At 48.7% G+C, this 60,948-nt stretch overlaps 2 protein-coding genes across 2 annotated transcripts; both read right to left on the bottom strand.

Annotated features, from left to right (window-relative positions):
• Positions 1–320: 320 nt before the first annotated feature.
• Positions 321–5,111, bottom strand: LOC142541290 (uncharacterized). The gene is made up of 6 exons (XM_075647849.1): positions 4,673–5,111; positions 3,828–4,450; positions 3,492–3,728; positions 3,327–3,381; positions 1,410–3,280; positions 321–851 (listed from the first exon to the last, which is right to left on the bottom strand). The coding sequence occupies exons 1-6, from the start codon at positions 5,109–5,111 to the stop codon at positions 321–323; spliced, it is 3,756 nt and encodes a 1,251-aa protein (XP_075503964.1).
• A 44,581-nt stretch (positions 5,112–49,692) lies between these two features.
• LOC142541289 (uncharacterized) lies at positions 49,693–55,098 on the bottom strand. The gene is made up of 4 exons (XM_075647847.1): positions 52,084–55,098; positions 51,625–51,894; positions 50,715–50,855; positions 49,693–50,301 (listed from the first exon to the last, which is right to left on the bottom strand). The coding sequence occupies exons 1-4, from the start codon at positions 55,096–55,098 to the stop codon at positions 49,693–49,695; spliced, it is 4,035 nt and encodes a 1,344-aa protein (XP_075503962.1).
• Between the last annotated feature and the right edge of the window lie 5,850 nt (positions 55,099–60,948).

The raw sequence follows: 60,948 nt of genomic DNA, 5'->3' as shown, positions 1-60,948 counted from the left end.
GAGAGCATTTTTCCGGTTTTGGGGTTTGGGGTTTAGGGTTTAGGGTTTAGGGTTTTTTTTTTTTTTTTTTTTTTCCGGAAAACACCGCCGGATGCGGGGGGGTTAGGCAGACCCCTATCTGTATATATCCACAAAATAAACAGTAACAAAATACAGAATACAGAAAAAAAAAAAAAAAAAAAAACCTAAAAGAGGAGGTGGATAAAACCATAACCTCCTCAAAAAGGCTAAAGCAGTAGAAACATAAATACAAAGCAACCTAGGGAAGGAATTACAAAAGCAAAACGAACCCTAGAAGACTACCAAATAAGCGGCAACAACTAATCAAAAAGGAGAAGCGCTATGAACCACATGCTGAGGAAGACAAAATGATAATGGCGAGATGATCGCAGAGTCCATGCAAAAGCTCTCATCCCGGAGCTATCATCATGGAGAGTCCAATCTGTCAATATAAATATAATCTGGTAGCTGTCAACTGTACCAAACCCACTAGTCAAAAGAAAATCTGGCCAGGAAGCCACTATACAATGGCGATCACAGAGTAATATATAGATCGCAATCCCGCCAGAACAAAAGATATCTAGCATCTGAATCAAAAGAGCAGAGATCTCGATCCCATGAAGTAGGAGTCTGACGAACATGTCATAAGAAGCAGAGGATCCTTTAGAAAGCACCCCATGAATCCACCATGACATCCAGCAAACACCTCTACAATAACTGATACGGCGGCCAAGGAGAACCAGCAGTAAACGCCCTCCAGGAACCATGAATGTGCCAAAGGAAAGCACCAACAGAAATAGGGCAGAGACCCACTCAGAACAAACAAGAATACACACATCATGTGCAAGTGTCTGGACCCACTTGCACAGACCATACGGAAGTGAAAAACAACCTCCAAGTACACTAACCTGCAATAAAATATATATATATATATATGTATATAGATATAAATAGATATAGAGCCAGAGACCATAAAGAAAGAGATCCAAAAAAGAAGAAGGGGCTGCAAATGGCTAAGAGGATCTATTTCTGAGGTATGGAAGCCCAGAATGATCAGATCTAGCAAGGGTGGAGATGTCTGGAGGTAGGGAAGGACCTAACTCTAAGGTGTACTGCCTAAAAGTATGAGCCCTCGCCGCCAAGGCATCCGCCACAGAATTCCCTTCCCGGTAAATATGCGATAAATGAACAGATCGCCCCCTCATCAACAAAAGAATCCGTGTAACAAAATGTTCAAGATCCCAGCAGCACCGACGAGAACGAAGTAAAAGAATGGAAATCCAAGAGTCAGTCTCAATCCAAAGAGGGAAGAGATGAAGATCAGAAGAAATGAGAAAACCCCTCCAAATAGCCCATAATTCTGCCCGGACATTGGTCCCAACTCCAATGAACTCACTGAAAGAAACCACCACATGCCCAGAAGAGTCACGAACAACCCCACCAACAGTAGAGTCCCCAGGACTACCTCTCGAACTCCCATCTACATTCAATTTAAAACACCCGAACGGCGGCCGCAACCAACGAACAATCGTCAGTTTACGAGCCCTACGCAACTGAACAAAAATCCCCATAGCCCTCGCAGCCTGCAAAACACCCCGCCAGTGCATGGGCTTAACAGTAGACGCAGCGTGAGCGAGGCGCAAATAAGACAAAATCTGAGACTTAACAGTCTCCGCGGAAATGTGCAAATGACGGTGTTTCGCATCGTTACGAGCCGTCCAGAGAAACCATAAAACAATGAAAGGCAAAAACTCCTTCACGTGGCCCCTAGGAGTCCACCCCGGATGCCTCTTCCAAGCACTGAGGAAGAGTCTGAAATCACTGGTAAGGGGAATACAGACATGAAAAACAGCCCCAAAGTAATGCCATACAGACCTGGCAAGAGGGCTATCAATGAAAATGTGCGTGAATGTCTCAGGCATCTCACAACACTGACATTTAGACGCCAGCTCGAAACCACGACGCTGGAGCACATCGTCAACTGGAAGCCATTGATGCCAAAACCTCCAGAGGAAGAAAGACATAGTAGGCCTCAGCCAACTGCCCCAGCAAGGAGTGAAGATATCAGAAACTTGGTCTCTCAAGCGGACAAGCTCCCATGCGGATTTCAGCGAAAAAACACCGTCAGAACTATGCACCCAAATAGCCGAATCGGGCTCCCCCGATGCAATAGGGATCAGAGTAATAGTCTCAGCAATAGAGGGTGGGACAACTGAGCAGAGGAGGTCAAAATCCCAAGCCCCATCTGAAAGAAAGTGAGAAACACGGACACCCCGATCCCCCCTAAGCAGGACCTGACTAGACAAGGGAACATCCCCACACCAGATGTCATCCCAAAAAGAAACATCTCCCACCCCAATTCTCCATCGAATGCCAGATTCAGCACGAGCCCTAATCTTAAGCAAACGACGCCAAGTGGGAGAAATGAACCCAGCAGATGAAACATAAGCTGGATGCACCAACTGGCAGTATTTTCTCATCATGAATTTGGCCCATAGGGATGAACCTTGACGAAAACGAAACCATAATTTAATGGAGAAGCTATCCACAATATCTTTGAGCCTGCGAAATCCAAGACCCCCTTCAGAGACAGGAAGACATGCACGAGACCACCTCGCCCAATGCCATTTCTTATCCAAGGATCTGGATCCCCACAGGAAACCATTGAAAACATTCTCAAGCCTCTCCATAACTGCCAGAGGTGGCTGGACTACCTGGAACATGTAAATGGGAACCGAAAGGAGGACACTCCTAAGGAGAGTCATACGGCTCCCCGGGGAAAGAGTTTTAAGCTCCCAACCCTCCAACTTCTTACTCACCATCTGCACAAGGGGATCAAAAAGAGAGCAAACTCTATTCCCACGAAACAAAGGAACTCCGAGGTATTTGATAGGAAAACAACCCTCCCCAAACCCAGTGATACGAAGGAGACGGGAACGAGTACGACCAGAACACCTCGGAGGCAAAATAATGACACTCTTAACTGCATTCACCAACTGCCCCGAGAAGTTTTCATAGTGATGCAAAAAATCCATGAGACTGTTCATCTCACGAGTCCCACCATTGGCAAAAATAATGATATCATCAGCATAGGCCAGGTGGGAAAGAAGGAGATCACAACCAGATCGGTACCTAATCGCAGGATACTGACGATAAAGACGATCAAGACCACGCGAAAGGTACTCTGCCCCCAAAATGAAAAGAAGTGGGGACAAAGGGTCGCCCTGCCGGAGACCCCTAGTGGATCCAAAGAATCCAGTGAGTGAACCATTGATATTAACTGAAAATTGGCAATGAGAAATGTAGGCAGATATCATCGACACTACCTGCTCTGAAAAGCCATAATGCCTCAAGACATCCAACAGAAAAGACCATTGGACCCTATCATAAGCTTTAGCCATATCCAGTTTCAAAATAACATTGCCACCACGGGTGGGGAGAGAAAGACTATGAGTGAGCTCTTGAGCAAGGAGGATATTATCCGAAATCACCCGCCCTGGAACAAAGCCACTCTGATTCCACGAAACCAGCCTCTCCGCCACCTCCTTCAGCCGAGAATATAAAAGTTTGGAAATTATCTTATTAGTCACATTACACAAGCTGATAGGACGAAAGTCCGACCAAGCCTGAGCACCCATGACTTTGGGAATCAATGTGATCGTGGTGGCAGTAAACCCCTGTGGCAAGGGACTACCCCGAAAGAAATCCAGGACCGCATCAAAAACATCCTGATGGACAATCTCCCAGCAATGCTGAAAGAAGGCCGAAGAGAATCCATCAGGCCCCGCCACACTATCACGATGAATGGAGAAAACAGTCGCCCGCACCTCCTCCAAAGAAGGAGGGGCAGCAATATTTGCGTTCTCCAAATCCGAGATCACCAAGGGGAAATCAGAAAAATCCGGGCAAGAAAGCACAAAAGGATCCCCAGTAAGCAGGTTTTGAAAAAAGGCGGCCCCAGACTGCTGAATAAGCTCAGGGGAAGTAATGCAAGAGCCATTATCCCAAATACGAAAGATTTTATTAGCCACCCTTTTTTTCTTGACCATATTGTGGAAGAGTTTGGTGTTCCTCTCACCATCCTCTAACCACCTACAAGCGGCTTTTTGCCGCCAAAAATCCGCCTCCATGGCGGTAACCCTAGCAAGATCTGCATTGCAATTGGACAAACTAGTCCAATGCAAATCCGAAGGAGCAGCCTCGCAATCTGCCTCAGCAATCCGGACAGCCTGCTCCGCCTCAGCAAGTTTGGCAAAAAGATCACCAAAAACACTTTTATTCCACCACTTCAGATGGCTTTTGAGGCGCTTCAATTTCACAAAAAGACGGGGCATACCGTTCAAATGACACGGTAAATTCCAATTAAGCCTCACCGTCTGCAAAAAACCATGGTGCCTGAGCCACATGCTCTGAAAGCGAAAAGAACTCGGCCCACTAGCAAAGACCGGGACTGACACAAAAAGAGGACAATGGTCAGAGACCGTACGAATGAGGTGCTCCACACGAATAGAATGAAAATGGTCACCCCAATCAACAGACACAAAAACCCGATCAAGACGCTTCCAAATGGTCTTGTTCGTCCACGTGAACGAAGACCCCTCAAAACCAGCATCTACTAACCCAGAATCCAAAATAAAGTGATTAAATTCTTCCATGGGAAGCAACCGCCCACCAGAAGAACCCAAACACTCCGACGAATTCCTGACTACATTAAAGTCGCCACCAACAAGCCAAGGACCCTGAGCAGGCTTAACCTGAAGCAAAGAATTCCAAAGCTGTCTGCGCTCAATGTAGTCACACTTAGCATAAACAAAGGAACAAAAGACAGTGGTCGGCAAAAAAGTAGCAGAAACCCGGAAGTGAAGGAATTGAATGTGATCAAAAAGACACTCAACCATGACATCCTCAGCAAAGAAAACCCAGATATGACCCGAGGAGTTCGATATAACTCGAGAAAAACCAAAACGACGAGTCATAAAACGAACATCCAGATCAATCATGGGTTCCAAAATAGCCAAGATCTTGACTCTCTTATCTTTAACGTGGGCATGTAGCCTTTGTTGAGACTCCGAGCTCCGGAGCCCCCTGACATTCCATATGAGAAAATTCATGGAGAATGGGCACCAGAACCGCCCTGTCGCTTTTTACGCGACCTATGAAAAGCATTCTCCTTCCTTTTCTTAATATCCCCCATATCAGCATCCAGAATACGACCTTCAGACCTACAGCCATCACCCGACTCAGAATGCCGATCGAATTCCTGATCAGTATCTCCAGCAGATTCCAGCCGGAAGACCAGCTCACTGACAGAAGGACCCTGCCTAGCAACCAATTCCTCTACCGTAGAGGAAGCATCATCAGGAGACAAAGGAACAGAGGGGATGGAATGACTACTGTGATTCAAAGTACAAGGCCCCAGAGAGCCAAACACAGGCAACTCACTAGTAGACGGGACCCCAATACCATCCACACAATCATCCAACTGTAACCCTCCATCAATAACCTCATCACTGAGGATCACACCCTCAACAAGAACAGACTCCAAAGGATCCTTTCCAGAAGACCCAACACCGGCATCCTCCAGATGACCACATGGAGGGTCCATATCAACACAATCTAATCCAACAGGATCAGGCTCCGCGTCCTGCCCATGCGAGAGCACCTCAAAAGGATTCAACTCAAGAGGATTCTTTCTTGGAAGAACCTGCCGAACTGGCCTCTTTCTCCCTCTACGTCTGGGACCCGTGCCAGTTTTCTGAAGCTGAGGCTGGGTCCCCAAATTAAAACCAGAATTAACACCCCCTGGAGGGGCAGACTCTGTAGATGGGGGAGACTGGCCAGAAGCACGGTCAGCAGGCTTAGGACGAACAGGTTTGGGATTTTTTCCATGGGAATAACAAACACTGGTCGAATGACCCAGCATTTTGCAATCCATGCAGTACCCGGGGATTCGCTCATAAATGACTTCAATTTCTTGAGCATGATCACCCCAACCCACCCAAATCTCTTTGACTGGCGGTTCGAGCACATTAATTTCAACACAGACGCGAGCAAAAGCGCCTCGAGAAGAATCTGCAGTATGATCATCCATCTTCACCGGTTTCCCCACAATTTTGGCCAAAGCAAAGAGACTTTGCTTAGAAAACAAATGAAGGGGAAGACCCGGGAAGCGGATCCAAACTGGGGCAATGGGTGACTCCTCCTGAAGATTAAACTCTGGCATCCACTTAGAGAAGCGGACCAACAGAGGTCCAACCTGCATAACCCCCTTGGTCCAAAAGAACGCATAGTCTTCTTCACAAGCAAGAGTGAGAACAAGAAAACCCCGAGGCATGAACTTTAAGTCAAAAGATCTAACTAGTCCCAATTTAGCAAAAGCCGCAGAAATACCAGAATTTGGAACTAGAGATCGATTCCCTGAAATTTTTCCAACCAAAGCAAATTTGAAAGGTTCTGCGAGGGTAGAAATAACCTCATCCGGGAAGAGAATACCCGGTTTTCCATTTCGAAGAGTCGGCACAGGCATGTCATTCATAGAGTTGTGCAACTCATCAAAGCTTTTTTTGGCCGTCCGAGGGGATGGTGGAGTCAGGATATCACGAAATGACACAGTAAGCGGAATAGGAACACGCGTACCTGGTTTGACCGTTTCAGCACAAGGGTTGACTGCCGAGTCAACTCGTCCTTCACGGTGATTCGACTCGACCGAGTTGACTCGTGAGTCACCTACCGGAGCACCACCATGGACCGGCGACGGTGAGGGGAGTCCAGAACCGGGACCAATTCGTGCAGACTCGGGCATTGGAGGGTCCGATTTAACCAAAGTATGTGAAGAAACTCGATTTTGCCCTAGAAATTGGGCGTTTCCGACCGGTGGCCGGAAACCAGAAATTGAAGATGGCAAAATGCGACCCATACCTGAACGATCAACCCCTAAAGAGGAATTGAAGAAAGAAGCCGGAATAGTGCCTGAAATCGGCGGGGAGAAAGACGGCAGTGAGGCGTCCAACGGCGAGTTCTTAGATCTGAAATTCAACGGCGAGTTCTTAGATCGGGGTCGGGATGGAACATTGGATGTCGGAGTTGGCCGGAATCGACGAAACAAGCGACGGCTGCGCAGTGAACAGTGACTGCGGAGCTTTGAACGGAGATGACGCCGGAACGGGGTAACTGGACGGTCGCGCAGGTGCCGAAAATGAAAGGGGAGGGTGAGGCGAAGAGAATGATGTATGGCCAGTACCAGGAGGAGCGACGGTTGCCGGCGCCGACGAAGGAGAAGAAACCGCCGCGATTTTGACCGGAGAAATGAGTGGGTAATCGGACTCCATTTGAGCTGAAATTTTGTAGGGAGGGTCGTCGTGAGGTGGCGGTTCAGATGGGGTGGTTGGCCGGCCGGGATCCGGCGGCGGTGGCATGGCGGTGGGTAGGGCGTGAATAGTGACGGGTTTAGTGTGTTTTTTCTCACCTTTTACTGTGTGTTTTTTCAGAGAAAATTTTTTTGGGGGCAAATGGGTTCGGTTTAGGGTTTAGGGTTTAGGGTTTTTTTTTTTTAAGATAAAACACCGCTGGAAGCGGGGGGGTTAGGCAGACCCCTACCTGTATATATCAACAAAACAAAAATACATCATAAAACCTAACGAGAGGGGGACTATACCAAGACCTCTCGAAAAGCTACCACACAACACACAGAAAACAAAATCTAGGGTGGCAAATATGTGAGCCAAAAACTAATCCCTAGGTAAGGAGCATAATAGAAATGAACGTCCAGAAGCGACGCTAAATACATGAAAATAAATCGAAACCTATCTAAACAGTAGAAATCCGGCTCAGAAGTAGGTGCAAAAGGCCACCGATGGTACCCATCTCTGAGCCATCTGCCAGTGTGATGCCAAACTGAAAAATACATCCTAATCCGAGATCGGTCCGCTGTACACGATCTGGCAATCAAAATATTATGCAGCTGGAAAGTCATTGTGCTAAAACGGTCGAAACACAAAAGAAGGACCGTAATCCAGCGAAAGTCAGAAAAGCTCCAAGACCCAAGGAGAGGGGGAAAACTGACGGAGCTCATAAAATCAGAAATCCAAGCATGACTGTAACTCTGAAAGAAGATGCAACCAATAGAGAACAACCAGAGCCACCAAATCACGGAACGAAAGTAGAAACCATATAAATCCCGACATGAATGAGACTCCGGGCCAGAGAGACCATAGAAAAAGATCATCCAGAGCCACCATAACAATCGGCCAGAGAGCATAAAAGTAATAAAGCGGCGGGCAAGGAGAAGCCTGCAGTGAGCGCCGGCCGGATAACAAGAATGATCCAAAGAAAAGCACCAACGGGGAGAGTGCTGGGACCCACCCAAATCCAAAAGAACAAAACAAGGAGAGTGCAAGTGTCTGGGCCAACTTGCACATCTCAAATGAGATATAAAAAACAACCTCCAAGGACAAAAGACCTGCAAGAAAAATAAATACATATATATAGAAAAAGAAAGAGAGCCAAAAGGAAGAGTGGGCTGCAAATGGCTAAGAATATCTGGATCTGAGGTATGGAAGCCCTGAACGATCAGAACGGGCAAGGATGGAGATGTGGCTGGGTAAGGAAGGACCTATCTCTAAGGAAAACTGCCTAAGGTCATGGGCCCTAACCGCCAAAGCATCCGCCACCGAGTTACCCTCCCGGTATATATGCGAGATATGAACCATCCGCCCCCTCAAGAGAACCAAAATCCTAGACACAATGTGATCCAATCCCCAATGACACTGACGAGAGCGGAGGATCTGAATAGAAATCTGGGAATCAACCTCAATCCAAAGAGGGAAAAGAGAAAGATCAGAACAAATAAGGAGACCCCTCCAGACTGCCCAAAGTTCTGCTCGGCTAGTGGATCCAGCTCCAATGAACTCACTGAACGATAACAAGACCCGCCCAGAATGATCACGAACAACGCCACCAACTGTAGAATCCCCTGGATTCCCTCTCGAGCTCCCATCCACATTAAGCTTAAAACAACCGGACGGCGGCTTAAGCCAACGAACAATCGCCGTCCGATGATATCTGTGTAAGCAAACCAAAATCCCCAGTAAGTGCGCCACGTGGAAGAAACCCATCCAATGCTTGGGTTTGATAGTACGCGCAGAATGGGCGAGGCGCAGGTAAGATAAAATCTGGAACTTCACCGTCTCCCCAGATATGGAGAGCTGGCGATGCTTCGCATCATTCCGAGTAGTCCAGAGAAACCACAAAATAATGAAAGGGAGAAACTCCCTCACATGGCCCCCTGGAGCCCAGACCAGATTCCTCTTCCACGCACTAAGGAATAACCTGAAATCCTCAGTGTCAGGGATACGAACCCCAAAGACCGCACCAAAAAAATGCCAAACAGGCCTAGCCACCGGGCTGCGAATAAACACATGCGTGAATGTCTCAGACATATCACAACACTGACAACGAGACGCTAACGCAAAGCCACGGCGCTGAAGCACCTCATCAACTGGGAGCCACTGATGCCAAAATCTCCAAAGAAAGAATGACATCGTAGGCCTCAACTAGCTACCCCAACAGGCGCGATTAATACCAGAGATCGGGGCGCGCAAACGGATCAACTCCCAAGCGGACTTGACAGAAAAAGCACCATCGGAGCTATGAATCCAACGAGCCGAATCCAACTCTCCCAAGAGAATCGGGACCAACACAATCTGCTCCGCAATAGAAGGAGCAACTACTGAACAGAGGAGGTCAAAATCCCAGGTTCCCTCCGAAAGAAAATGGGAAACCCGAGCACCACGATCCCCACAGACTTCAGTCTGACTGGACAGAGGAACATCCCTGAACCAACAATCATCCCAAAAAGAAACATCTCCATGGCCGACACGCCAGCGAATACCACTCTCCGCACGAGGCCTGATCTGGAGCAAACGCCGCCAAGTGGGAGAGATAAAACCACGAGAAGAGACACAAGCTGGGTGCGCCAAGAGACAATATTTCCTCATCAAAAATTTGGCCCAGAGGGAAGATCCCTGCCTGAACCAAAACCACAGTTTTATGGAGAAGCTATCCACGAGATCTTTCAATCTGCGGAAGCCAAGACCCCCCTCTTCCACGGGGAGGCAAGCCCGAGACCAACGAGCCCAATGCCATTTCTTCTCCAAGGGCCTAGACCCCCAAAGAAAGGCATTAAAGACTCGCTCAAGATTTTCCATGACAGCCAACGGAGGCTGAACAACCCTAAACAAATATATGGGCATCGAGAGGAGCACACTACGAATGAGGGTCATGCGGCTCCCCGGAGAAAGAGTACGAATCTCCCAACCCTCCAGCCGCCTCCTAACAGACTGTAAGAGGGGCTCAAAAAGGGAACACGTCCTATTACCCCGAAATAAGGGAACTCCGAGGTACATGATCGGCAGATGACCCTCCGCAAAGCCAGTGATACGCAAAAGTCTAGAGCGAAGGCGCTCTGAGCATCGCGAAGGTAAAATCAGGGAACTCTTGAAAGCGTTCACCAGCTGTCCCGAACAGTTCTCATAGTGATGCAGAAAGTCTAAAAGACGCTGCATCCCACGAGACCCACCATTGGCAAAAATAATGATATCATCCGCATAGGCCAGGTGGGAAATCAAAAGATCACAACTAGAATGATACCTAATAGCAGGATGACGCAAGTAGAGTCTGTCAAGGCCACGCGAAAGATACTCCGCCCCTAAAATGAAGAGAAGGGGGGACAATGGGTCTCCCTGCCTGAGGCCCCTGGTAGAACCAAAGAACCCCGAAAGAGAACCATTGATATTAACGGAGAAATGACAATGAGAGATACAGGCCGAGACCAACGCCACAACCTGCTCAGAGAAACCAAAATGGCGCAAAATAGCAAAAAAGAAAGGCCATTGGACCCTATCATAGGCCTTAGCCATATCCAACTTCAAAATAACATTACCACCACGAGTGGGAAGATTGAGACTATGAGTGAGCTCCTGAGCAAGTAGGATGTTATCAGAAATCATCCGTCCCGGAACAAAACCACTCTGATTCAAAGAAATAAGTCTCTCCGCCACAGCCCGCAAACGAGAGTACAACAACTTAGAAATGATTTTGTTCGTGACATTACACAGGCTGATCGGACGGAAATCCGACCAAGCCCGAGCACCCTCGACTTTTGGGATCAAAGTAATCGTGGTGGCAGTAAAGCTCTGAGGCAGGGGAGAGCCTCGGAAAAAATCCAAAACCGCATCCAACACATCCTGATGAACTATCTCCCAGCAATGCTGAAAAAACGCCGAAGAGAAGCCATCAGGGCCAACCACACTGTCAGGAGAAATGGAGAAAACAGTCGCACGCACCTCCTCTAAGGAGGGGGTAGCAGTAATCCCATAATTCTCCTCATCAGAAATCACCGAAGGAAACCCCGAAAAATCAGGACAATCAAGCACAAAGGGATCCCCAGTGAGTAAGTGCTGAAAAAATGAGGCACCCGACTGCTGAATCATCTCAGGAGACGTCAGGCAAATCCCTTCATCCCATATGCGGAATATCTTATTCGCCACACGCTTCTTCTTAACCATGTTATGAAAGAGTTTGGTGTTCCGCTCACCATCCTCAAGCCAGTTGCATGCAGCTTTTTGTTTCCAAAAATCCGCCTCCATGGCGGTGACACGAGCCAGATCCTCATTACGATCGGACAGAGTAGTCCAATTCGAATTAGAAGGATCGGCCTCACAGGCAGTCTCAGCAGAACGAACCGCACTCTCAGCCTCAGTGATTTTATCAAAGATGTTACCAAAAACATCCCGATTCCACCACATGAGGTGATTCTTAAGACGCTTCAACTTGGCAAAAAGACGCGGCATGCCAACCAGACTGCAAGGCAAATTCCAAGGACTCACAGTCTGCAAAAAACCATGATGCCGAAGCCACATACGCTGAAAGCGAAACGAACTCGGCCCACGGGCAAAAACTGGAGCGGTAACCAAAAGCGGACAGTGATCAGAAACAGTACGGGCAAGATGTTCAACTCGAATGGAGCTGAAATGATCCCCCCAATCAACGGAAACCATAACCCTGTCCAACCGCTTCCAAATGGTCTTATTCGTCCAAGTGAACGAAGACCCCTCATAGCCAGCATCAACCAGACCAGAATCCAAAATGAAAGTGTTGAACTCCTCCATGGGTAGAAGCCTACCACCACGGGTGCCCAAACACTCAGAAGCATCTCTGACGACATTAAAATCGCCCCCAACCAGCCATGGACCCAGAGCAGGCTTAACCTGAAGAAGGGAAGCCCAAAGATTTCTACGCTCAATGAAGTCGCAGCTGGCATAAACAAAAGAGCAGAAAAACTCAGTCGGCAAAAAAAGAGCAGAGACCTTGATGTGCAGAAACTGAGCATGATCAAAAACACACTCAGCCCTCACATCAGCAGTAAAAAACGCCCAGATATGACCAGAAAGATTCGAAATGACTCTAGAAAAGCCCAAACGGCGAATCATGAATCTCTGGTCCAACTCAATCATCGGCTCCAAAATAGCCAGAACCTTAACCTGTTTCCCTTTCACAAAGGCATGCAGCCTCTGCTGGGACTCCGAATTCCGAAGTCCCCTGATATTCCAGATCATGAAATTCATAAAGAATGGGCATCAGGATCACCCTGTCGCCTCTTGGACGAATCCTCAAGATCGTCCACCTTCCTCTTCTTCACCTCAGACATGCCAATGTCTGGAACACCAGACGCGGAGTGTCGATCAAACCCTGTGCCGGGGTCCTCCTCAGACACCTGTCTGGCAACGAATTCAGAAACAGGGGGCCCCTGTCTAGCAAACAGTTCCTCCACCATGGAGGAAACCTCCGGAGAAGCAGGAAGGGAAGGAATCGAATGGCTACTATGATTCTCAAAACAGATAACAGAATCAGCAAACAACGTAGCCACCCCAACTTTCGGAGAGCCCAGCTCATCCGTACAATCCTGAAAAGGAATAGACTCCTCATCTTCAAAGACCTGATCAGTAGACTGAGCAGGCACACCAACCGAGCCCGAAGGGAGAATCTCAAAGGTGGATGTGCCCAAACAAACAAGACCAACATCCACTGGAGAAATCTGCTCCAAGGGAGCATCACCAGGTAAAGCAGCATCCACATCCCCTAAGGGAATAACAACATCAGGACTGTCTCCAACAACCATGTAATCACTACCTCGCTCCGCCTCCGCCTGCCAAGGTGACAAGACATCAAAAGCGTTCGAAGTGCCCACCGGGACTACATGCCCAGCAGGAGGAGCCCTCACAGAAGGGACACGAGGAGCAGCCCGCCTCCTCCTCCTACGCCTGGGGCCAACAAACTGCTCAGGATTCGGGTCCTGAGGACCCTGAACAACCTCAGTGGCCACACCCTCCTGGTGTGTCTTGCCCACAGTATCTGCCTGAGTCGGAGGAACAGTACCAGCAGGCCTGGTCCGGACTGGACGGGGATTCTTTCCATGTGAATAACAAACAGTGGTCGCATGCCCCAGCATCTTGCAATCAGTACAATAAGCTGGGATCTTCTCATATACGACCTCTATCTCCTGTAAATGATCACCCCAGGACACCCAGATGGATTGGACAGGGGGCTCCAAAACATTGATCTCCACACAAATGCGAGCAAAGGCCCCCCGAGTTCCATCGGCTGTATGATCATCAATCTTAATGGGAGTGCCCAAAAGCTTCGCAAGAGCACAAAGGCTCTTCTTGTCATAAATATGGAGTGGTAACTCCGGAAGTCGGACCCAAACCGGGGCAAGTGGAGACTCCGCCTGGAAATTGAACTCCGGGGTCCACTTGGAGAGTCTGATACCCAATGGACCAATAAACAGACTGCCTCTAATCCAGAGACAGGCATAGTCCTCCTCACAAGAGAGTACAATCACAAGGAATCCCCGTGGCAAGAATTTCAAGGTATACGGTCTCGTAAACCCGAAATTGGCAAAAGCCGTAGATATCGCATGATTGGGCACAATCGATCGGTTGCCAGAAATTTTACCGACCAAAGCAAACTTAAATGGTGCAGATAAAGATGAGATGATCTCATCCGAGAAGTGAATGCCCGGCTTACCGTCCTTAAATGACGGTGCGGGCATCTCATCCATCGACCCAAGAACATCTTCGAAACTGTTCTTGGTCGTCCGAGAGGACGACGGGGCCAAAACTTCACGAAATGACAGTGGAGGGGTAACTGTAGCAAAAGGACCAGAAAAACCCGAAGATGTACCTGGAATAGTAGATCTGACTGGCCGAGCTCGCGGGTTTGACTTCGAAATGTTGACTGTTGACTTTCCGGTTGACTTTTCTACCAAAGTACCACCGTGAAACGGCGCCGGCGTGATGAACACAGAACCGGTACCAGCCGGAGCAGAACCGGACGCCGCAGGGGTCAAATCAGAGGGAACAGTAGCCGGAAATTGAGACGAAATCGAAATTTGGGCGTTTCCGGCGACGATGGAATTTTCACAAATTGAGACTACAGATGTCTTACCCATGGATGGACGAAGAACACTGGAAGTTTGATTGACAAAAGACGCCGGGACGGCGCCGGAATTAGAAAACGAAGATGACGCGTGCAAGCCGTCCGCCAGAACATTCTTAGATCTGAAATTGCCGACGGATGCGAACACCATTGGAGCGGATTTCGGTGCCATTGTCTTCGTCTCAGAGTGGGGATTCCAGATCGGGAGTCCTTTATCACAGAGGTGGCCGGAGTCGGCCGGAATTTGAGAAAAACACTGCGCCTGGGCAGTGAACAGTGCCGGCGAAGATGAAAACGGAGAAATCTCTTCACCGGTGGAGGAAGGAAGTCGCGGAGGTGTGGCAAAAGCTTCACCAGGAAGAGGCGAGTCTATAGGACTATGTCTGACGCCGAGAGGAGTGACGGCCGGCGCCGGCGAAGCAAGAACAATCAAAGGTGTTTTTTCAGTCGCGAAAATGAGCGGGCTGCCGGAATCCGTTTGAGCTAGGATTTTGCTGGTAGGGTCGCCGGAGGATGGTGGTTCAAGTGAGGGAGGTGGCCGGCCGGGATCCGGCGGCGGTAGCATGGTGGCAATTGGACGTGAATAGTAACAAAGGTGGTGTGTTTTTTCTCACGCTTTTAGTGTGTGTTTTTGAGAGCATTTCTGGGGTCTGGTTTAGGGTTTAGGGTTTTTTTTTTTTTTTTTTTTTAATAAAACACCGCCGAAAGCGGGGGGTTTAGGGTTTAGGGTTTAGGGTTTTTTTTTTTTTTTTTTTAAACCAAAGTTTATTTTTATACAACAAAGAGCAGTACAAATAAAACCTAATGGGAGGGAGACTGTGTCAAGACCTCCGCAAAAGGCTATACAATCACAACATCAAAACAAAAATAACGACATACTACAACAGGGCAACCCGAAATACAACAGAACAAAAAACAAACAAACCAGAGGTTGCCCCAGAATACATCAATCAAAATAAAACAAAGGGTGGGCAAGGAGAACTCTGCAGTGAACGCCCACCTCAAAGCATATCAACCTGAATCAGGCGGTCGCCCATAAGGTAACCCCGCCTGACTCTTCTGAGTCCTGTAAAACCGGCGCTGCTGTGAGCGCGTGCGACCGGGTAGTGGCAAGGACTGACATGCAGTAGTAGGAGGAAGAGCCAAATCAGCCTCTCGAGAACCACTCCCAAGGTCAATCTGTAACGGAGTAATGGGACCAGAAGCTGTAGTAACAACCATCTGTGATGGAGCAGTGGAAACAATCATCGGGTCTATCACCACTGGAACAACATCAACCGGAGAAGAGCTCGACCCAGAACTAGACCCCTGAGCACCACCTGCAATAACGGAAGTAACAACCACTGAAATGTCCTGAGGAGTAGGCATGGTAGCCACCACAACCTGAGGCACCAATGGAATATCCTCAACAATAGCCTCTAAAGAATGAGAAGAGGACGATGGGCATGAAGATGAACCAACACCAGAATCAACACCTGGGAAGGAATCTCCTGTAATAGAGTGAAGAACCTCGAACTGGTTACTCGAAGGAGAAGCCAGAGGAGTAACCTGACTAGAAGCCTGGCGACGCCTACGTCGCTGCTGAATCCATCCTGGCTCAGTACTCCCAGAACCAGGACCACTAGAAGGAACCGAGTCATGCGGAACACTGTGAGGCTGACCCGAAGACCCTGGATCAGCCGAAGAAGTATGAGGATGCTTTCCCTGATCTTTGGAACGGCTGCCAAAAGACCTAAAACCAGAACTAGAACAGCGCTGAACAGAATGGCCTAACATATGGCACTCCGTACAAAAATAGGGGACTTTTTCATATACCACCCCCAAAGTCTGTCTGTTACTGCCCCACCCCACCCAGATTTGATCCGGACGAGGTTGCAACACATCAATCTCAACGCAAATGCGGGCAAAAGAGCCTCGAGAAACCATCAGCTGTAATCTCATCCACCATAAGAGGGTTCCCTAAAATCTTACCAATCTGATAAAGAACACTGCTTGTCATATAAATGCAGAGGTAAATCAAGAATCCGAACCCAAACCGGAGTAATCGAAGACTCGGCCTCAAATTTAAACTCTGGTGTCCATTTAGAAAAACGAATCGAAACTGTCCCGATAGAAACAACTTTTGAGACCATAATTTAAGAAATCTTCCTCAACAGAAAAAATAATAACCAAAAAGCCTCGGGGAAGAAATGTCACGGGTAAACGAGCCCATGAAGCCAAAATGGGAAAAGCAGTCATGATAGCACTATTGGGTGTAACACCCCCGGTTCCCTGTAACACGGCCAATCAAGGAAAATTTAAAAGGCACTGACAGGGAAGAAATAACCTGATCCGGGAAGAGAATACCCGGAATACCATCCACAAGAGTCGGCTCCGCAGGCCCACCCAGCATGTCACCAAACCCTGCAAAGCTCTGTTTGGCTGGAGGAAGAGCAGTGATATCTCGAAATGAAGCCAAAGGAGGGACTGGTGAAGGCGGAACAGTGGCCGAACATCAGGAGCAGAAGAACATGTAGGTTTGACCTCCGGTTGACCCACGGCCAAATATGGCGAGGTGACCACCTGAACAGTCACTACCGACCAGAGACGACGATGGGAGCACAGAACCGGTACCCAAAAGAGAGGAACCGACCGGCGACAGAGGTGATCCACTCGACTAAAGACCCAAAAGGTATTTCGACACCATTATGCATGATAGTACCTAACAGTTCCGCATGAGCGGGCAGTTTTAAGCCGAGAAGGCAAACGAACTGTAGAACGCACAGCACTTACCGGAGCAGCAGTACACAAAGGCGCTACACTGCCGAGTCAACACGGTTGAGTTGACTCGGAGACTCGACCGCTTTCACCGGTGAGTTTTCCAACCGGAGCAAAGCTAAAGGCCGGTGACGATGAGGAGGGACAGGAAACCGGCCACTAAACCACCTGAAACGGCCGAAACGTGTGAACCGGGCAGAACTCGGCGACGAACTCGCTTGAAAACCCATGAATTTGGGCGTTTTTGATTGCACCAACATTTGCTGAAATTGATTGCACCATGGAGTTACCCATGACTTGTAAAGTATATGGTAAAGAGGAATTGATAATCGGAGCACCGAAGCCGGAATAATTGGAAGACGAAACCGGCGCACCTAGGGTTTGAATGGTTCCAAACGTAGATCTGAAATTCCGTTCACCACCGGACGTTGTTGGTAACGGGCCTTGACTCATTGGAAGCGCCTTATCATGGGAATTCCGGATCTGGGTCTTAATCGGAAAACCATCACCAGAAACGGCCGTAATCGATGAAGAAGTGGACGGCGACGCGGTGAACAGTGCGTCGGGACTTTGCCGGTCGATTTGGGGAAGCAAACAGACTCGATTGACCTGAAAGTTGGACACGCGGATACCGACTAGTGAAGACGGTTCCAACGGTATATCACTCGATACCGGACGATGCACGGTTACCGGCGCGACAGATTCGCCGGAAATTGCGCAAATTTCGGACATTTGATCGTGCAATTGGCCGAGCAAACGTGCTCCGATTGACTTGAAATTTTCACAGTAACCTCGTATTGCCGAGGCGCATCCGATGGTACTATTGGCCAGCCGGAAACCGGCGCCGACATAGGGGCGAAAATTTGGAGATTTTTTGGCTTTTTATCTTCACTATTCAACTTTTGAGAGAAAATGTTTGGGGGCGAATGGGTTTTTTAGGTTTAGGGTTTAGGGTTAGGGTTTAGGGTTTAGGGTTTTTTTTTTTTTTTTTTTTTTTTTTTATTGTTTTTTTTGTTTTTTTTTTTTTTTTTTTTTTAGTAAAACACCGCCGAAAGCGGGGGGTTAGGCGGACCCCTACCTGTATATATAAACACCAAAAGAAATACAAGATAAGGCCTAAAGATGAGGGGATGTATACCAAGACCTCTCTAAAAGCGAGTTTTGACAACACATAAAACATAAGACATAAAACCTAGGGTGGCAACTACACGTGCCAAAATCTAATCCCCTACGGAAAAGCGCATAATAAAAATGAACATATAAGAGCAGCGCTAAATACATCAAAACAAATCGAAACATGTCTAAACTGAAAGATCCGACTCAGATGTAGGTGCAAAAGACAACCAATTGTACCCATCTCTGAGCCGTCTGTCGCTGTAAGTCCAACATGAAAATGACGTCCTAGTCCGAGATCGGTCGCAATCCAGCTGAAGTAAGAGAAACTTCAAATCCCCAGAAGGAAAGGTAAAACGTATGGAGCTCATAACGTCATAAATCCCAGCGTGACTGGAACGTTTGATATAAGAGGTAGCCAAGAGATAACATGGAGAGCACCCAATGCACGTAGCAAAAGCAGAGAACATATAAATCCCGACATGAATGGAGCTCTGGGCCAGAGAGAACCACTGAGAGAGATCATCCAAAGCCACCATAAAACCCGGCAAAGAGAACACAAAATATAGAAAGCGGCGGCCAAGGAGAAGCCTGCAGAGAGCGACCGCCAGAGAACAGGGTGGTCCAAATAAAAGCACCAATGGAGAAGGTGCGAGAGTCCACCCAGATCCAAAGAAACAAAGCACTCCAAAGAGACAGTACCTGCAAAGGAAAAAATACATATAGATATATATAAATATATATATATATATAGAAATAGATCCAAATAAAGGAAGGGGCTGCAAATAGCTAAGAACATCTGTATCTAAGGTAGGGAAGCCCGGAGATATCCGAGCGGGTCAGTATGGATATGTGTCTGGGTAGTGAAGGACCTAACTCTAAGGTATAAACCCTAATGGTATGAGCCCTCGCCGCCAACGCATCCGCCACCGAATTTCCCTCCCGAAAATATGTGAAAAATGAACCGCCCGCCCCCTCAAAAGAAACAGAATCCGAGTGACTGTATGATGAAGGTCCCAATGACACCGACGAGAACGCAGGATCTGAAGAGAAATCTGAGAATCGGTCTCAACCCAAAGGGGAAAAAGACCGAGATCGGAACAGATAAGAAGGCCCCTCCAAACCGCCCAAAGCTCCGCCCGGACATTGGTCCCGACTCCGATAAACTCGCTGAAGGAGAGCACCACCCTGCCAGAAGAATCACGCACAACACCACCGACAGACGACTCCCCAGGATTGCCCCTCGAACTCCCATCAACATTCAGCTTAAAGCACCCAGGTGGTGGACAGAGCCACCGGACAATCGCTAACCTATGGGTCCGCTGAAAGGCAACAAAAATTCCCAGCGATCTCGCCGCCTCAAAGGCACCAAGCCAGTGCTTGGCTTAACAATGAAAGCAGCATGGGCAAGGACGCAGATAAGACAAAATCTGAGACTTCACAGTCTCCCCAGAAATACGCAACTGACGGTGCTTCGCATCATTACGAGCCATCCAGAGAAACCACAAAACAATGAAGGGCAGAAACTCCTTGACGTGGCCCCAGGTGCCCAATGAAGATTTCTCTTCCAAGCGCTAAGGAACAACCGTGAGATCCCCTGTGCAGGGGATCCGGACACGAAATATGGCCCCAAAGAAATGCCAGACATAACGGGCTATCGGGCCATCAATGAAGACATGTGTAAATGTCTCCGACATATCACAACACTGGCATCGAGAAGCCAACTCAAAGCCACGACGTTGGAGCATATCATCCAACGGGAGCCACTGATGCCAAAATCTCCAAAGAAAAAAAAGACATCGTGGGCCTCAACCAACGGCCCCAACAAGGAGTCAAGATATCAGAAACAGGGTCTCTCAATCGGACAAGCTCCCAAGCAGACCTAATCGAAAAAGCACCGTCAGAACTGTGAATCCAAAGCGCCAAATCAGGCTCGCCAAAGGCAATCGGGGTCAAAGTAATCGCCTCAGCAACAGAAGGGGCCACCACAGCGCAAAGAAGATCGAAATCCCAAGCCCCCTCAGACAAAAAGTGAAAAACCCGAACATCACGGCCCCCACGGACCTCACACTGGCTGGACAAGCAGTATCCCCAAACCATATGTCATCCCAAAAGGACACGTCTCCAAGGCCAACGCGCCAGCGAATGCCGGGCTCGGCGCGAGGTCTGATCCGTAGGAGACGACGCCAGGTGGGGGATATTAAACCACGAGGGAGAACAGAGGCAGGAGCATCCATCTGGCAATACTTCCGTAAAAGGAATCTCGCCCAGAGAGAGGAGCCCTGCCGAAACCGGAACCACAACTTAATAGAAAAGCTATCCACCAGATCTTTCAATCTGCGGAAGCCAAGACCACCCTCCATCACTGGGAGACAGGCTCGAGACCACTTGGCCCAGTGCCATTTCTTCTCCAGTGTCCGCGACCCCCAGAGAAAAGCGTTGAAAACCATCTCAAGCTTCTCCATGACAGCAAGCGGTGGCTGTACCACCTGAAACAGATAAATCGGCATGGAGAGGAGCACACTGCGGATAAGGGTTATGCGGCTACCCGGAGAGAGCGTCCGGATCTCCCAACCCTCTAACTTCCTACGAACAGATTGTAGGAGGTGCTCAAAAAGGGAACATACTCGGTTACCCCTAAACAAGGGACTCCGAGGTACTTGAGGGGCAAATGACCCTCCGCAAACCTGGTGATGCGCAAAATCCGAGAGCGAAGTCGCTCAGAGCACCTCGGAGGCAAGATAACAGAACTTTTGACAGCGTTCACCAGCTGACCCGAACAATTCTCATAATGATGCAGTAAACCCATAAGGCGCCGCAAACTACGAGACCCACCATTGGCGAAAATAATGACATCATCAGCATAAGCCAGATGGGAAATCAGGATATCACAACCAGAGCGGTACCTGAGCTCAGGATGCTGCAGGTAGAGGCGGTCAAGGCCGCGCGATAGGTACTCCGCCCCCAAATGAAAAGCATGGGGGACAAGGGATCGCCCTGTCTGAGGCCTCTAGTGGAACCAAAGAACCCCGAGAGAGAGCCATTGATGTTCACGGAGAAATGACAATGAGATATGCAAGCCGAGACCATCTCCACAACCCGCTCCGAGAAACCAAAGTGTCTCAAAACCTCGAAGAGGAAAGGCCACTGGACCCTGTCATAGGCCTTGGCCATATCCAACTTCAGGATAACATTACCGCCACGAGTGGGGAGAGTGAGACTGCGAGTGAGCTCCTGGGCTAGGAGAATATTATCGGAGATCATCCGACCCGGAACGAAGCCACTCTGATTCGGTGAAATAAGTCTCTCCGCCACAACCCTCAGCCGAGAGTACAACAGCTTAGAGATGATCTTATTAGTGACATTGCACAGACTAATCGGACGGAAGTCCGACCAAGCATGAGCACCCGCGACTTTGGGGATCAGAGTGATTGTGGTGGCGGTAAAACCCTGGGGGAGGGGAGAACCCCTGAAAAAATCCAGGACAACATCAAAAACATCCTGATGAACAATCTCCCAACAATGCTGAAAGAACGCCGAGGAGAAGCCATCAGGCCCAGCCACACTATCAGGATGTATGGAGAAGACGGTCGCACGAACCTCCTCCAAAGAAGGGGTCACAACAATACCCTCATTCTCCACAGCAGAGATAACGGAGGGGAAGCCCGAAAAATCAGGACTCGCAAGCGCAGAGGGGTCACCAGTAAGCAAATGCTGGAAAAAACGAGGCTCCCGACTGCTGAATCAACTCAGGAGACGTCAGGCATACCCCATTATCCCAGATGCGGAAAATCTTATTCGCCACCCTTTCTTCTTCACCATGTTGTGAAAGAGTTTGGTGTTCCTCTCACCATCCTCTAACCAGTGGCAAGCAGCTTTCTGTCTCCAAAAATCCGCCTCCATGGTGGTGACACGGGCCAGATCCTCATTGCGATCAGACAGAGAAGTCCAATTCAACTCAGAAGGATCAGCCTCACAGACAACCTCAGCGGACCGAACAGCCCTCTCAGCCTCAATGATTTTATCGAAAAGGTTCCCAAAAACATCCTGATTCCACCACTTGAGGTGATGTTTGAGGCGCTTAATCTTAGCAAAAAGGCGAGGCATACCACTCAAACTACAAGGCAGAAACCAATTAAGCCGAACAGTCTGCAAAAAACCATGATGCCGAAGCCACATACGCTGGAAGCGAAACGAGCTCGGCCCACGGGCAAAGACCGGAGCGGTGACCAAAAGCGGACAGTGGTCAGAGAAAGTACGGGGAAGATGTTCAACACGAATGGAGCTGAAATGATCACCCCAATCAACGGAGACCATAACCCTGTCCAACCGCTTCCAAATGGTCTTATTCGTCCAGGTGAACGAAGAGCCCTCAAAACCGGCATCAACCAGACCAGAATCCAAAATGAAAGTATTGAACTCCTCCATGGGTAGAAGCCTACTACCACGGGTGCCCAAACACTCAGATGCATCTCTGACTACATTAAAATCACCCCCAACAAGCCAAGGACCCAGAGCAGGCTTGACCTGAAGAAAGGAAGACCAAAGATCTCTGCGCTCAACGTAGCCGCAGCTGGCATAAACAAATGAACAAAACACCTCAGTCGGTAAAAAAGAGGCGGACACCTTGATGTGCAGGAACTGAGCATGATCAAAAACACACTCAGTCTGCACATCCGCGGATGAAAAAACCCAAATATTACCAGAAAGATTCGAAATGACTCTAGAAAAACCAAAACGGCGAGTCATGAATCTCTGGTCCAACATGATCATCGGCTCCAAAATGGCCAAAATCTTAATCTGATGCGCCTTCACATAAGCATGAAGCCGCTGTTGGGACTCCGAACTCCGAAGTCCCCGAACATTCCAAATGAGGGAATTCATGGAGATCGATGAGCAGAAGCACCCGGCCGCCGCTTAAACGAAACTCCCAACGCTTCCTTTTTCCTTTTATTCACGTTCGACATATCAGTATCCTGAGCACCAGAATCAGAATGTCGATCAAACCCCGTGTCGAGGTCATCAGCAGACATACGCTCGACAATCCGCTCACAAACAGGAGACCCCTGTTGAGCAACAAGTTCCTCAAGATGAGAGGAAACATCTGGAGAAGAAGGAATGGAAGGAATCGAATGGCAGCTGTGATTCTCCATGCACTGAACAGAAGTGCCAAAACCCCCCTCCTCAAACTGATGAACCAAAGACTGAACAGACACACAAGCCGTACCCGAAGGTAAGGCGTCAACAATGGGCAGACCCAAACTAATCGGGTCAACATCAACAACAGGAGCCTGATCCAAAGGAGCATCTCCAAGTAAACCATCACCCACAACCTCCAAGTGGGATCCAAGATCAGGATTAAGACCAACCAACTCAGTAGCGTCGCAACGCTGAGCCTCATCATGCCAGGGTGACAAAACCTCAAAGGCATTTGAGGAAGTAACTTGATGCGGAACATCAGGAACTGTAGGGGGGGCTCCCGCAGGAGGACCCCTGTGCACAGGCCGCCTCCTCCATCTACGTCTAGGGCCATCGCCATTTAAATGAAGCTGAGGCTGTGGTCCAGGATTAAAGACAGGAACAGCACCCTCCTGGGGTGTTTGTGCTTTGGGAGGAACTGGATCTTGAGATTTTTGAAAAACGAGTTTAGGCCTCGACGGCCTAGGATTCTTCCCGTGAGAATAACACACGGTAACTGAATGTCCCAGCATCTTGCAGTCAATGCAATATGCGGGGATCTTCTCATAAATGACATCAATAACCTGTGTGTGATCACCCCAACCAACCCAAACCTGCTGAATGGGAGGCTGTAAAACATCAATTTCCACACATACTCGGGCGAAAGCGCCTCGAGAGACATCAGCGGTGTGGTCGTCCATCTTAACAGGCTTACCCACAAGACTCGCAAGAGCAAAAAGAGTACGCTTGTTGAACAAATGCAAGGGTAAGCCCGGAAAACGGATCCAGACTGGCGCAATGGGGGATTCCTCATGCAGATTAAATTCGGGGGTCCACTTAGAAAAACGGATCCCAAGTGGTCCCACAAAAATGTTCCCCCTCGACCAAACGCGCGCGTAATCTTCTTCACATGAGAGAGAAATGACCAAAAAACCTCTGGGTAAGAATTTCAAGTCAAACGATCGCACTAGTCCCATTTTTTCGAAAGCCACAGAAATCGAAGAATTAGGGACTAAGGACCTGTTCCCCGAAATTTTACCGACTAGAGCATATTTAAAAGGTTCGATCAGTGAAGAAATTACCTCAACCGGGAATCGGATACCCGGCTTGCCATCCAGAATAGACGGCTCAGGCAGCTCCTCCATTGAATTACGCACATCCTCGAAACTTTTCTGCACGGTACGAGGAGACGGAGGTGCAAGAGCGTCACGAAAAGAAACAGTAGCCCGAACCTCAGCACGAAGGACGGGTTTGACCGCAGATGCAGAACCATTGACTGCCGAGTCAACTCGGTCAACACGACGGTTTGACTCGCCCGAGTTGACCCGCGAGTTACCGGCCGGAGTTGCAGCGATCGCCGGCGACGTCATGGGGAGTACAGAATCGGTATCCAAAGCACGAGAACCGGACGTCGGAGGGGCCGATTGGACACTAGAATTGGATGAAATCGATTGAAAATCGCCAATTTGGGCGTTTTTGATCGGAGATGAATTACCTGAAATTGAAGATAAAATTGGATTACCCATCGAAAGTGGAGTACACGGTTGAAAGGAATTCACCAACGGAGCGGCGATGACGCCGGAATTGAAGAAAAACCCCGTCGGCGTTAGGGTTTCGGTGGTGCGAGGTGTAGATCTGAAATTCCCGTCGGAATTGAACACCGATGATGACGGGCCTTGTAGAGTTGGAATCGACTGCTCATGGGGATTCCAGATCGGGGTCCCAATTGAACAGAGGTGACCGGAATCGGCCGGCATGGACAGAAACGTGGCTGGAGGCGTGATGAACAGTGCAGGCGGAAGTTCGGAGCTTAAATCGGCGGGGCAAATGGACACCGATTTACCTAATTTTTGGACACAAGGGTCGCTTGGAAGAGGCGAATCTAAGGGTACATAAACGGCGCCAATCGGAACGGTAGATGAAGTCGACGCGTTTATGGCCGGAATTTGCGGGATTTGTGTCGGCGATTTGGTGGGGCAAACGTGCTCTGATGACAATGAGAGCAAGTTTGGGCGATTTTTAGGGGTTTTTTTGGGTTTTTGGGGTTGAGAGCATTTTTTCGGTTTTGGTTTGGGGTGGTTTAGGGTTTAGGGTTTAGGGTTTAGGGTTTTTTTTTTTTTTTTTACTACAACAGGGCAACCTGAAATAAAGCACAACAAAATACAAACAAACCAGCGAGTGCCCCGGAATACATCACACAAAATAGAACAAAATGGTGAGCAAGGAGAACTCTGCAGTGAACGCCCACCACATACCGCCAAAAAAGGCGGAAAACGAAATCAGCCTGGATCAAGAGGTCGCCCATAGGGCAAACTCGCCTGAGCCGCCTTCTGCCTATAATAACGCCGCTGCTGAGATCGCGTACGGCCCGGAAGTGGTAGAGATAAACATCCTTCACTCACTGAACCCATCTCAAACTCTGGCAGAGCAGTAGAAACAGGAGTATCACCCACAGGATCCGGAACAGCAGGGGCAATCTCAACAACCGGAACAGTAACAACCACAGGTGCAGTAACAACTGCTCCAGAAGTAGATGCCACCTCAACCATATCCGTGGCCTGAGACGAGATAATCGGATCCAAATCATCGTGAGACGGACTACTCACCGCAGCATTCTGCTCTGCCGCAAGCTTACTAAGAAGGGACTTAAACCTCTGGGGACGGGGTTTAACGGTACCCGAAGTCTCACCAGGACCTGAAGCAGTGGGTAAATCTTGCAGTATCTCATAGTAATTCTTCGTCGAAATGGGCCGAGCCGGATCTTTCCTCACAACAGGTCGGCGTCGGGGACGCTTGGAAACATGTCATATAAAATCAGTATCACCGGACTGTGGCGGATCAGACGCAACACCCTGAGGCTGCTCGGAAGGAGCCGGAAGCGGGGAATCCGATGCAACACCCTTACCATGAGGTCGGGTCCGGCGCGGGCGAGAAGACTTTCCATTACGAGAGCAAAAATCAAGTGAATGGCCCAACAACTGGCAATGAGAACAATAATGGGGAACTTGCTCATAGACCACCTCCACAACCTGACTATGATCACCCCAACCCACCCAGATACGCTCCGGACGAGCCTGAAGAACATCAATCTCAACACAAACTCTAGCAAAAGATCCTCTAGTCCCATCAGCGGTAATCTCATCAATCTTAACTGGATTACCTAAAATCTTAGCAATAGGAAACAAGCTCTGTTTAGCATAAAGATGCAATGGCAAATCAATAAATCTGACCCAAACAGGAGCAATAGGAGAATCCGCCTCAAACTTGAATTCGGGAGTCCATTTCGAGAAATGAATCACTACAGACCGAATCGAAACAAGAGGCTGAGTCCAAAACCTCAAATAATCCTCCTCACAGGAAAGGGTGAGAACCATATACCCACGAGGAAGAAAACGAACAGTATGAGAACCCAACAAACCAATACAAGAGAAAGCAGATAATATATCAGAATTGGGAGTCAAACCCCGGTTCCCAGTGATACGCCCTACCAGAGCAAACTTAAAAGAAGCAGAGAGGGACGAAATAACCTGATCCGGGAACAAAATTCCGGGAATCCCATCTCGAACAATCGGAGCGGGCACCTCATCCATCGATGCAGCAACATCAGCAAAACTCTGAGCCTGCGACGGTGGAGAGGAACGACGCAAAACATCCCCGAAAGACACCGCAGGAGGGACAGAGCGAGGAGAAACAACTGCCGGAGCAACGGGATTAGGAGAAGGCAATTGACTTACTGCCGAGTCAACCCGCATGGGTTGAATGGGTGACTCGACCGAGTCAACCCGGAACGGTACCACCGGAGGACCACCGTCGGCCGGCGATGAAGGGAGGAGCATGGAACCGGTGAGAGAACGTGAAGAATCGGCCAAAACAGGAGATAATTTGACGGAAATCGTTGGGTGACTCGGCCGCAACTCGCCAAATTGGGCGTTTCCGACCGACGGCTGTGAACCTGCAATTGACGGTGGGGAAATATTACCCAAGACCGGACGAACATAACCGGAAGAGGAATTTCCCAAAGGAGCTCGGACGCCGGCGGAATTGACAGAAGAAGCATGCGCGACGAGGGTTACAGGCGGTGCCGGACTAGATCTAAAATTCCCGGTGAATGTGAACGATTCGGGCAACGGGCCATGGACGAACTTATTCGTCTGAGGATGGGCATTCCAGATCGGGGCTTGGATCGGAGAAAGGACGCCGGAACTGACCGGAATCGAGCAAAACGCGGACGGCTCCTGCGTGAACAGTGCAGGCGGAACTTTCGTGGTGAAATCGGGCGGGCAAATCAACTCTGAATGACTTGAAATTTTCACAGTAGCCTCGCCTTGACGAGACAAATCCAACGGTACCTCATTTGTAAAAAACTGAGTTGAAATCGCCGGAGATGAGATTTTGGCCGGAATTTGCAGATTTTCGGATGAGCTTTTGGTCGGGCAATCGGACTCCGTTTGCTTTGAAAGTTTGACAGCAGCATCGCCTCGTCGAGGCGGTTCAGATGGTCCGGTGAACCGGCCCGGAATCGGCTCCGGCATGTGAGGCGAAAATTTGGAGATTTTTTGGCTTTTTATTTCACTATTCACTTTGAGAGAAAATGTTTTGGGGGCGAATGGTTTTTTGGTTTAGGGTTTGGGGTTTGGGGTTTGGGGTTTCGGGTTTGGGGTTTGGGGTTTAGGGTTTAGGGTTTAGGGTTTTTTTTTTTTTTTTTTTTTTTTTTTTCCGGAAAACACCGCCGGATGCGGGGGGGTTAGGCAGACCCCTACCTGTATATATCCACAAAATAAACAATAACAAAATACAGAATACAGAAAAAAAACCTAAAAGAGGAGGTGGATAAAACCATAACCTCCTCAAAAAGGCTAAAGCAGTAGAAACATAAATACAAAGCAACCTAGGGAAGGAATTACAAAAGCAAAACGAACCCTAGAAGACTACCAAATAAGCGGCAACAACTAATCAAAAAGGAGAAGCGCTATGAACCACATGCTGAGGAAGACAAAATGATAATGGCGAGATGATCGCAGAGTCCATGCAAAAGCTCTCATCCCGGAGCTATCATCCTGGAGAGTCCAATCTGTCAATATAAATATAATCTGGTAGCTGTCAACTGTACCAAACCCACTAGTCAAAAGAAAATCTGGCCAGGAAGCCACTATACAATGGCGATCACAGAGTAATATATAGATCGCAATCCCGCCAGAACAAAAGATATCTAGCATCTGAATCAAAAGAGCAGAGATCTCGATCCCATGAAGTAGGAGTCTGACGAACATGTCATAAGAAGCAGAGGATCCTTTAGAAAGCACCCCATGAATCCACCATGACATCCAGCAAACACCTCTACAATAACTGATACGGCGGCCAAGGAGAACCAGCAGTAAACGCCCTCCAGGAACCATGAATGTGCCAAAGGAAAGCACCAACAGAAAGAGGGCAGAGACCCACTCAGAACAAACAAGAATGCACACATCATGTGCAAGTGTCTGGACCCACTTGCACAGACCATACGGAAGTGAAAAACAACCTCCAAGTACACTAACCTGCAATAAAATATATATATAGATATATATATATATATGTATATAGATATAAATAGATATAGAGCCAGAGACCATAAAGAAAGAGATCCAAAAAAGAAGAAGGGGCTGCAAATGGCTAAGAGGATCTGTTTCTGAGGTATGGAAGCCCAGAATGATCAGATCTAGCAAGGGTGGAGATGTCTGGAGGTAGGGAAGGACCTAACTCTAAGGTGTACTGCCTAAAAGTATGAGCCCTCGCCGCCAAGGCATCCGCCACAGAATTCCCTTCCCGGTAAATATGCGATAAATGAACAGATCGCCCCCTCATCAACAAAAGAATCCGTGTAACAAAATGTTCAAGATCCCAGCAGCACCGACGAGAACGAAGTAAAAGAATGGAAATCCAAGAGTCAGTCTCAATCCAAAGAGGGAAGAGATGAAGATCAGAAGAAATGAGAAGACCCCTCCAAATAGCCCATAATTCTGCCCGGACATTGGTCCCAACTCCAATGAACTCACTGAAAGAAACCACCACATGCCCAGAAGAGTCACGAACAACCCCACCAACAGTAGAGTCCCCAGGACTACCTCTCGAACTCCCATCTACATTCAATTTAAAACACCCGAACGGCGGCCGCAACCAACGAACAATCGTCAGTTTACGAGCCCTACGCAACTGAACAAAAATCCCCATAGCCCTCGCAGCCTGCAAAACACCCCGCCAGTGCATGGGCTTAACAGTAGACGCAGCGTGAGCGAGGCGCAAATAAGAGGTTTAGGGTTTAGGGTTTAGGGTTTAGGGTTTAGGGTTTTTTTTTTTTTTTTTTTTTTCGCGGAAAACCCTGCCGGATGCGGGGGGGTTAGGCAGACCCCTACCTGTATATATCCACAAAATAAACAGTAACAAAATACAGAATACAGAAAAAAAACCTAAAAGAGGAGGTAGATAAAACCATAACCTCCTCAAAAAGGCTAAAGCAGTAGAAACATAAATACAAAGCAACCTAGGGAAGGAATTACAAAAGCAAAACGAACCCTAGAAGACTACCAAATAAGCGGCAACAACTAATCAAAAAGGAGAAGCGCTATGAACCACATGCTGAGGAAGACAAAATGATAATGGCGAGATGATCGCAGAGTCCATGCAAAAGCTCTCATCCCGGAGCTATCATCCTGGAGAGTCCAATCTGTCAATATAAATATAATCCGGTAGCTGTCAACTGTACCAAACCCACTAGTCAAAAGAAAATCTGGCCAAGAAGCCACTATACAATGGCGATCACAGAGTAATATATAGATCGCAATCCCGCCAGAACAAAAGATATCTAGCATCTGAATCAAAAGAGCAGAGATCTCGATCCATTGAAGTAGGAGTCTGACGAACATGTCATAAGAAGCAGAGGATCCTTTAGAAAGCACCCCATGAATCCACCATGACATCCAGCAAACACCTCTACAATAACTGATACGGCGGCCAAGGAGAACCAGCAGTAAATGCCCTCCAGGAACCATGAATGTGCCAAAGGAAAGCACCAACAGAAATAGGGCAGAGACCCACTCAGAACAAACAAGAATACACACATCATGTGCAAGTGTCTGGACCCACTTGCACAGACCATACGGAAGTGAAAAACAACCTCCAAGTACACTAACCTGCAATAAAATATATATATATATATGTATATAGATATAAATAGATATAGAGCAAGAGACCATAAAGAAAGAGATCCAAAAAAGAAGAAGGGGCTGCAAATGGCTAAGAGGATCTGTTTCTGAGGTATGGAAGCCCAGAATGATCAGATCTAGCAAGGGTGGAGATGTCTGGAGGTAGGGAAGGACCTAACTCTAAGGTGTACTGCCTAAAAGTATGAGCCCTCTCCGCCAAGGCATCCGCCACAGAATTCCCTTCCCGGTAAATATGCGATAAATGAACAGATCGCCCCCTCATCAACAAAAGAATCCGTGTAACAAAATGTTCAAGATCCTAGCAGCACCGACGAGAACGAAGTAAAAGAATGGAAATCCAAGAGTCAGTCTCAATCCAAAGAGGGAAGAGATGAAGATCAGAAGAAATGAGAAGACCCCTCCAAATAGCCCATAATTCTGCCCGGACATTGGTCCCAACTCCAATGAACTCACTGAAAGAAACCACCACATGCCCAGAAGAGTCACGAACAACCCCACCAACAGTAGACTCCCCAGGACTCCCTCTCGAACTCCCATCTACATTCAATTTAAAACACCCGAACGGCGGCCGCAACCAACGAACAATCGTTAGTTTCCGAGCCCTACGCAACTGAACAAAAATCCCCATAGCCCTCGCAGCCTGCAAAACACCCCGCCAGTGCATGGGCTTAACAGTAGACGCAGCGTGAGCGAGGCGCAAATAAGACAAAATCTGAGACTTAACAGTCTCTGCGGAAATGTGTAAATGACGGTGTTTTGCATCGTTACGAGCCGTCCAGAGAAACCATAAAACAATGAAAGGCAAAAACTCCTTCACGTGGCCCCTAGGAGTCCACCCCGGATGCCTCTTCCAAGCACTGAGGAAGAGTCTGAAATCACTGGTAAGGGGAATACGGACATGAAAAACAGCCCCAAAGTAATGCCATACAGACCTGGCAAGAGGGCTATCAATGAAAATGTGCGTGAATGTCTCAGGCATCTCACAACACTGACATTTAGACGCCAGCTCGAAACCACGACGCTGGAGCACATCGTCAACTGGAAGCCATTGATGCCAAAACCTCCAGAGGAAGAAAGACATAGTAGGCCTCAGCCAACTGCCCCAGCAAGGAGTGAAGATATCAGAAACTTGGTCTCTCAAGCGGACAAGCTCCCATGCGGATTTCAGCGAAAAAAACACCGTCAGAACTATGCACCCAAATAGCCGAATCGGGCTCCCCCGATGCAATTGGGATCAGAGTAATAGTCTCAGCAACAGAGGGTGGGACAACTGAGCAGAGGAGGTCAAAATCCCAAGCCCCATCTGAAAGAAAGTGAGAAACACGGACACCCCGATCTCCCCTAAGCAGGACCTGACTAGACAAGGGAACATCCCCACACCAGATGTCATCCCAAAAAGCAACATCTCCCACCCCAATTCTCCATCGAATGCCAGATTTAGCACGAGCCCTAATCTTAAGCAAACGACGCCAAGTGGGAGAAATGAACCCAGCAGATGAAACATAAGCTGGATGCACCAACTGGCAGTATTTTCTCATCATGAATTTGGACCATAGGGATGAACCTTGACGAAAACGAAACCATAATTTAATGGAGAAGCTATCCACAATATCTTTGAGCCTGCGAAATCCAAGACCCCCTTCAGAGACAGGAAGACATGCACGAGACCACCTCGCCCAATGCCATTTCTTATCCAAGGATCTGGATCCCCACAGGAAACCATTGAAAACATTCTCAAGCCTCTCCATAACTGCCAGAGGTGGCTGGACTACCTGGAACATGTAAATGGGAACCGAAAGGAGGACACTCCTAAGGAGAGTCATACGGCTCCCCGGGGAAAGAGTTTTAAGCTCCCAACCCTCCAACTTCTTACTCACCATCTGCACAAGGGGATCAAAAAGAGAGCAAACTCTATTCCCACGAAACAAAGGAACTCCGAGGTATTTGATAGGAAAACAACCCTCCCCAAACCCAGTGATACGAAGGAGACGGGAACGAGTACGACCAGAACACCTCGGAGGCAAAATAATGACACTCTTAACTGCATTCACCAACTGCCCCGAGCAGTTTTCATAGTGATGCAAAAAATCCATGAGACTGTTCATCTCACGAGTCCCACCATTGGCAAAAATAATGATATCATCAGCATAGGCCAGGTGGGAAAGAAGGAGATCACAACCAGATCGCTACCTAATCGCAGGATACTGACGATAAAGACGATCAAGACCACGCGAAAGGTACTCTGCCCCCAAAATGAAAAGAAGTGGGGACAAAGGGTCGCCCTGCCGGAGACCCCTAGTGGATCCAAAGAATCCAGTGAGTGAACCATTGATATTAACTGAAAATTGGCAATGAGAAATGCAGGCAGATATCATCGACACTACCTGCTCTGAAAAGCCATAATGCCTCAAGACATCCAACAGAAAAGACCATTGGACCCTATCATAAGCTTTAGCCATATCCAGTTTCAAAATAACATTGCCACCACGGGTGGGGAGAGAAAGACTATGAGTGAGCTCTTGAGCAAGGAGGATATTATCCGAAATCACCCGCCCTGGAACAAAGCCACTCTGATTCCACAAAACCAGCCTCTCCGCCACCTCCTTCAGCCGAGAATATAAAAGTTTGGAAATTATCTTATTAGTCACATTACACAAGCTGATAGGACGAAAGTCCGACCAAGCCTGAGCACCCATGACTTTGGGAATCAATGTGATCGTGGTGGCAGTAAACCCCTGTGGCAAGGGACTACCCCGAAAGAAATCCAGGACCGCATCAAAAACATCCTGATGGACAATCTCCCAGCAATGCTGAAAGAAGGCCGAAGAGAATCCATCAGGCCCCGCCACACTATCACGATGAATGGAGAAAACAGTCGCCCGCACCTCCTCCAAAGAAGGAGGGGCAGCAATATTTGCGTTCTCCAAATCCGAGATCACCAAGGGGAAATCAGAAAAATCTGGGCAAGAAAGCACAAAAGGATCCCCAGTAAGCAGGTTTTGAAAAAAGGCGGCCCCAGACTGCTGAATAAGCTCAGGGGAAGTAATGCAAGAGCCATTATCCCAAATACGAAAGATTTTATTAGCCACCCTTTTTTTCTTGACCATATTGTGGAAGAGTTTGGTGTTCCTCTCACCATCCTCTAACCACCTACAAGCGGCTTTTTGCCGCCAAAAATCCGCCTCCATGGCGGTAACCCTAGCAAGATCTGCATTGCAATTGGACAAACTAGTCCAATGCAAATCCGAAGGAGCAGCCTCGTAATCTGCCTCAGCAATCCGGACAGCCTGCTCCGCCTCAGCAAGTTTGGCAAAAAGATCACCAAAAACACTCTTATTCCACCACTTCAGATGGCTTTTGAGGCGCTTCAATTTCACAAAAAGACGGGGCATACCGTTCAAATGACACGGTAAATTCCAATTAAGCCTCACCGTCTGCAAAAAACCATGGTGTCTGAGCCACATGCTCTGAAAGCGAAAAGAACTCGGCCCACTAGCAAAGACCGGGACTGACACAAAAAGAGGACAATGGTCAGAGACCGTACGAATGAGGTGCTCCACACGAATAGAATGAAAATGGTCACCCCAATCAACAGACACAAAAACCCGATCAAGACGCTTCCAAATGGTCTTGTTCGTCCACGTGAACGAAGACCCCTCAAAACCAGCATCCACTAACCCAGAATCCAAAATAAAGTGATTAAATTCTTCCATGGGAAGCAACCGCCCACCAGAAGAACCCAAACACTCCGACGAATTTCTGACTACATTAAAGTCGCCACCAACAAGCCAAGGACCCTGAGCAGGCTTAACCTGAAGCAAAGAATTCCAAAGCTGTCTGCGCTCAATGTAGTCACACTTAGCATAAACAAAGGAACAAAAGACAGTGGTCGGCAAAAAAGTAGCAGAAACCCGGAAGTGAAGGAATTGAGTGTGATCAAAAAGACACTCAACCATGACATCCTCAGCAAAGAAAACCCAGATATGACCCGAGGAGTTCGATATAACTCGAGAAAAACCAAAACGACGAGTCATAAAACGAACATCCAGATCAATCATGGGTTCCAAAATAGCCAAGATCTTGACTCTCTTATCTTTAACGTGGGCATGTAGCCTTTGTTGAGACTCCGAGCTCCGGAGCCCCCTGACATTCCATATGAGAAAATTCATGGAGAATGGGCACCAGAACCGCCCTGTCGCTTTTTACGCGACCTATGAAAAGCATTCTCCTTCCTTTTCTTAATATCCCCCATATCAGCATCCAGAATACGACCTTCAGACCTACAGCCATCACCTGACTCAGAATGCCGATCGAATTCCTGATCAGTATCTCCAGCAGATTCCAGCCGGAAGACCAGCTCACTGACAGAAGGACCCTGCCTAGCAACCAATTCCTCTACCGTAGAGGAAGCATCATCAGGAGACAAAGGAACAGAGGGGATGGAATGACTACTGTGATTCAAAGTACAAGGCCCCAGAGAACCAAACACAGGCAACTCACTAGTAGACGGGACCCCAATACCATCCACACAATCATCCAACTGTAACCCTCCATCAATAACCTCATCACTGAGGATCTCACCCTCAACAAGAACAGGCTCCAAAGGATCCTTTCCAGAAGACCCAACACCGGCATCCTCCAGATTACCACATGGAGGGTCCATATCAACACAGTCTAATCCAACAGGATCAGGCTCCGCATCCTGCCCATGCGAGAGCACCTCAAAAGGATTCAACTCAAGAGGATTCTTTCTTGGAAGATCCTGCCGAACTGGCCTCTTTCTCCCTCTACGTCTGGGACCCGTGCCAGTTTTCTGAAGCTGAGGCTGGGTCCCCAAATTAAAACCAGAATTAACACCCCATGGAGGGGCAGACTCTGTAGATGGGGGAGACTGGCCAGAAGCACGGTCAGCAGGCTTAGGACGAACAGGTTTGGGATTTTTTCCATGGGAATAACAAACACTGGTCGAATGACCCAGCATTTTGCAATCCATGCAGTACCCGGGGATTCGCTCATAAATGACTTCAATTTCTTGAGCATGATCACCCCAGCCCACCCAAATCTCTTTGACTGGCGGTTCGAGCACATTAATTTCAACACAGACGCGAGCAAAAGCGCCTCGAGAAGAATCTGCAGTATGATCATCCATCTTCACCGGTTTCCCCACAATTTTGGCCAAAGCAAAGAGACTTTGCTTAGAAAACAAATGAAGGGGAAGACCTTGGAAGCGGATCCAAACAGGGGCAATGGGTGACTCCTCCTGAAGATTAAACTCTGGCGTCCACTTAGAGAAGCGGACCGACAGAGGTCCAACCTGCATAACCCCCTTAGTCCAAAAGAACGCATAGTCTTCTTCACAAGCAAGTGTGAGAACAAGAAAACCCCGAGGCATGAACTTTAAGTCAAAAGATCTAACTAGTCCCAATTTAGCAAAAGCAGCAGAAATACCAGAATTTGGAACTAGAGATCGATTCCCTGAAATTTTTCCAACCAAAGCAAATTTGAAAGGTTCTGCGAGGGTAGAAATAACCTCATCCGGGAAGAGAATACCCGGTTTTCCATTTCGAAGAGTCGGCACAGGCATGTCATTCATAGAGTTGTGCAACTCATCAAAGCTTTTTTTGGCCGTCCGAGGGGATGGTGGAGTCAGGATATCACGAAATGACACAGTAAGCGGAATAGGAACACGCGTACCTGGTTTGACCGTTTCAGCACAAGGGTTGACTGCCGAGTCAACTCGTCCTTCACGGTGATTCGACTCGACCGAGTTGACTCGTGAGTCACCTACCGGAGCACCACCATGGACCGGCGACGGTGAGGGGAGTCCAGAACCGGGACCAATTCGTGCAGACTCGGGCATTGGAGGGTCCGATTTAACCAAAGTATGTGAAGAAACTCGATTTTGCCCTAGAAATTGGGCGTTTCCGACCGGTGGCCGGAAACCGGAAATTGAAGATGGCAAAATGCGACCCATACCTGGACGATCAACCCCTAAAGAGGAATTGAAGAAAGAAGCCGGAATAGTGCCTGAAATCGGCGGTGAGAAAGACGGCAGTGAGGCGTCGAACGGCGTGTTCTTAGATCTGAAATTCACGGCTGATTTGAACTCCGATTGGAGTGATTCATGAACCATTGGAATCGTCTGGACGAGAGGGTCACAGATCGGGGTCGGGATGGAACATTGGATGTCGGAGTTGGCCGGAATCGACGAAACAAGCGACGGCTGCGCAGTGAACAGTGACTGCGGAGCTTTGAACGGAGATGACGCCGGAACGGGGTAACTGGACGATCGCGCAGGTGCCGGAAATGAAAGGGGAGGGTGAGGCGAAGAGAATGATGTATGGCCCGTACCAGGAGGAGCGACGGTTGCCGGCGCCGACGACGGGGAAGAAACCGCCGCGACTTTGACCGGAGAAATGAGTGGGTAATCGGACTCCATTTGAGCTGAAATTTTGTAGGGAGGGTCGTCGTGAGGTGGCGGTTCAGATGGGGTGGTTGGCCGGCCGGGATCCGGCGGCGGTGGCATGGCGGTGGGTAGGGCGTGAATAGTGACGGGTTTAGTGTGTTTTTTCTCACCTTTTACTGTGTGTTTTTTCAGAGAAAATTTTTTTGGGGGCAAATGATTTTTTGGTTTAGGGTTTAGGGTTTAGTGTTTTTTTTTTTTTTTTTTTTTTTTCCTGAAATTATTATTTATATACAACAAAAGAGCAGTACAAAGAAAGCCTGATGGGAGGGGGACTAGACCAAGACCTCCGCAAAAAAGGCTGAACAAGCGTCACATCATAACAAAATACAGACATACTACAACAGGAACCCAGAAGTCATCTACAAAATGCACTCAAAGGCCAACAGGGCACCCGGAATATATCAGCAAAGCAAATAAAGACAACGATGAGCAAGGAGAAGCCTGCAGTGAGCGCCCATCAGCTACCGCAAAATGAGAATGCGGAAAAACTAACTCAACCGGGATCAGGAGGTCGACCATAAGGGGAACTCGACTGACCCGCTTGAATCCTGTAAAAACGTCGCCTCTGAGATCTCGTGCGTCCTGGTAAAGGCAAAGACTGACATGCTGTAGTAGGAGAAGGAGTCAAATCAGCCACCCGAGACCCACTCCCAAGGTCGATCTCTAACGGAGCGAGAGAACCAGAAGCAGTAGACACAACCATCTGTGTCGGAACAGTAGATACCATCATCGGATCTAGAACCACGGGGACCACATCAACCAGAGGAGAGCTCACCCCAGAACTATACCCCTGAGCTTTCCCTGCAATAACAGAAGTAACAACCACAGGGATATCTGGAGTAGACATCGGAGCCACCACAACTTGAGGGAGCAAAGGAACATCCTCAAGACTTGCATCTAAAACAAGAGAAGAGGACGGAGGGCATGAAGAAGAACCCACACCAGAATCACCACCAGGGAAGGAATCACCTGAAATGGAGTGAAGAACCTCAAACTGGTTATTCGAAACAGGAGCCTGAGGAGTAACCTGACTCGAAGCCTGGCGACGCCGACATCGCTGCTGAGTCCAACCTGGCTCAGCACTCCTAGAACCAAGACCACTAGAAGGAACCGAGCCAAGCGGAACACCCTGATGCTGATGCGAAGACCCTGGAGCAGTAGTCGAAGAAGTCTGAGGCCTCTTCCCCTGAGCTTTTGAAAGATCGCCTGAAGCCCTGTAACCAGTACGAGCACATCGCTGGGAAGAGTGACCCAACATCTTGCAATCAGTACAGTAAAATGGAACTCGTTCATAAACCACATCCAAGTGAAGAACATGAGAGCCCCATCCAACCCAAATCTTATCCGGACGGGGTTTGGAAACATCAATCTCCACACAAACACGGGCAAAAGAACCCCGGGAACAATCTGCAGTAAACTCATCCATCTCAATTGGATTCCCCAAAAGCTTGGTAACCATAAAGAGAGTACGTCTCGAGTAAAGATGTAGAGGTAAATTAGGAATCCTAACCCAAACTGGTACAAGAGGCGATTCCTCAGCAAAATTAAATTCCGGAGTCCACTTAGAAAACTTAACTGACACTGATCCAAAAGATAGAGTACCGAGAGACGAGAATTTCAGAAAATCCGCCTCACAAGTAAGAATTAGAGCCAAGAACCCCCGAGGAAGAAAGCGAACTCGAGGCGAGCCCACAAATTCTAATTGAGAAATAGCAGTCAAAATAACAGTCACAAATTCTAGGGTTTAGGGTTTAGGGTTTAGGGTTTTTTTTTTTTTTTTTTTTTTTTTTTTTTAGTAAAACACCGCCAAAAGCGGGGGGGTTAGGCGGACCCCTACCTGTATATATAAACACAAAAGAAATACAAGATAAGGCCTAAAGAGAGGGGAGGTATACCAAGACCTCTCTAAAAGCGAGTTTGACAACACATAAAACATAAAGACATAAAACCTAGGGTGGCAAATACACGTGCCAAAATCTAATCCCTAGGAAAAGCGCATAATAAAAATGAACATATAAGAGCAGCGCTAAATACATCAAAACAAATCGAAACATGTCTAAACTGTAAAGATCCGACTCAGATGTAGGTGCAAAAGACAACCAATTGTACCCATCTCTGAGCCGTCTGTCGCTGTAAGTCCAACATGAAAATGGCGTCCTAGTCCGAGATCGGTCGCAATCCAGCTGAAGTAAGAGAAACTTCAAATCCCCAGAAGAAGGTGAAAACGTATGGAGCTCATAACGTCATAAATCCAAGCGTGACTGGAACGTTGATATAAGAGGTAGCCAAGAGATAACATGGAGAGCCACCAATGCACGTAGCAAAAGCAGAGAACATATAAATCCCGACATGAATGGAGCTCTGGGCCAGAGAAACCACTGAGAGAGATCATCCAAAGCCACCATAAAACCCGGCAAGAGAACACAAAATATAGAAAGCGGCGGCCAAGGAGAAGCCTGCAGAGAGCGACCGCCAGAGAACAGGGTGGTCCAAATAAAAGCACCAATGGAGAAGGTGCGAGAGTCCACCCAGATCCAAAGAAACAAAGCACTCCAAAGAGACAGTACCTGCAAAGGAAAAAATACATATAGATATATATAAATATATATATATATATAGAAATAGATCCAAATAAAGGAAGGGGCTGCAAATAGCTAAGAACATCTGTATCTAAGGTAGGGAAGCCCGGAGATATCCGAGCGGGTCAGTATGGATATGTGTCTGGGTAGTGAAGGACCTAACTCTAAGGTATAAACCCTAATGGTATGAGCCCTCGCCGCCAACGCTTCCGCCACCGAATTTCCCTCCCGAAAAATATGTGAAAAATGAACCGCCCGCCCCCTCAAAAGAAACAGAATCCGAGTGACTGTATGATGAAGGTCCCAATGACACCGACGAGAACGCAGGATCTGAAGAGAAATCTGAGAATCGGTCTCAACCCAAAGGGGAAAAAGACCGAGATCGGAACAGATAAGAAGGCCCCTCCAAACCGCCCAAAGCTCCGCCCGGACATTGGTCCCGACTCCGATAAACTCGCTGAAGGAGAGCACCACCCTGCCAGAAGAATCACGCACAACACCACCGACAGACGACTCCCCAGGATTGCCCCTCGAACTCCCATCAACATTCAGCTTAAAGCACCCAGGTGGTGGACAGAGCCACCGGACAATCGCTAACCTATGGGTCCGCTGAAAGGCAACAAAAATTCCCAGCGATCTCGCCGCCTCAAAGGCACCAAGCCAGTGCTTGGGCTTAACAATGAAAGCAGCATGGGCAAGACGCAGATAAGACAAAATCTGAGACTTCACAGTCTCCCCAGAAATACGCAACTGACGGTGCTTCGCATCATTACGAGCCATCCAGAGAAACCACAAAACAATGAAGGGCAGAAACTCCTTGACGTGGCCCCCAGGTGCCCAATGAAGATTTCTCTTCCAAGCGCTAAGGAACAACCTGAGATCCCCTGTGCAGGGGATCCGGACACGAAATATGGCCCCAAAGAAATGCCAGACATAACGGGCTATCGGGCCATCAATGAAGACATGTGTAAATGTCTCCGACATATCACAACACTGGCATCGAGAAGCCAACTCAAAGCCACGACGTTGGAGCATATCATCCAACGGGAGCCACTGATGCCAAAATCTCCAAAGAAAAAAAGACATCGTGGGCCTCAACCAACGGCCCCAACAAGGAGTCAAGATATCAGAAACAGGGTCTCTCAATCGGACAAGCTCCCAAGCAGACCTAATCGAAAAAGCACCGTCAGAACTGTGAATCCAAAGCGCCAAATCAGGCTCGCCAAAGGCAATCGGGGTCAAAGTAATCGCCTCAGCAACAGAAGGGGCCACCACAGCGCAAAGAAGATCGAAATCCCAAGCCCCCTCAGACAAAAAGTGAAAAACCCGAACATCACGGCCCCCACGGACCTCACACTGGCTGGACAGAGCAGTATCCCCAAACCATATGTCATCCCAAAAGGACACGTCTCCAAGGCCAACGCGCCAGCGAATGCCGGGCTCGGCGCGAGGTCTGATCCGTAGGAGACGACGCCAGGTGGGGGATATTAAACCACGAGGGAGAACAGAGGCAGGAGCATCCATCTGGCAATACTTCCGTAAAAGGAATCTCGCCCAGAGAGAGGAGCCCTGCCGAAACCGGAACCACAACTTAATAGAAAAGCTATCCACTAGATCTTTCAATCTGCGGAAGCCAAGACCACCCTCCATCACTGGAAGACAGGCTCGAGACCACTTGGCCCAGTGCCATTTCTTCTCCAGTGTCCGCGACCCCCAGAGAAAAGCGTTGAAAACCAGCTCAAGCTTCTCCATGACAGCAAGCGGTGGCTGTACCACCTGAAACAGATAAATCGGCATGGAGAGGAGCACACTGCAGATAAGGGTTATGCGGCTACCCGGAGAGAGCGTCCGGATCTCCCAACCCTCTAACTTCCTACGAACAGATTGTAGGAGGTGCTCAAAAAGGGAACATACTCGGTTACCCCTAAACAAGGGGACTCCGAGGTACTTGAGGGGCAAATGACCCTCCGCAAACCTGGTGATGCGCAAAATCCGAGAGCGAAGTCGCTCAGAGCACCTCGGAGGCAAGATAACAGAACATTTGACAGCGTTCACCAGCTGACCCGAACAATTCTCATAATGATGCAGTAAACCCATAAGGCGCCGCAAACTACGAGACCCACCATTGGCGAAAATAATGACATCATCAGCATAAGCCAGATGGGAAATCAGGATATCACAACCAGAGCGGTACCTGAGCTCAGGATGCTGCAGGTAGAGGCGGTCAAGGCCGCGCGATAGGTACTCCGCCCCCAAAATGAAAAGCATGGGGGACAAGGGATCGCCCTGTCTGAGGCCTCTAGTGGAACCAAAGAACCCCGAGAGAGAGCCATTGATGTTCACGGAGAAATGACAATGAGATATGCAAGCCGAGACCATCTCCACAACCCGCTCCGAGAAACCAAAGTGTCTCAAAACCTCGAAGAGGAAAGGCCACTGGACCCTGTCATAGGCCTTGGCCATATCCAACTTCAGGATAACATTACCGCCACGAGTGGGGAGAGTGAGACTGTGAGTGAGCTCCTGGGCTAGGAGAATATTATCGGAGATCATCCGACCCGGAACGAAGCCACTCTGATTCGGTGAAATAAGTCTCTCCGCCACAACCCTCAGCCGAGAGTACAACAGCTTAGAGATGATCTTATTAGTGACATTGCACAGACTAATCGGACGGAAGTCCGACCAAGCATGAGCACCCGCGACTTTGGGGATCAGAGTGATTGTGGTGGCGGTAAAACCCTGGGGGAGGGGAGAACCCCTGAAAAAATCCAGGACAGCATCAAAAACATCCTGATGAACAATCTCCCAACAATGCTGAAAGAACGCCGAGGAGAAGCCATCAGGCCCAGCCACACTATCAGGATGTATGGAGAAGACGGTCGCACGAACCTCCTCCAAAGAAGGGGTCACAACAATACCCTCATTCTCCACAGCAGAGATAACGGAGGGGAAGCCCGAAAAATCAGGACTCGCAAGCGCAGAGGGGTCACCAGTAAGCAAATGCTGGAAAAACGAGGCTCCCGACTGCTGAATCAACTCAGGAGACGTCAGGCATACCCCATTATCCCAGATGCGGAAAATCTTATTCGCCACCCTTTTCTTCTTCACCATGTTGTGAAAGAGTTTGGTGTTCCTCTCACCATCCTCTAACCAGTGGCAAGCAGCTTTCTGTCTCCAAAAATCCGCCTCCATGGCGGTGACACGGGCCAGATCCTCATTGCGATCAGACAGAGAAGTCCAATTCAACTCAGAAGGATCAGCCTCACAGACAACCTCAGCGGACCGAACAGCCCTCTCAGCCTCAATGATTTTATCGAAAAGGTTCCCAAAAACATCCTGATTCCACCACTTGAGGTGATGTTTGAGGCGCTTAAGCTTAGCAAAAAGGCGAGGCATACCACTCAAACTACAAGGCAGAAACCAATTAAGCCGAACAGTCTGCAAAAAACCATGATGCCGAAGCCACATACGCTGGAAGCGAAACGAGCTCGGCCCACGGGCAAAAACCGGAGCGGTGACCAAAAGCGGACAGTGGTCAGAGAAAGTACGGGGAAGATGTTCAACACGAATGGAGCTGAAATGATCACCCCAATCAACGGAGACCATAACCCTGTCCAACCGCTTCCAAATGGTCTTATTCGTCCAGGTGAACGAAGAGCCCTCAAAACCGGCATCAACCAGACCAGAATCCAAAATGAAAGTATTGAACTCCTCCATGGGTAGAAGCCTACCACCACGGGTGCCCAAACACTCAGATGCATCTCTGACTACATTAAAATCACCCCCAACAAGCCAAGGACCCAGAGCAGGCTTGACCTGAAGAAGGGAAGACCAAAGATCTCTGCGCTCAACGTAGCCGCAGCTGGCATAAACAAATGAACAAAACACCTCAGTCGGTAAAAAGAGGCGGACACCTTGATGTGCAGGAACTGAGCATGATCGAAAACACACTCAGTCTGCACATCCGCGGATGAAAAAACCCAAATATTACCAGAAAGATTCGAAATGACTCTAGAAAAACCAAAACGGCGAGTCATGAATCTCTGGTCCAACATGATCATCGGCTCCAAAATGGCCAAAATCTTAATCTGATGCGCCTTCACATAAGCATGAAGCCGCTGTTGGGACTCCGAACTCCGAAGTCCCCGAACATTCCAAATGAGGGAATTCATGGAGATCGATGAGCAGAAGCACCCGGCCGCCGCCTAAACGAAACTCCCAACGCTTCCTTTTTCCTTTTATTCACGTTCGACATATCAGTATCCTGAGCACCAGAATCAGAATGTCGATCAAACCCCGTGTCGAGGTCATCAGCAGACATACGCTCGACAATCCGCTCACAAACAGGAGACCCCTGTTGAGCAACAAGTTCCTCAAGATGAGAGGAAACATCTGGAGAAGAAGGAATGGAAGGAATCGAATGGCAGCTGTGATTCTCCATGCACTGAACAGAAGTGCCAAAACCCCCCTCCTCAAACTGATGAACCAAAGACTGAACAGACACACAAGCCGTACCCGAAGGTAAGGCGTCAACAATGGGCAGACCCAAACTAATCGGGTCAACATCAACAACAGGAGCCTGATCCAAAGGAGCATCTCCAAGTAAACCATCACCCACAACCTCCAAGTGGGATCCAAGATCAGGATTAAGACCAACCAACTCAGTAGCGTCGCAACGCTGAGCCTCATCGTGCCAGGGTGACAAAACCTCAAAGGCATTTGAGGAAGTAACTTGATGCGGAACATCAGGAACTGTAGGGGGGGCTCCAGCAGGAGGACCCCTGTGCACAGGCCGCCTCCTCCGTCTTCGTCTAGGGCCATCGCCATTTAAATGAAGCTGAGGCTGTGGTCCAGGATTAAAGACAGGAACAGCACCCTCCTGGGGTGTTTGTGCTTTGGGAGGAACTGGATCTTGAGATTTTTGAAAAACGGGTTTAGGCCTCGACGGCCTAGGATTTTTCCCGTGAGAATAACACACGGTAACTGAATGTCCCAGCATCTTGCAGTCAATGCAATATGCGGGGATCTTCTCATAAATGACATCAATAACCTGTGTGTGATCACCTCAACCAACCCAAACCTGCTGAATGGGAGGCTGTAAAACATCAATTTCCACACATACTTGGGCGAAAGCGCCTCGAGAGACATCAGCGGTGTGGTCGTCCATCTTAACAGGCTTACCCACAAGACTCGCAAGAGCAAAAAGAGTACGCTTGTTGAACAAATGCAAGGGTAAGCCCGGAAAACGGATCCAGACTGGCGCAATGGGGGATTCCTCATGCAGATTAAATTCGGGAGTCCACTTAGAAAAACGGATCCCAAGTGGTCCCACAAAAATGTTCCCCCTCGACCAAACGCGCGCGTAATCTTCTTCACATGAGAGAGAAATGACCAAAAAACCTCTGGGTAAGAATTTCAAGTCAAACGATCGCACTAGTCCCATTGTTTCGAAAGCCACAGAAATCGAAGAATTAGGGACTAAGGACCTGTTCCCCGAAATTTTACCGACTAGAGCATATTTAAAAGGTTCGATCAGTGAAGAAATTACCTCAACCGGGAATCGGATACCCGGCTTGCCATCCAGAATAGACGGCTCAGGCAGCTCCTCCATCGAATTACGCACATCCTCGAAACTTTTCTGCACGGTACGAGGAGACGGAGGTGCAAGAGCGTCACGAAAAGAAACAGTAGCCCGAACCTCAGCACGAAGGACGGGTTTGACCGCAGATGCAGAACCATTGACTGCCGAGTCAACTCGATCAACACGACGGTTTGACTCGCCCGAGTTGACCCGCGAGTTACCGGCCGGAGTTGCAGCGATCGCCGACGACGTCATGGGGAGTACAGAACCGGTATCCAAAGCACGAGAACCGGACGTCGGAGGGGCCGATTGGACACTAGAATTGGATGAAATCGATTGAAAATCGCCAATTTGGGCGTTTTTGATCGGAGATGAATTACCTGAAATTGAAGATAAAATTGGATTACCCATCGAAAGTGGAGTACACGGTTGAAAGGAATTCACCAACGGAGCGGCGATGACGCCGGAATTGAAGAAAAACCCCGTCGGCGTTAGGGTTTCAGTGGTGCGAGGTGTAGATCTGAAATTCCCGTCGGAATTGAACACCGATGATGACGGGCCTTGTAGAGTTGGAATCGACTGCTCATGGGGATTCCAGATCGGGGTCCCAATTGAACAGAGGTGACCGGAATCGGCCGGCATGGACAGAAACGTGGCTGGAGGCGTGATGAACAGTGCAGGCGGAAGTTCGGAGCTTAAATCGGCGGGGCAAATGGACACCGATTTACCTAATTTTTGGACACAAGGGTCGCTTGGAAGAGGCGAATCTAAGGGTACATAAACGGCGCCAATCGGAACGGTAGATGAAGTCGACGCGTTTATGGCCGGAATTTGCGGGATTTGTGTCGGCGATTTGGTGGGGCAAACGTGCTCTGATGACGATGATTTTTGGATATTATGTTCGTTGGGGTGTGGCGCGTCGGGTGGTGTGGTGAACCGGCCGGGAACCGGCAGCGGCGGCATGGCGGCGGTGAGAGCAAGTTTGGGCGATTTTTAGGGGTTTTTTTGGGTTTTTGGGGTTGAGAGCATTTTTCCGGTCTGGAGCTGGTCGGTTTAGGGTTTAGGGTTTAGGGTTTAGGGTTTTTTTTTTTTTTTTTTTTTTTTAAATCAAAGTTTATTTTTATACAACAAAGAGCAGTACAAATAAAACCTAATGGGAGGGAGACTGTGTCAAGACCTCCACAAAAGGCTATACAATCACAACATCAAAACAAAAATAACGACATACTACAACAGGGCAACCCGAAATACAACAGAACAAAAAGCAAACAAACCAGAGGTTGCCCCAGAATACATCAATCAAAATAAAACAAAGGGTGGGCAAGGAGAACTCTGCAGTGAACGCCCACCTCAAAGCATATCAACCTGAATCAGGCGGTCGCCCATAAGGTAACCCCGCCTGACTCTTCTGAGTCCTGTAAAACCGGCGCTGCTGTGAGCGCGTGCGACCGGGTAGTGGCAAGGACTGACATGCAGTAGTAGGAGGAAGAGCCAAATCAGCCTCTCGAGAACCACTCCCAAGGTCAATCTGTAACGGAGTAATGGGACCAGAAGCTGTAGTAACAACCATCTGTGACGGAGCAGTGGAAACAATCATCGGGTCTATTACCACGGGAACAACATCAACCGGAGAAGAGCTCGACCCAGAACTAGACCCCTGAGCACCACCTGCAATAACGGAAGTAACAACCACTGAAATGTCCTGAGGAGTAGGCATGGTAGCCACCACAACCTGAGGCACCAATGGAATATCCTCAACAATAGCCTCTAAAGAATGAGAAGAGGACGATGGGCATGAAGATGAACCAACACCAGAATCAACACCTGGGAAGGAATCTCCTGTAATAGAGTGAAGAACCTCGAACTGGTTACTCGAAGGAGAAGCCAGAGGAGTAACCTGACTAGAAGCCTGGCGACGCCTACGTCGCTGCTGAATCCATCCTGGCTCAGTACTCCCAGAACCAGCACCACTAGAAGGAACCGAGTCATGCGGAACACTGTGAGGCTGACCCGAAGACCCTGGATCAGCCGAAGAAGTATGAGGACGCTTTCCCTGATCTTTGGAACGGCTGCCAAAAGACCTAAAACCAGAACTAGAACAGCGCTGCACAGAATGGCCTAACATATGGCACTCCGTACAAAAATAGGGGACTTTTTCATAGACCACCCCCAAAGTCTGTCTGTGACTGCCCCACCCCACCCAGATTTGATCCGGACGAGGTTGCAACACATCAATCTCAACGCAAATGCGGGCAAAAGAGCCTCGAGAACCATCAGCTGTAATCTCATCCACCATAAGAGGGTTCCCTAAAATCTTACCAATCTGATAAAGACACTGCTTGTCATATAAATGCAGAGGTAAATCAAGAATCCGAACCCAAACCGGAGTAATCGAAGACTCGGCCTCAAATTTAAACTCTGGTGTCCATTTAGAAAAACGAATCGAAACTGTCCCGATAGAAACAAACTTTTGAGACCATAATTTAAGAAAATCTTCCTCAACAGAAAAAATAATAACCAAAAAGCCTCGGGGAAGAAATTTCACGGTAAACGAGCCCATGAAGCCAAAATGGGAAAAAGCAGTCATGATAGCACTATTGGGTGTAACACCCCGGTTCCCTGTAACACGGCCAATCAACGAAAATTTAAAAGGCACTGACAGGGAAGAAATAACCTGATCCGGGAAGAGAATACCCGGAATACCATCCACAAGAGTCGACTCCGCAGGCCCACCCAGCATGTCACCAAACCCTGCAAAGCTCTGTTTGGCTGGAGGAAGAGCAGTGATATCTCGAAATGAAGCCAAAGGAGGGACTGGTGAAGGCGGAACAGTGGCCGAAACATCAAGAGCAGAAGAACATGTAGGTTTGACCTCCGGTTGACCCCCGGCCAAATATGGCGAGGTGACCACCTGAACATCACCACCGACCAGAGACGACGATGGGAGCACAGAACCGGTACCCAAAAGAGAGGAACCGACCGGCGACAGAGGTGATCCACTCGACTTAAAGAACCCAAAAGGTATTTCGACACCATTATGCATGATAGTACCTAACAGTTCCGCATGAGCGGGCAGTTTAAGCCGAGAAGGCAAACGAACTGTAGAACAAACAGCACTTACCGGAGCAGCAGTACACAAAGGCGCTACTGCCGAGTCAACACGGTTGAGTTGACTCGGAGACTCGACCGCTTTCACCGGTGAGTTTCCAACCGGAGCAAAGCTAAAGGCCGGTGACGATGAGGAGGGACAGGAACCGGCCACTAAACCACCTGAAACGGCCGAAAACGTGTTGAACCGGGCAGAACTCGGCGACGAACTCGCTTGAAAGCCATGAATTTGGGCGTTTTTGATTGCACCAACATTTGCTGAAATTGATTGCACCATAGAGTTACCCATGACTTGTAAAGTATACGGTAAAGAGGAATTGATAATCGGAGCACCGACGCCGGAGTAATTGGAAGACGAAGTCGGCGCACCTAGGGTTTGAATGGTGCCAAACGTAGATCTGAAACTCCGTTCACCACCGGACGTTGTTGGTAACGGGCCTTGACTCATTGGAAGCGCCTTATCATGGGGATTCCGGATCTGGGTCTTGATCGGAAAACCATCACTAGAATCGGCCGTAATCGATGAAGAAGTGGACGGCGACGCGGTGAACAGTGCCGTCGGGACTTTGCCGGTCGATTTGGGGAAGCAAACAGACTCCGATTGACCTGAAAGTTGGACACGAGGATCGACTGGTGAAGACGGTTCCAACGGTATATCACTCGATACCGGACGATGCACGGTTACCGGCGCGACAGATTTCGCCGGAAATTGCGCAAATTTCGGACATTTGATCGTGCAATTGGCCGAGCAAACGTGCTCCGATTGACTTGAAATTTTCACAGTAACCTCGTCTTGCCGAGGCGCATCCGATGGTACTATTGGCCGGCCGGAAACCGGCGCCGACATAGGGGCGAATGTTAGGCGATTTTTGACTTTTTTTTGGACACTATTCACTGTAGAGAAAATTTTTTAGGGGCGAATGGTTTTGGTTTTGGTTTAGGGTTTAGGGTTTAGGGTTTAGGGTTTTTTTTTTTTTTTTTTTTTTTCCGGAAAACACCGCCGGATGCGGGGGGGTTAGGCAGACCCCTACCTGTATATATCCACAAAATAAAAAGTAACAGCAGAAAGAAAACCTAAAAGAGGAGGGGGACTATACCAAGACCTCCTCAAAAAGGCTAAAGCAGTAGAAACATAAATGCAAAGTAGCCTAGGGACCTAAATACAAAAGCAAAAAAACCCTAGACTACGACCAAAAGTGCGCCAAAAACTAATCAAATACGAGCAGCGCTAAGAGTCAACACGGCGAGGAAGACCAAATGATAACTGGGAGATGAGTGCGGTATCCAAGAAGAAACTCTCATCTCTGAGCCATCACCCTGAAGAATCCAATCTGTCAAAACGACTCTAATCTGAGACCGGATAACTGTATGAATCCCGGCAGTCAAATAAGAGCTGGCCAGGAAATCACTGTACAATGGCGATAAAAGGGCAAAATGAAGATCGCAATCCAGCCAGAACAAAAAAAAGATCCAGCATCTGAAGTATGAATCTGACGAAGGTATCATAACAATGACGAGGATCGTCCGGAAATAATCCCTGGAACCACCACGACATCCAGTAAACTCCTGTAAAAGAACTGATACGGCGGGCAAGGAGAGCCTGCAGTAAACGCCCGCCAGGGACCAGAAATAGACCAAAGAGAAGCACAAATAGAGATAGCGCTCCAGTGAATATGAGAGGGCCAAGAAAAACACCAATAGGGGTAGTGCAAGAGCCCACACAATCCCGAGGAGACCAAACATGTAGTGTGCGAGTGTCTGTGCCCACTCACACCAGACTGGCAAACCGGGGAAAAAGAGAAACCCCCAACAGAACAGTACCTGCAAAGAAAAAATAAAGATATACATATAGATATACCGAAGAAATGGATCCAAGTGAAGGAAAGGGCTGCAAACAGCTAAGAACATCTATATCTCAGGTAGGGGAGTCCGGAGGTATCCGAACGTACAAGTATGGAAATGTGCCTAGGGAGGGAGGGACCTAACTCTAAGGTAAAGTGCCTAAGGGTATGGGCCCTCGCCGCCAATGCATCTGCCACCGAATTACCCTCCCGGAATATATGCGAAATATGAACAGACCGCCCCCTCAAAAGGACCAGAATCCTGGATACAATGTGATCAAGACCCCAGCAACATCGACGGGAACGAATGAGCTGAATAGAAGTCAGAGAATCAAGCTCGATCCAAAGAGGGAAAAAAGAATGATCAGAACAAAGGAGAAGACCCCTCCAAACCGCCCAAAGCTCAGCCCGGAGAGAAGACCCAGCTCCGATGAACTCGCTGAATGAGAGCACAACCCTCCCGGAATCATCCCGAACAACGCCACCAGCAGAGGAGTCCCCAGATGTACCACGCGAGCTCCCATCCACATTAAGCTTGAAACACCCGGACGGCGGTCGCAGCCAGCGAACAATCGCCGTCCTATGGAATCTGCGGAGAGCAACCGAAATACCCAGCAATCTCGCCACATGAAACACACCCAGCCAATGTCTGGGCTTGACAAGGTTTAGGGTTTAGGGTTTAGGGTTTAGGGTTTTTTTTTTTTTTTTTTTTTTTTTTAGTAAAACACCGCCGAAAGCGGGGGGGTTAGGCGGACCCCTACCTGTATATATAAACACAAAAGAAATACAAGATAAGGCCTAAAGAGAGGGGAGGTATACCAAGACCTCTCTAAAAGCGAGTTTGACAACACATAAAACATAAAGACATAAAACCTAGGGTGGCAAATACACGTGCCAAAATCTAATCCCTAGGAAAAGCGCATAATAAAAATGAACATATAAGAGCAGCGCTAAATACATCAAAACAAATCGAAACATGTCTAAACTGTAAAGATCCGACTCAGATGTAGGTGCAAAAGACAACCAATTGTACCCATCTCTGAGCCGTCTGTCGCTGTAAGTCCAACGTGAAAATGGCGTCCTAGTCCGAGATCGGTCTGCAGTTAATGATCCCGCAATCAAAATAATATCCGGCTGGGGAAGCATTGTGCCAAAACAGTAGAAGCACAGATGGAGTACCGCAATCCAGCTGAAGTAAGAGAAACTTCAAATCCCCAGAAGAAGGTGAAAACGTATGGAGCTCATAACGTCATAAATCCAAGCGTGACTGGAACGTTGATATAAGAGGTAGCCAAGAGATAACATGGAGAGCCACCAATGCACGTAGCAAAAGCAGAGAACATATAAATCCCGACATGAATGGAGCTCTGAGCCAGAGAAACCACTGAGAGAGATCATCCAAAGCCACCATAAAACCCGGCAAGAGAACACAAAATATAGAAAGCGGCGGCCAAGGAGAAGCCTGCAGAGAGCGACCGCCAGAGAACAGGGTGGTCCAAATAAAAGCACCAATGGAGAAGGTGCGAGAGTCCACCCAGATCCAAAGAAACAAAGCACTCCAAAGAGACAGTACCTGCAAAGGAAAAAATACATATAGATATATATAAATATATATATATATATAGAAATAGATCCAAATAAAGGAAGGGGCTGCAAATAGCTAAGAACATCTGTATCTAAGGTAGGGAAGCCCGGAGATATCCGAGCGGGTCAGTATGGATATGTGTCTGGGTAGTGAAGGACCTAACTCTAAGATATAAACCCTAATGGTATGAGCCCTCGCCGCCAACGCATCCGCCACCGAATTTCCCTCCCGAAAAATATGTGAAAAATGAACCGCCCGCCCCCTCAAAAGAAACAGAATCCGAGTGACTGTATGATGAAGGTCCCAATGACACCGACGAGAACGCAGGATCTGAAGAGAAATCTGAGAATCGGTCTCAACCCAAAGGGGAAAAAGACCGAGATCGGAACAGATAAGAAGGCCCCTCCAAACCGCCCAAAGCTCCGCCCGGACATTGGTCCCGACTCCGATAAACTCGCTGAAGGAGAGCACCACCCTGCCAGAAGAATCACGCACAACACCACCGACAGACGACTCCCCAGGATTGCCCCTCGAACTCCCATCAACATTCAGCTTAAAGCACCCAGGTGGTGGACAGAGCCACCGGACAATCGCTAACCTATGGGTCCGCTGAAAGGCAACAAAAATTCCCAGCGATCTCGCCGCCTCAAAGGCACCAAGCCAGTGCTTGGGCTTAACAATGAAAGCAGCATGGGCAAGACGCAGATAAGACAAAATCTGAGACTTCACAGTCTCCCCAGAAATACGCAACTGACGGTGCTTCGCATCATTACGAGCCATCCAGAGAAACCACAAAACAATGAAGGGCAGAAACTCCTTGACGTGGCCCCCAGGTGCCCAATGAAGATTTCTCTTCCAAGCGCTAAGGAACAACCTGAGATCCCCTGTGCAGGGGATCCGGACACGAAATATGGCCCCAAAGAAATGCCAGACATAACGGGCTATCGGGCCATCAATGAAGACATGTGTAAATGTCTCCGACATATCACAACACTGGCATCGAGAAGCCAACTCAAAGCCACGACGTTGGAGCATATCATCCAACGGGAGCCACTGATGCCAAAATCTCCAAAGAAAAAAAGACATCGTGGGCCTCAACCAACGGCCCCAACAAGGAGTCAAGATATCAGAAACAGGGTCTCTCAATCGGACAAGCTCCCAAGCAGACCTAATCGAAAAAGCACCGTCAGAACTGTGAATCCAAAGCGCCAAATCAGGCTCGCCAAAGGCAATCGGGGTCAAAGTAATCGCCTCAGCAACAGAAGGGGCCACCACAGCGCAAAGAAGATCGAAATCCCAAGCCCCCTCAGACAAAAAGTGAAAAACCCGAACATCACGGCCCCCACGGACCTCACACTGGCTGGACAGAGCAGTATCCCCAAACCATATGTCATCCCAAAAGGACACGTCTCCAAGGCCAACGCGCCAGCGAATGCCGGGCTCGGCGCGAGGTCTGATCCGTAGGAGACGACGCCAGGTGGGGGATATTAAACCACGAGGGAGAACAGAGGCAGGAGCATCCATCTGGCAATACTTCCGTAAAAGGAATCTCGCCCAGAGAGAGGAGCCCTGCCGAAACCGGAACCACAACTTAATAGAAAAGCTATCCACCAGATCTTTCAATCTGCGGAAGCCAAGACCACCCTCCATCACTGGGAGACAGGCTCGAGACCACTTGGCCCAGTGCCATTTCTTCTCCAGTGTCCGCGACCCCCAGAGAAAAGCGTTGAAAACCAGCTCAAGCTTCTCCATGACAGCAAGCGGTGGCTGTACCACCTGAAACAGATAAATCGGCATGGAGAGGAGCACACTGCGGATAAGGGTTATGCGGCTACCCGGAGAGAGCGTCCGGATCTCCCAACCCTCTAACTTCCTACGAACAGATTGTAGGAGGTGCTCAAAAAGGGAACATACTCGGTTACCCCTAAACAAGGGGACTCCGAGGTACTTGAGGGGCAAATGACCCTCCGCAAACCTGGTGATGCGCAAAATCCGAGAGCGAAGTCGCTCAGAGCACCTCGGAGGCAAGATAACAGAACATTTGACAGCGTTCACCAGCTGACCCGAACAATTCTCATAATGATGCAGTAAACCCATAAGGCGCCGCAAACTACGAGACCCACCATTGGCGAAAATAATGACATCATCAGCATAAGCCAGATGGGAAATCAGGATATCACAACCAGAGCGGTACCTGAGCTCAGGATGCTGCAGGTAGAGGCGGTCAAGGCCGCGCGATAGGTACTCCGCCCCCAAAATGAAAAGCATGGGGGACAAGGGATCGCCCTGTCTGAGGCCTCTAGTGGAACCAAAGAACCCCGAGAGAGAGCCATTGATGTTCATGGAGAAATGACAATGAGATATGCAAGCCGAGACCATCTCCACAACCCGCTCCGAGAAACCAAAGTGTCTCAAAACCTCGAAGAGGAAAGGCCACTGGACCCTGTCATAGGCCTTGGCCATATCCAACTTCAGGATAACATTACCGCCACGAGTGGGGAGAGTGAGACTGTGAGTGAGCTCCTGGGCTAGGAGAATATTATCGGAGATCATCCGACCCGGAACGAAGCCACTCTGATTCGGTGAAATAAGTCTCTCCGCCACAACCCTCAGCCGAGAGTACAACAGCTTAGAGATGATCTTATTAGTGACATTGCACAGACTAATCGGACGGAAGTCCGACCAAGCATGAGCACCCGCGACTTTGGGGATCAGAGTGATTGTGGTGGCGGTAAAACCCTGGGGGAGGGGAGAACCCCTGAAAAAATCCAGGACAGCATCAAAAACATCCTGATGAACAATCTCCCAACAATGCTGAAAGAACGCCGAGGAGAAGCCATCAGGCCCAGCCACACTATCAGGATGTATGGAGAAGACGGTCGCACGAACCTCCTCCAAAGAAGGGGTCACAACAATACCCTCATTCTCCACAGCAGAGATAACGGAGGGGAAGCCCGAAAAATCAGGACTCGCAAGCGCAGAGGGGTCACCAGTAAGCAAATGCTGGAAAAACGAGGCTCCCGACTGCTGAATCAACTCAGGAGACGTCAGGCATACCCCATTATCCCAGATGCGGAAAATCTTATTCGCCACCCTTTTCTTCTTCACCATGTTGTGAAAGAGTTTGGTGTTCCTCTCACCATCCTCTAACCAGTGGCAAGCAGCTTTCTGTCTCCAAAAATCCGCCTCCATGGCGGTGACACGGGCCAGATCCTCATTGCGATCAGACAGAGAAGTCCAATTCAACTCAGAAGGATCAGCCTCACAGACAACCTCAGCGGACCGAACAGCCCTCTCAGCCTCAATGATTTTATCGAAAAGGTTCCCAAAAACATCCTGATTCCACCACTTGAGGTGATGTTTGAGGCGCTTAAGCTTAGCAAAAAGGCGAGGCATACCACTCAAACTACAAGGCAGAAACCAATTAAGCCGAACAGTCTGCAAAAAACCATGATGCCGAAGCCACATACGCTGGAAGCGAAACGAGCTCGGCCCACGGGCAAAAACCGGAGCGGTGACCAAAAGCGGACAGTGGTCAGAGAAAGTACGGGGAAGATGTTCAACACGAATGGAGCTGAAATGATCACCCCAATCAACGGAGACCATAACCCTGTCCAACCGCTTCCAAATGGTCTTATTCGTCCAGGTGAACGAAGAGCCCTCAAAACCGGCATCAACCAGACCAGAATCCAAAATGAAAGTATTGAACTCCTCCATGGGTAGAAGCCTACCACCACGGGTGCCCAAACACTCAGATGCATCTCTGACTACATTAAAATCACCCCCAACAAGCCAAGGACCCAGAGCAGGCTTGACCTGAAGAAGGGAAGACCAAAGATCTCTGCGCTCAACGTAGCCGCAGCTGGCATAAACAAATGAACAAAACACCTCAGTCGGTAAAAAAGAGGCGGACACCTTGATGTGCAGGAACTGAGCATGATCGAAAACACACTCAGTCTGCACATCCGCGGATGAAAAAACCCAAATATTACCAGAAAGATTCGAAATGACTCTAGAAAAACCAAAACGGCGAGTCATGAATCTCTGGTCCAACATGATCATCGGCTCCAAAATGGCCAAAATCTTAATCTGATGCGCCTTCACATAAGCATGAAGCCGCTGTTGGGACTCCGAACTCCGAAGTCCCCGAACATTCCAAATGAGGGAATTCATGGAGATCGATGAGCAGAAGCACCCGGCCGCCGCCTAAACGAAACTCCCAACGCTTCCTTTTTCCTTTTATTCACGTTCGACATATCAGTATCCTGAGCACCAGAATCAGAATGTCGATCAAACCCCGTGTCGAGGTCATCAGCAGACATACGATCGACAATCCGCTCACAAACAGGAGACCCCTGTTGAGCAACAAGTTCCTCAAGATGAGAGGAAACATCTGGAGAAGAAGGAATGGAAGGAATCGAATGGCAGCTGTGATTCTCCATGCACTAAACAGAAGTGCCAAAACCCCCCTCCTCAAACTGATGAACCAAAGACTGAACAGACAGACAAGCCGTACCCGAAGGTAAGGCGTCAACAATGGGCAGACCCAAACTAATCGGGTCAACATCAACAACAGGAGCCTGATCCAAAGGAGCATCTCCAAGTAAACCATCACCCACAACCTCCAAGTGGGATCCAAGATCAGGATTAAGACCAACCAACTCAGTAGCGTCGCAACGCTGAGCCTCATCGTGCCAGGGTGACAAAACCTCAAAGGCATTTGAGGAAGTAACTTGATGCGGAACATCAGGAACTGTAGGGGGGGCTCCAGCAGGAGGACCCCTGTGCACAGGCCGCCTCCTCCGTCTTCGTCTAGGGCCATCGCCATTTAAATGAAGCTGAGGCTGTGGTCCAGGATTAAAGACAGGAACAGCACCCTCCTGGGGTGTTTGTGCTTTGGGAGGAACTGGATCTTGAGATTTTTGAAAAACGGGTTTAGGCCTCGACGGCCTAGGATTCTTCCCGTGAGAATAACACACGGTAACTGAATGTCCCAGCATCTTGCAGTCAATGCAATATGCGGGGATCTTCTCATAAATGACATCAATAACCTGTGTGTGATCACCCCAACCAACCCAAACCTGCTGAATGGGAGGCTGTAAAACATCAATTTCCACACATACTCGGGCGAAAGCGCCTCGAGAGACATCAGCGGTGTGGTCGTCCATCTTAACAGGCTTACCCACAAGACTCGCAAGAGCAAAAAGAGTACGCTTGTTGAACAAATGCAAGGGTAAGCCCGGAAAACGGATCCAGACTGGCGCAATGGGGGATTCCTCATGCAGATTAAATTCGGGAGTCCACTTAGAAAAACGGATCCCAAGTGGTCCCACAAAAATGTTCCCCCTCGACCAAACGCGCGCGTAATCTTCTTCACATGAGAGAGAAATGACCAAAAAACCTCTGGGTAAGAATTTCAAGTCAAACGATCGTACTAGTCCCATTGTTTCGAAAGCCACAGAAATCGAAGAATTAGGGACTAAGGACCTGTTCCCCGAAATTTTACCGACTAGAGCATATTTAAAAGGTTCGATCAGTGAAGAAATTACCTCAACCGGGAATCGGATACCCGGCTTGCCATCCAGAATAGACGGCTCAGGCAGCTCCTCCATCGAATTACGCACATCCTCGAAACTTTTCTGCACGGTACGAGGAGACGGAGGTGCAAGAGCGTCACGAAAAGAAACAGTAGCCCGAACCTCAGCACGAAGGACGGGTTTGACCGCAGATGCAGAACCATTGACTGCCGAGTCAACTCGGTCAACACGACGGTTTGACTCGCCCGAGTTGACCCGCGAGTTACCGGCCGGAGTTGCAGCGATCGCCGGCGACGTCATGGGGAGTACAGAACCGGTATCCAAAGCACGAGAACCGGACGTCGGAGGGGCCGATTGGACACTAGAATTGGATGAAATCGATTGAAAATCGCCAATTTGGGCGTTTTTGATCGGAGATGAATTACCTGAAATTGAAGATAAAATTGGATTACCCATCGAAAGTGGAGTACACGGTTGAAAGGAATTCACCAACGGAGCGGCGATGACGCCGGAATTGAAGAAAAACCCCGTCGGCGTTAGGGTTTCAGTGGTGCGAGGTGTAGATCTGAAATTCCCGTCGGAATTGAACACCGATGATGACGGGCCTTGTAGAGTTGGAATCGACTGCTCATGGGGATTCCAGATCGGGGTCCCAATTGAACAGAGGTGACCGGAATCGGCCGGCATGGACAGAAACGTGGCTGGAGGCGTGATGAACAGTGCAGGCGGAAGTTCGGAGCTTAAATCGGCGGGGCAAATGGACACCGATTTACCTAATTTTTGGACACAAGGGTCGCTTGGAAGAGGCGAATCTAAGGGTACATAAACGGCGCCAATCGGAACGGTAGATGAAGTCGACGCGTTTATGGCCGGAATTTGCGGGATTTGTGTCGGCGATTTGGTGGGGCAAACGTGCTCTGATGACGATGATTTTTGGATATTATGTTCGTTGGGGTGTGGCGCGTCGGGTGGTGTGGTGAACCGGCCGGGAACCGGCGGCGGCGGCATGGCGGCGGTGAGAGCAAGTTTGGGCGATTTTTAGGGGTTTTTTTGGGTTTTTGGGGTTGAGAGCATTTTTCCGGTCTGGAGCTGGTTTGGTTTTGGTTTAGGGTTTAGGGTTTAGGGTTTAGGGTTTAGGGTTTTTTTTTTTTTTTGTTTTTTTGTTTTTTTTTTTTAAACTAAAAAGTTTATTTATTAACAAATAAAACCTAACGGAGGGGGACTAGACCAAGACCTCCGGAAAGGCTATATCACAATCATAACATAAAAACATAAATAAAGACATACTACAACAGGGCAACCTGAAATAAAGCACAACAAAATACAAACAAACCAGCGAGTGCCCCGGAATACATCACACAAAATAGGACAAAATGGTGAGCAAGGAGAACTCTGCAGTGAACGCCCACCACATACCGCCAAAAAAGCGGAAAACGAAATCAGCCTGGATCAAGAGGTCGCCCATAGGGCAAACTCGCCTGAGCCGCCTTCTGCCTATAATAACGCCGCTGCTGAGATCGCGTACGGCCCGGAAGTGGTAGAGATAAACATCCTTCACTCACTGAACCCATCTCAAACTCTGGCAGAGCAGTAGAAACAGGAGTATCACCCACAGGATCCGGAACAGCAGGGGCAATCTCAACAACCGGAACAGTAACAACCACAGGTGCAGTAACAACTGCTCCAGAAGTAGATGCCACCTCAACCATATCCGTGGCCTGAGACGAGATAATCGGATCCAAATCATCGTGAGACGGACTACTCACCGCAGCATTCTGCTCTGCCGCAAGCTTACTAAGAAGGGACTTAAACCTCTGGGGACGGGGTTTAACGGTACCCGAAGTCTCACCAGGACCTGAAGCAGTGGGTAAATCTTGCAGTATCTCATAGTAATTCTTCGTCGAAATGGGCCGAGCCGGATCTTTCCTCACAACAGGTCGGCGTCGGGGACGCTTGGAAACATGTCCTATAAAATCAGTATCACCGGACTGTGGCGGATCAGACGCAACGCCCTGAGGCTGCTCGGAAGGAGCCGGAAGCGGGGAATCCGATGCAACACCCTTACCATGAGGTCGGGTCCGGCGCGGGCGAGAAGACTTTCCATTACGAGAGCAAAAATCAAGTGAATGGCCCAACAACTGGCAATGAGAACAATAATGGGGAACTTGCTCATAGACCACCTCCACAACCTGACTATGATCACCCCAACCCACCCAGATACGCTCCGGACGAGCCTGAAGAACATCAATCTCAACACAAACTCTAGCAAAAGATCCTCTAGTCCCATCGGCGGTAATCTCATCAATCTTAACTGGATTACCTAAAATCTTAGCAATAGGAAACAAGCTCTGTTTAGCATAAAGATGCAAGGGCAAATCAAAAAATCTGACCCAAACAGGAGCAATAGGAGAATCTGCCTCAAACTTGAATTCGGGAGTCCATTTCGAAAAACGAATCACTACAGACTGAATCGAAACAAGAGGCTGAGTCCAAAACCTCAAATAATCCTCCTCACAGGAAAGGGTGAGAACCATATATCCCCGAGGAAGAAAACGAACAGTATGAGAACCCAACAAACCAACACAAGACAAAGCAGATAAAATATCAGAATTAGGAGTCAAATCCCGGTTCCCAGTGATTCGCCCTACCAAAGCAAACTTAAAAGAAGAAGAGAGGGACGAAATAACCTGATCCGGGAACAAAATACCGGGAATCCCATCTCGAACAATCGGAGCTGGCACTTCTTCCATCGAGTCAACTATGTCAGCAAAACTCTGACTCGGCAAAACCGGAGACGTACGATTCAAAATATCCTTAAAAGAGACTGACGGAGGACAAGAAACCTTCGAAGAACGATCAAAAACAGCCGATGGAACAACCGAGGCAGCAATCCGCGAAGGAGGAACTGCCGGTCCAACTCGGCCGAGTGAACTCAGAGAGCCGACCGAGTTCACCAGAGAGTCACCAAACTGAGCACCACCTAATGCCGGAGAGGAGAATGCGAAGCCGGAACCGGCCATACCACTACCCGAACCGGCCGGAACGATTGTGACTCGGGACGAAATCGGTGATGAACTCGAGCCAAGAACACCAAAATGGGGTTTAGGGTTTAGGGTTTAGGGTTTAGGGTTTTTTTTTTTTTTTTTTTAAGAAAATTTTATTTATATACAACAAAAGCGCAGTACAAAGAAAGCCTGATGGGAGGGGGACTAGGCCAAGACCTCCGCAGAAAAAGGCTACAGAAGCATAACATCATAAAAAAAATAACGACATACTACAACAGGGCAACCCATAATAAAGCAAAACACAGAAAATAAAAACATCGGGCGCCCCGGAATACATCAGACAAACTAATAACACTGATGGGCAAGGAGAACTCTGCAGTGAACGCCCATCAGAAAATCATGTCAACCTGAATCAGGCGGTCGCCCATAGGGTAACCCCGCCTGACTCTTCTGAGATCTGTAAAACCGACGCTGCTGTGAGCGCGTGCGACCTGGTAATG

The sequence above is a fragment of the Primulina tabacum genome, chromosome 4 (genome assembly GCF_025594145.1).
Source record: "Primulina tabacum isolate GXHZ01 chromosome 4, ASM2559414v2, whole genome shotgun sequence".
NCBI classification, from domain to species: Eukaryota; Viridiplantae; Streptophyta; class Magnoliopsida; order Lamiales; family Gesneriaceae; genus Primulina; species Primulina tabacum.
Note: the sequence above shows the minus strand (reverse complement) of the source record. Positions and strands in the feature narration are given on the sequence as shown.

Bases quoted from the DNA above. Each gene is read 5' to 3' on its own strand.
- LOC142541290 (XM_075647849.1), bottom strand. From the start codon at position 5,111: ATGAATTTTCTCATATGGAATGTCAGGGGGCTCCGGAGCTCGGAGTCT. The intron at 3,382-3,491 runs GTGATTTCGGAT...AGCTTATGATAG, and splicing joins GTGGCTTTGTTCCAGGGCGG to GGTCCAATGGTCTTTTCTGT. The intron at 852-1,409 runs GTGGTTTCTTTC...AAGTGGGTCCAG, and splicing joins GTGACTCTTCTGGGCATGTG to ACACTTGCACATGATGTGTG.
- LOC142541289 (XM_075647847.1), bottom strand. From the start codon at position 55,098: ATGGAGGCGGATTTTTGGAGACAGAAAGCTGCTTGCCACTGGTTAGAG. The intron at 50,856-51,624 runs GTTATCTCTTGG...GGGTGTTTCAAG, and splicing joins GTGCATTGGTGGCTCTCCAT to CTTAATGTGGATGGGAGCTC. The intron at 50,302-50,714 runs GTTTGGAGGGGT...TTTTCTTTGCAG, and splicing joins TCCGGGCTGAGCTTTGGGCG to GTACTGTTCTGTTGGGGGTT.